The sequence below is a fragment of the Lottia gigantea genome, assembly GCF_000327385.1.
Source record: "Lottia gigantea unplaced genomic scaffold LOTGIsca_1, whole genome shotgun sequence".
Classification (NCBI taxonomy): domain Eukaryota; kingdom Metazoa; phylum Mollusca; class Gastropoda; family Lottiidae; genus Lottia; species Lottia gigantea.
Window position 1 is genome coordinate 7,253,706 of NW_008706746.1, and position 72,089 is coordinate 7,325,794.

Consider the following 72,089-nt stretch of genomic DNA (forward strand, 5'->3'; position numbering starts at 1 on the left):
TCAAAAATCAGGATTGTTCTTAATACTGTGTAAAGGGAGGAAACTCTAAATAAATAATTGTAATTTTCAGACAACAATTGACTTTCACGAATTTCAACATTGAGTCCAGTCAATTGTTCCCAAAGTTAACATTGGACTGTTCAGTTTCCATAGATCTACTCAGCGTGGAATGCGATCATACATTTTCTTTCAATATGCAGACATCGCATGTAGACGATAGTCTTACGGTTCTGTATTCCTCGGCAGTTAAAAGTCATCAAGAACTTCCGTTTACCTAATGTTTGTTTTGATTGGTTAATTTCTTGACAACATTGTGTTTGACTAATGAAATCATTTGTTTTACTTTCGCCCTGGTGAAAAGTCCATCATGGCGCCGAAGGTTTACTTATCGAAAGAAGTTTTGAGGGGATTTGACCAGTACAAGGTAACTATGGGTGAAGTTGACTTTTCATGCCAATCAAATTACATGTATACTGCAATACAGCGCTGGTGCTTGAATTTGCCCCATATTGTACAGCATTAACTTCACTATTTCTCACCGTCTACACCCTTCTTCTCTGGTGTCTGTGATTTGCCAACTTTAATTTCAATCATAAGAAGGGTATTCGTTCCTTAGCAAGTATAGCTAGTTTGGAACTGAGATTATGAGGTGTTTCGTGTCCATATTTGTGGAATAACGACAGTTTTAAATGTAGTTTGAAAAAAAGTGATATACAATAAGAAGAAAAGTGACATAAGTAAGCTAAGTAAGGCCAAAGCTAAATAAATACATAGCTCCATAGCACCAGTCCCAGTCGAGAATAAATATGCATGTCTTCGTTCTTTGGTTCATTGATTTCTCACGGAGTTCTCCATTATATTCATAATCTAGAAACAGCTAGAGTGAAAGAGTCGTGCCATTAGACTTGACATTTACATCTGTATATTTGACACTTAATTGACCTATTAGTATTAGATAAAATAGCCCCTATATATTAGTATAGTATTAGTATAGTAAGGTATATATAAGTGGGTGCAGTTACTGTTTTAGCATGAAAGGTTGCCTACTAGATAAAAATGTACCCACTGGCTTCTTAAAATTAAAAAAAAAACGAAAGAAAAATGTCAATATTATGCATGCTGTCAAAAGCAAAAATGGACAAAGATTAGGGTGCTCTTTTCTAAATTTGGTGCTTTGAAGTTTTTATCAGCTGCATGCTATAATTGTGTGTTTGTATGTGATTTACTATTCTTTTATATTACAGTACAGTTCAGTTGACACCAGTCCTGTTAGTAACTATATTACTCATCCTTTCTGGAACTGGGCAGTCAAGGTAAATTCTCTATTTTGTTATTCCTAACCTGAAAGAATGGTTCAATCCTGGTATAGGTCTAGATAATACTCTCAGATTTTCCAACCTGGCTGCCCCCTGTGAGTGATTCATGTAGGAGATTCTGACATGAATAAAAGCATCTTTTGTTACGATGATACAATTTTAATTGTTACATGGTACATCAAATAGTTTAAAATATCTTAGACCAAGCCAGAGAGATATGAGAAAAAAACTAAAAAATGCCATACTTCACGGAAAGCGGTAAAAAAATTGATGCATAAAAAAGTTTTAACCATATTGCAAACTTTGCTTTTTCTTGACATATTCCCCAGTAATAAATTAATATTGTGAATTTTTTTGTGTAAATTTTTATCTAGTAAAGGATTTGGCCAGACAATGTCTCCACGGCCCATGTGACTGTAGTATACCATATTTTATTTTCAGTTTGTTCCACTATGGGTAGCACCAAATGTATTAACTTTAACTGGTTTTATTCTGCTATTAGTAAACTTTGCTGTTATGACGTATTACGATGTAGATTTTACTGCTGCCACTGCTGAACAGTCTGTTCCACCAAAAATACCCAACTGGGTCTGGCTGTTTGGGGCCTTCAATAATTTTTTAGCTCATACTTTAGGTAAGTAACTAGAACGATTCTTAAATCAAATATAAAGAGTTTAAGCTGTCTAGCTTTATCAGTGGAATTAAAGCCAATATATTTTTTCGTTTACCTCAAAGCCCTACAACTTCCTTGAATTTAGAGAGTTGTCACTGAGCTGGTTTGGTTTTGTTTTTAGCTAAGCCAATTAAAGCCAGACTTATGCATCTGATCTGTCAAATTTCTCTTAGAGAAAAATTCATGTTCATTTATAGCTCAATCTTATTCTCGAAAACTGAACTCTAAGATGATTTATGTGTTCCATTTATCTGAAGGACCACTGTTTTTCTCAAAACTGATTAAAGTTTTTGAGAATAAGGTCTTAGTAAAGTATAAATCATTTAATTCAATTACATTTTGCATTTCAGATGGTATTGATGGTAAACAAGCCAGACGGACAGGAAGTAGTTCTCCATTAGGAGAGTTATTCGACCATGGTTTAGATAGTTGGGCTAGTGTATTACTACCAGTGGCGTTATATTCTATATTTGGCCGTGGTGCATATGGCCAGAATGTGTTAAGAGTATACTATATCGTTCTTGGTGTTCAGTTCTTTTTTTTATTGTCTCACTGGGAGAAATATAATACTGGGGTGTTGTTTTTACCCTGGGGATACGATATTAGTCAAATAGTAAGTAACAGTTTATTTGATTTCTTTTTAGGGTTAAATTAAACAGATCTAAATATTGATATATGACTACTGAGCAGTCAATCTAAGCTATCAGTATCACTTTGCAGAATGAGAATCCGATGTTCAGTTAACTAGTATAAAAATAATTCTATTAAGAAACCAAAGTAGTTATCCACAATCGATAAATCTTTTTTTGCTGTGATATGTTTTAAAATTGTATTTTTATTCTTATAAAGCAATACGTTCTAAATTTGATTCATGTAAAATTAGGAGTTCTAAATTCATGAAACTAAAATTGATGCATTATACATGAAGAGCTTACTTAATCAAATCTTGTTTGTTTATATTACAGGGCATGACAGGACTGTATGTCATTACCTATTTTTATGGTGTACAGTTCTGGATGTTTCGTGTGCCTTATTTAGATATAACTTCTGGTCAAATGTTTGAAATTTTAGTCCATTGTAAGTATTTTTTATCTTAGACGTTTGATTCACTGTGTCACAGTTTATCACATTCAACCTTGACAAATTTGTAGAACAGAATCGTTTATCCTACTAATTCTGACACTTTCCATTAAAAATATTTAGTTGTTGTAAGGCCCTTCACCAATACTAGTTTAAACTACTTACTTAACTATTAGGAAATATAAGTAAGATGTAAACATGACTGATTAGGTAATAAGAGAGACCAAGGTAGAATTTATTGACTTCAACAATCATTGTTCTTTTTTTCAGTGGGATTTTTTGTGTTGACTTTCCCTATAACATGTATTAATATATACAGGTAGGTTCTCCATTCAGCTATTTGTCTAAAAGTTTGCTTATGTAGTTGATAGAGCTCAAATGTGGTGAAAGCCTGTTCCTCAATCCTTCATGTAAATGAATTATGTTATACAATTTTTTCAATTATCTGTAAATTATCCAAATATTTACATTACCAGCTGATTATTCTAAATTTTAGCTATCTGTATAGCCATCTAAATGTTTACTTTTCATGATGACAGAACATGACAATGTATAGTCATCTAATTATTGCCTTATGGAGCACAAAATTAGCTATATGTAGAGCAGTTGTTTAGATATTTGCAGCTGTAGTTGTCTAAATGTTGACTTTAAAAGCTAAATTTCAACCATCAATAACCCTTCAGAACTTTATTCTAATATTTTGAAAGTGATAATTATTATGATTTCTAATTATTACAGGGCATATAGAGATAGAACTGGTAAAATGAGAAGTTTTAGTGAAGCAGTAAGACCATTAGTTTCAACTGTTTTATTATTTAGTTTATTTTTACTGTGGATACGTTACTCTCAATACGATATCCTAGAAAAACATCCTCGTCTATTTTACTGGACCACTGGAGCTGCTTTCTCTAATATTGCTGTAAGTATTTAATCTTTCCTTGGATCGTACTCTAGTGAATACAACCAATCAGAAACCCTCAATATGGCTGCACATATTACTTCTTATATGCATTGTGAACTAATGTTTTGATTTACAGAATAAAATTGATTATTTGATAAAAAAAATATCTTGATATTGTGAAGATAATCATCTACTTGATATCCATTTATTTTCTATTGAACTCTTCCACTCATACTTACTTTATACCAATATATAACTATATATATGTAGGATTGGACGAGCTGATTTTTAAAAGATTTTTTTTTCTTGCTTTTCAATTTATATTCAGCCTTGTACTGTGTCATTGGTTCACTTCACTGAGTGGGGTAGCCTACCTACCTGTGTCAAAATCAGTCCACCTGAACCTTTCTACTAGCTCTAACTCTAGATTGTAATTGTTATACATTTCAGTGTCGGTTAATAATAGCTCAGATGAGTAATACTAGGTGTGAATTATTAAATAATAGAGTTATTATATTGACTATGATAGTTGGTTTAGTATTTATAGTACCACAGCCTCAATATGAACTCTATTTATTATGGTCTTACTGTTTATATTCCTCTATCACTCATTTTATATATGGTGTTTTTGTGGTAAGTATTGCTTAACTTCTTAAATAACAAATTCCTGAATACTATTATAAGCCATTTGGAGCCTTTAAAAGAATGCTAATTAATAATCTTTTCTACCAGCTGGCTTTTGTCCAAAACCTCTTAGCATTGATCATTCTAGGATTATCCATACCCATTTGCAGCTGTGTCTACAGAATAATGAGGAGAGATGAACTATTCAAGGTCATCAGACTTTCAATTGCAGACCAAGATCAGAACCCACAACTACCATTTTCTCTTAATGACTGTGCTACAGGGTAGACAAGTTGCTACAGTAGGCCTACTATCCATGTCCTTCCAAATTTGTGCATGCTTTTTGTGAACAATGGTCATTTTGAATAACAGTACCCTTTCACTATAGTGTCTGCATTTATATAGACACAGCTTTATGGAACAACTATCACTGGTTAAAGTTTATGCAATGTTTCGATGTCGTCCTCATTCACATTATGTGGGAAATACGTCGAAACGTTGCATAAAACTTTAACCAGTGATTGTTGTTCCATAAAGCTGTGTCTATATATTGTACTCACAATTGCTAAATGCCATTCAAAGGCTTTACTGTCTGCATTTGTTTTTAACATTCTTTTTTTTTCAGGTGAGAGAAATGTGTGCCCATTTTAGAATCAATGCTTTTACAATAACACCCAAGAAGATCAAATAGATTGTTATTTATTTTAGGAATTTTTAAATTGAAGTCAGCTGATAATTCTAGTGATGGTTTTAGCTTTATGGTAGAAAGATATTTATATATAAGATTGTTGTTAGGTGACAGTACTCTAATGTATTCTAGCTCAGTTTACTATGTTGTAAGCGATGAAGATCATATTCAGCTATCTGTATCACTTATCAGACTGAGAATCTGTTCAGTGCACAATTTAATAGAAATTTATTGTTGTAATGCATGGAAGTGAATATAGATTGCTGAAATACAGGTATATCAGCTATTATTCTGAAGAGTGAATTCCTTTAAAATGAACCAAAATGAATTAATTTTTATGCCAGTTTTACAGTTTTCTAAGATATTTTTGTCTTCAAACAAATGGATTGGAATGAGTCGAATGGAATGAGTCAAATGGAATGAGTCGAATGGAATGAGTCAAATGGAATGAGTTGAATGGAATGAGTCAAATGGAATGAGTCAAATGGTATGAGTTGAATGGAATGAGTCAAATGGAATGAGTCAAATGGAATGAGTCAAATGGAATGAGTCAAATGGAATGAGTCAAATGTGAATATAAGTATATTATCAACATTATAATGATTAGTCTGCCTCTATTCCAGCTTCTGATGGATATTTTGACAGTTGTCAGCTGGAGTAGTGTCAGATGTTGTGGTCTATGTAATGGTATTTGGTAATATAGGATTTTGTTTCTATTACAAAACACATTGATAGTTGTTAAGACAAAATCTGTTGCTGTATATTTGCTGGAATATTTATTTATCAAAATCTTATGATAGTATGTTTCAGAGCTCCAATTTTACTTCTTCAATGCTTTGAAAAATTAATTTTTGTAAAACTGTTTGGTTATGAATATTACTTAGAAAGAGTACCATCAGTTGTAGTTAGGTGCCGTGGGTTTGAATCCTTATCTAGAGTGGAATAATTCTAATTTTTTGGCCGCTTCTTCCGAAAGCTGACCTAGTATTAACTTTCACTCCCTACCGTTAGATGTAATACTAAGTTAAAATACTTATAACCTGTGATACTAGTAAGCTAATGCAATAACTTTAGAAAACCTCTGTTACCAAGCATAAATCTGTCAGACTCGAAAAGGTTTTCCTTGGCACTTATAACCTTTGATGCTAGTACGCTAATGCAATATTTTTTTTTTTTGCCAAATGTAGGCTTGTCAAGTTTACAAAGCTTTTGTGAGTATTCCTTCCTGCATAAAAGTGTCACAAGCTCAAATAGAGTAACAAATCAAGCTCATTAATATCAATTCAGCTCAGTTATTTTTGTTATAAGGAAGCTCACAAAGTAAATGTTAGTAGGTCCAGTAGAATAAGTCTAAAGGTCTTAATATACCAGATATGACATGGCACAACACGATACAACAGATAAATAGAAACAACATTTTATAAACTATATAGACTATACATACTGAGTACCATAAAACATGTTAAGAAGTTCTCCAACACAACAAATAGGAATAGAAAAATGTATTTTTTCTGTTATGTCGTTCACATGGTTTTTGGTAAAAAATGGCAAAGCTGTCTATAAAAAAATAAACACGACTTCAAAAGTCGTGTTGTTTCGTACCTCGACGTGTTGTATCTGGTATATAAACCCCTTAAATGTTACTGACAAGGTGTGGCCAAATGCTGTAAAAGTGATTTATCAGTATGTACATGTAATCAGAAGGGACCAGTTAATGTATTCGCTTGATTTTTTTCCTGCCATGATAATTCTAGTTGTGCAGTTGAGATTTTAATTTATTTGAATGAATGTGTACAAGTTAATGGAGCTTGAATAGTTGATTTGGTAGTTTTTGTCAGTCATGTCTGACTATAGCTGTTGACTGCTGTTGATTTAGATGTATTTTCCAATCATGTTGACTGTTGATTTTACTATGTATACAAGTTACATCTTAGAACTCTAAGCTGTATGACTAGAGCTGTAGGCGTCAATATCAGTATATCATGTATTTACCAGTTAAGTCTGCGAAGCTGATTTCAGAGCACTTGTGGACAGCACATTTTTGTGGGCACTGCCATTTCAACGTTTGTGATTAGTTTAAGTTAATTTTAGTTGGGTAATAATATTGTGTATTGTATTTAGTTTGGTTGTGTGTAGATTATATTTTGATAATGAATTATGTGCCAAAGTAGTTTTAGTATTTTAGAATAATTGATTGGATATCTATGTAATAAACAGATTTTGAAATTTGTGTAAATAATAACAATGATGAATATGTAAGCGATGATAAGTGATAGGACAAGACCTCAGCATGTTTTACATGTACAATCTTCATTGGGTTGTTTGGCTTAGACATGGTGATGAACTCCCCAATATTAGGACATCAAGGCATCAACAAATGTGACCACGCACTTCGTATCAGGTATTAAGTTGCACTGCCCAGTAATAAGCTGGCAGTGAAGTATTAAAGGAGACTCAAATCTGGATATTAAATTGACTATATCTTCTGAACGGAGAAAGCTATTGAGATGGAATTGGTATCAAAATGTAGCTGATGATGCCAGGAATCCAAATATACTAATAGTTCTACATACACCAAATGCTACTTTACCTGGTTTGATGTGCAGGGTCACAAATAGCCTGTAATAAAGCAATTAACTTTAATCAATATTAAGCCATCACATAGTTTGAACAAAATGCTTGTAGCAAATTAAATAGTGTGGACATTTAGTTTCCTGCTTCTAACCAATGAATCTGCTTTCTTTGCTTTATTTAGTATAGTATGAAAACAAGCTCTTGTCAATGAAAGTTACTTGTTCAGTTGGTATAAGATATAATGTAAGCTTTTCAAACACTAATCATTAGGTCACACAAATAGACCAATAGGTAGTTACAGTGAAGAGTTGGGATTGTGTAGTCCAACAAAGACTATATCATATTTCTGTTTCATTTGGATCTGCTTACTGCTAAATGACTTTTTAAATGCAATTAACATAATCAAGCTCCTATGGCTGTTTTCTTTGTAATATTCGTGCATAGCATCTTTTAAGAACCACTATATATAATCTTCAACCACCATATTATTATAGGTAAAATTATTATTATATAAGAGAAAGATTGGCGAGGCGACCAGTTATCACTAGTTATCAGTGACCAGTTTCATACTCTTGTGACTCTTCAGACTGATCATAATTACCATTTTAATATAAGTTTATTCTGTATAGTTTCTATAACTATTTATTCTACATAGAAAATAAATCATGGACAGTCTATTTTATTTTAGGTAGTGTTAAGTAGTAATCAACACAATATAAGTTAACACAGTTAAATCTGTATAGTTTCTTGAAATATTTATTCTACCTAAAAAATAAAGTGGACTGCACGTGAATCACACCTGAATGAGCACAAATATCTAAGCTTGACTATACAGTAGATAATGTAGGCCTAGATCATGGGGCGATATTTTAATGTATGATATTGTTTTTATTATGTTTTAAAAGTTTTATAATACAACTGCTTGTCAATTATACAGTATTGTTGTCAAATATTATCTATTAATAAAAATATTCAATTTTATCTTTGTCTTTTCTGGAACCACCAGCTCTAACAATATGATTTTGTCTCCTAATGTGTCAAAATGCACCAAATCAATTCTATTTTTCAAAAATTTCTTGGTGGAGAAATCTCTCAGACGCACCGTGGGAGTGAGCCTTGCACCTATGCACTCCACAGAACTCCTGCATTTTAAATCTCTAACTCGACAGATATTGGCACTGCCGCCAGTTCTCAATTTCATATAAGAAACAAATGCCATCATTGTTATCCTGTCCGTCCGGTTGTTTCATATAGGTGAGGGGTATTTGAGATATTTTATGATGATTGTAAGTTTGCAATACTACAAATTACAAACTCTGTATGCCGTTACTACAGCAGTAGCACCGCCATCCTTTTGGAATTGGGGATACAAATATTGTCAGACTGATAGGGGAGGACAAATTCTGAAGACTCCAGCTCGAGGGTATGAGTGGGTTCTCATGTTAAAACTTCAACGTGCATAAAGAAAAAAAATCAACAGTTGTATTTCAGTAAGTTTATATACAATATGTACAAATCTAATTACAAAAATAACAAATGGAACTGGACATAAAAATAACAAACAATATTTAGTTTCTAGCATTTATAACTCATAACAAAACAACCATTTCATCAAAATATAAGCAGGTTTTCTAATCTGATGACACACAGGTTTAAGTATGTTTAGTCAAACTTCCATGATATGTCACTGTTTCTGTTAAAGGTATGTTACTGCTATAAATGTATAATGTTATTTCACACTATGAATATAGATTAACACCAGACATATTCTTCGCTATAGAGTTAATCTCTTATTTTCTGATTTTCTTCTCAAAGAATGGCAAACATTTTCCTTCAAGTGGGCCACTCATAATACTACAATCAATGGCTTAATTAGGCAGTAATTTTTAGGATATGCCCTCTTCCTTTCAGACAGTAAAAAATGAAATATTTATTCTACTTCCACTGTATTTTCTAATTCCCTCATTAGAAATATTTCTGACCCCTCCCCCACCACGATTAGAGCTCTCTAAAATCTGTCAAGGGACAGGGAACTTACATGACCTTGTCAATGAAATCCTCGCTACGCTACTGAATACAATCAAACACAGCTATCAGTACCGTCCATTCAAATGACTCTTTTTGATTTAACATAGATTCTAGTTATTGATAACTTGGTCTATCGTTCTTTATAATGAGATAAAACAACCAATGTGACACAATCTGCCTGTTTCTTAATCATTTCACCAACTTCTATATGGTTTTTATGGAGAACTCGTTCACCATTCACTGAGTAGATATACTGTCTTACCTGAAATAACAATCATTATTCACATTAGATCTTCTATTCAAAACATTGTAAAGTGTGCTAATACATGCTAATATCGACACTATGTACGCCATCAGAACTTATTATCTAATCATTGTCTATTGTTGAAAATGTAACTCTACAGCTCTAACCAAGAAAATAGCAAAATAAAATTATAAATATCAATTAAAACTTAAGGTTTGGCAGAAAGCATAAGAAATATACCATCTTGCACCTTTTACATGAAGATATAAAGTAACAGATTTGAATGGAAGAACATGTTTTAACAAACGTTTAAAAAGCAAGAAAGACTCAATGTAGCCCTAATGTTTACCTTCAGACCAGCGGAGGCAGCAGGTCCCATAGGATCCACAATCTGAACATAGGTTGGTCCATCTCCTCTAATAACAAACCCATATCCTACACTATCACTCATAATCTATAATAAATACATTATAAATAGAGCTAGTTTCCAAATTGGTTAAATAAAGTCAGTTACAGCATACAGTATGCAATAAGGAAACTTGCCTAGCAAGACAGCAAAATCAGCAAACTCTATTTTCTGTAACATCAAACAATCATCTGAATTACCCTGCTAAAACAATTCATTTTCACTTTTTCAGATAACCAATCCTTTGTCAGAACAGATGGTTTTCAATTTGCTGATGCGACTAAGATTTCAAATATAATTTGAATTGAAGTTTTTTCTATGCACATACAAGGGTTGAAACCTCTCTTTAATCTTACCTTAATGCTTTTCTTTTTATAGGGAGAGTTGGGTTCTTCTAGTTCAAACACAGATACTTGACGAACTATAACTAAAATAAAACAATTATAGATTGAACAGATTAAGCAAACACACATCTTATTTTGAGAAACCACCCCCACAAGATCAGATTCACAGTCACAGACATCTTAATAATGGCAAAGCTTATGAACTATGTCTTAGACCTTGACCATAATAAGCACTTTTGATGAAACACAGAAGTTTTTAAACAATTTGATTGCATTGTTAGATAGTGACAAGAAATCAAGACAAACAGGACCCTTAAAAGATTGTATCCTTATCCTATATATTGCTTAAGTTAAATTATCCTTAAGTTTAGTTATCCTTAAGTTAAGTTATCCTTAAGTTAAGTTATCCTTAAGTTTAGTTATCCTTAGCCTTGAGTTAAGTTACCCTTAAGTTTAGTTTTTGTGAATAAAGCCTCAAGACTTTATTTCAAAACCATATTGACAAGGAGGAAATGAACTGTGAGATAAATACCTGATTTAGGTTCTATTTCACTGTCTGAGTTACTAGAGAGTGAAGATTGTAAGGAATTGATGGAATCACGATGAGACGAACTAATACTTGGACTGGTATTCTCTACACCAAAATGATTGAAATGTATCAATGGCGGCATGTTACCATGACAACTACTACCAGTCGATGATATTGAGCCTGATGTATGACGGCCTCTTGATATATCTGAAATGTTAAATGGAGCTAATGATGGAAACAGATTTTTAGGAAAGGAGGTTTCACTTATTTTCTGCAAATTACACATTGAAACATAATAGTCCTACTGTTCTCTACCTTATACAACAAATGATTGAAATTAATATGAGAAAGGGATAGGTTGATTTCTCCCAAAGTTAGAGACCTAATGCTCTGCATCTTATCGTTGAAAACCAACATACCAAGTATTAAGCAATGAAAGACCTTTTTGCCAGGACAACAGCATTAGCCTTTTTCAATTTAACATGCACAGTCTGTTTTCATCATTGATCAACCTAATGCTTTTTCATGTCCACCCTTCAAATCTACATCACTGACAACAATAAGTGAATATCAATACCAATACCAAAATCGGAAGAGAGGTTTCCATGTTAGCAATCAAGTGTTTTGGCGGCACCCATAAACAGATTACTATACTTACAGTTATGATCGAAGTATTCCAAACCATTATTATTATTATTATTATTACTATAAGTTCTGGAACCTGTTCGTCTCAATCGGAATATATCAGATAATAAATATGGCTGATTAAAATCTATACAGAACTGATATTTATAATTGCCATCTCGAAAATGATAATCATCCGTCACTGAAGGAGAGAATAACAATTAATCTAGGGTGTAATCATGAATATTCATGGGCAGGGCTCTGAGGATGTATTTTCGTGGATTTCGCTGATCAATGTTGGGCAGTAAAACAATGGAACTCACATGAAATAATACTAATAACTCACCATGTTTGATGATCTCTCTCTCCAGTAGTTCTCTCCCTTTCTGAACAGCCTCATTACGGCTGAAGACTACCTCATTCTTGATCATCCAGTCTATTAAACAACTACCAGTGAAGGTATCACGATAAACATGGCCAGCGTCTGTATGATCTCTCATTATCTCCCTACAATTTTTGATCCTAAAAGTAAAAACACAAAAACATGATCTACAGAATTTGGAATCAACCAGCGACTGCTAGCAACTGGCTGGCAAAATGGAAGAATTTGAAAAATTCCAGTTGTCGTCAGTTGCTCATGTTCATTTTACAGAGTTAAACAGAAAATCCAGTGTAAAAAACTAACTATTTTAAATATTCATTACATATAAAAAGTCAAGTACAAACACTTACTTATTGAATATAAAAAGTTCAGTATAAAAACTTACTTATCAAATATAAAAAGTCAGGTACAAAAACTTACTTATTGAATATTAAAAAGTTCAGTATAAAAACTTACTTATTGAATATAAATAGTTCAGTATAAAAACTTACTTATTGAATATAAAAAGTTCAGTATAAAAACTTACTTATTGAATATAAAATGTCCAGTACAAAAACTTACTTATTGAATATAAAAAGTTCAGTATAAAAACTTACTTATTGAATATAAAAAGTTCAGTACAAAAACTTACTTATTGAATATAAAATGTCCAGTATAAAAACTTACGTATCAAATATAAAAAGTCAGGTACAAAGACTTACTTATTGAATATAAAAAGTTCAGTATAAAAACTTACTTATCAAATATCAAATATAAAAACTTACTTATTGAATATAAAAAGTTCAGTATAAAAACTTACTTATCAAATATAAAAAGTCAGGTACAAAGACTTACTTATTGAATATTAAAAGTTCAGTATAAAAACTTACTTATTGAATATAAAAAGTTCAGTATAAAAACTTACTTATTGAATATAAAATGTTCAGTATAAAAACTTACTTATTGAATATAAAATGTCCAGTATAAAAACTTACTTATTGAATATAAAATGTCCAGTATAAAAACTTACTTATCAAATATCAAATATAAAAACTTACTTATTGAATATAAAATGTCCAGTATAAAAACTTACGTATCAAATATAAAAAGTCCAGTATAAAAACTTACTTATCAAATATAAAAAGTCAGGTACAAAGACTTACTTATTGAATATTAAAAGTTCAGTATAAAAACTTACTTATTGAATATAAAAAGTTCAGTATAAAAACTTACTTATTGAATATAAAAAGTTCAGTATAAAAACTTACTTATTGAATATAAAATGTCCAGTATAAAAACTTACTTATTGAATATAAAATGTCCAGTATAAAAGGCCTCAGTATCTTTATCTTCTGTATAACTTCCGTCATCTCGTCTAAATCTATAGAACAATTTCTCATCTTTAAACTGGTGGTCATCACACACTGAAATTTGATAAATTGTGGGTTCTTAATGGACGATATGTAGGGCTGGGCATTATTGGTTCAATAATTCTTTAGGCACAGGAATTCAAACCAAAAGCAATAAGTACAAGACAGGTAACAAATCAGCTTGCTGCATGTTGCTACAAAATCTCTTGAAGAATTGCTTAGGAGTAAAAGAACAGAACAGGGCACCAGAGATTGAAATAAAATTGTTATACAATATACATACCATGATGAAAGATATGATTATCTTGTAAGATATTCATGGCTATTACGGCAGCCTCCCTCGAGTGAATATGACCAGTTTTTATCAACCAATCAACGGTCTGTGTTCCCATAAAACAGATTCTGTACGTTCGGAAGCGATATTTTCTGTCGTGAATAAGATCTTGTGTGTTCATTACAAATCTGAAAGATATTAGATTCAAATTTCATTCAGGTTGAGAAAAAATAATTGGTCTGAATCATAAATAAACTTCATTGAATTTGAGCTCCACTAATATAGGCATTGTGGCAGGTGTTGCCGGCTGCTGAGCCAGGTTTACATTCAAGGGGGGGGGGGGGGCGAAATATCTGAGATTGGCCTAATTTCTAAACTAGTTATGAGATTTTTACCCAAAAAACTTGCTTTCGTGGCTCCCCCTTAGCATAGTGTCTTGAAAGTGACATAGTTTATTTAGACATGTAATATACTTGTGGAACTTCAGTAGGAACACAGGCTGAAATAAGTCAGTGGTATAAAGATAGACCTAGCGGGAAACTCTGAGTAACAACATGTTTCAGGTCTGTTTTAATATTTCTAGTTTAATTATATATATTTTAATATATCTTTATTTGCAATGACAATATGATAATGGATACAGCTTTATAAGATACAATGAGACAATAGGCTAGATGAGAACTATATTAACACTCCCTGATAACAGACTTAGAAGTATAGTATAGAAGTAGAACAGTAGGACATTCGGTCAATGTTAAATATTAATATCAATTAATACTGTCCTACATCTTTTATAATTTCTATACCATGTTATCATTATATCCATATTCCAGCACAGTACACCGTTAGGTGCATTTTCCTAAATTACTTATGATTTCTATACCATGTAATTACCTATCATCCTAGCCATTCAAGTGTAATTTGCTGAAACATTGCATACCATAAAACTGCTCTACAACAAGCAATGTTTGCACTGGGGGAAGATTTTGCAAGGATATTGGCATTAGCCTTCTCTTAATATAACGACATCGTAATTCATTTGATAATAAAAAGGCTTTATACATCCTTCGTTGTCATTCGATCCCATAACAGTGGCATGCAAAAATGTTTAACAGCAGCTTCTTATGCCAAGATTGAACCCTGGCCTTCTAGTGTCCTACTCACTGACACCATTATGGCCTAGAATTACAATCAGTATCAGAATCTTAATACCTACAATGATTAGATTACAAATTATCAACCTCATAACTTCTGTCTGTCAATTTTGATTTGATAATAGTTCAATCTCTATTTTAAATCAACTATTGCATTACTTCAGACCTTATTTTAATTCAACTCTTGAATTGGCCCTATTTAAATTTTAAAATATTGTACTGTAATAGCCCTTATTTCAATTCAATCATACCTCTAATATTACTTACATCAACTTTAAACTTATTCCTATATATACCAATCTAACAAGATGGAATTAAAGAGGATGTAATGAGGTTTTCTAAACTTTTAAAGATGTGTTTCTTAATTTTTTAGTGACAAATTAAGCAATTTTTTTTATTAGTTGGTGTTTCTAATGAATTATCATATTGTATTCTTAGTCATATCAATATGTTCTTATTGCATATAAGTAAGAGTTTTGATCAATCATAAATGTCTATGGAAGTACAGTATGGATAAACCCAAAAAGACTTTTTGACCTTTCTTGAAGGGCCACTCATTGATATTCTGCTGGTAATTCTCTTCTAATTTAGCTATGAATTATGAATTAATTATGGACATGTGAGACAACCTGGTAGTCATTAGAACACCTCTACCTCTATTCATATAAGTATTAGCATTTTCATTTTCATAAATAAAAATAAGGGAACCTATCTTTAAGTCCATCAGAAACACTGATATCATCAATTTGCATCATTCCAATCTTAAGTAAGGTATCTGTGGAAATTCCACTATAAGTAAGTATTTAATGATGTCACTATTGCTAAAGCTGCTATTGATTTATATAAAGACCTTTGCAAAAGTGACGTCTTAAAACGCATAGTTTTAGTAAAATTGAAAGAAAGTCATCTGATTAAAATTGGAATGATGCAAATTGATGTTATCTGTGTCCACTATACACAAATATGTTTTGGAAAACCTTCTTACAATCACTTTAAAGTTTCAATTCTCTCCCTTTACCTCACTCTTCCACCTTGCCTTTTTTTCCTCACTTTATAAGATGCAAAAAGTTGAGGGTAGAAAATGCTGTAGTCAGCTTTCATAACCCTTAATGTTGGCCCACTCATTTTAATAATTTCATTAAACATATAATAAAGATAATTACCTTAACTGTTCACCAATTAACAAGATCTCTTGTTTTACAGATGAGGTGGATTTCGTTCTGGTTCTCTGCATTCTTCTAATTAGGTCTACTGTTTCCCTTCTCCCTGTCTATATCCTATATTACTTCAAACTCGGTTCTTTTAAGATGAAGTCTGTCAGTATTTGTCAATCTTGGCAGTAAAGTTTCTGCTATTTACTCTTGTTTTCTTTCTTCACTGGTATTTCATAAGATTCCAAGCCTGGTTCTCAATCCTGATTATTCAATCTACTGATTTGTCTTGCCAGTATTTCTATTTCCAGTTTTCGCTTTGTTCTTCCTTTTCAGTCTATTGTTTCCCTATTCTATTCATTCAACACTGAAATTTCCGGTCTTCTTTTTTTGTTTACATTTTTTTTTTTTTACTTCTTTAGTCTCCTGTTTACTCTGAATCTCTTCTCAATATGAGATTCAAATTCAGTTTTTATAATGCACTCTTTTCTATAAGCTTATATCTTATGAAGAGTTAATTACTAACTGAATATAGATGAGATACCACACAGCTTACAATGAAGTCCTTGATATTAAATTCTTAATACAATATACCAGTAGACAGTATTAACAGTAAAATGACATTAACAAGGAAGAAAATTGTTTGCTAAACTCCAGATATGTAACTAGTTTATAATTCAAATCCTTAATTATACTAATATAGTATTTTCACTGTTAAAATAGTGCTTAATATATCAATTGTAGAGCAATATATAAATCCTTAATTATATAGAAAGATCAGCATTTTCCACTTCTGTCACATGTCTATACAAATGTATGTAATTCAACCAACTAAACAAGTCTCTAAATCAGTCTTAATCAATCAAATATCATTCTCAAATATCATCCAATAACATCCAATGTTTGAAGAAAATAATTGGTATCATTTGTTTATAAAATATAAACTAAAAAGTGTGAAATTGCAAATCACTTGTTGTCTAAATGGATAAGATTACAACAGCACTGTTCCAACTTTAGATAAGGAATGCATTAGAGTTTTATGTCCTACTTTTCTGCACAAATTTTGTTTTAAACAAAAATAGTCGATAGAATTAACAAAATTGAAGTTTTTCATCCAACTTTTCTGGACAAATATCGTTTTATAAATTGTCCATAATAACAAAATCAACAAAAATATTGTGATTATTTCACAAAATTTATCCAGTGAACAGACAACACAGTGGAACTTGATTTTCAATGATATATCTAGATAATAATTGATATACTAATGTTTATGTACAGTCGAAGTATCTCAAGTAAAATTTTGATATACTTTAAACTTTGACCTCTCTCTTATCAAATTAGAATTTCAAAATAGATGTAAAGAATTGGTAGGGTACAATCCTTTGATTAGGATGACAGTACATAGTATTTAATAACTTGTGTAGGTGTAGAACTAGGACCCTAATATAACCAAGATAAATATATATTATACTACTACTGTATATTTCTGAATATAAATAGTAATAATGAGGCCTGCATTAAAGGAATATTGTACAAAATATTCATGTTAGTCTAAGTAAGGTGATAGTGGAATATGCCTTTTTATCACTCACTATTTTGGTGTCTGTGTTATGCCATCTCCAACCTCAAATTCTTCTTCAACAAGGTGTGCGCATTATATACAGATAAATGAATTTTTCCAGATTTTGATGGGGTAAAGAAGGGATGAGTATTATATTAGGAAATATACGGTACATACATCAATAATATACAATATTTTGATACACTGTAATATGATATTATATTCTACTGCAGTTGTTCTCTTAAGATGCTACTTTAAACCAATCAAAGCATGTCATAATGGACGCATTTCTTGCTAACAATGACCAATTGGGGATAGCTAAAACCAAAGTAGACCAATTTAACATATCTTTGAGTTTCGCATTCTCACAATTCCTCTCTTTTAGCAAGAAATGCGTCCTACAAAACAATTGACTTCTTTAGAACCTGACTTAAGTAGAAAAATTGATAGATTTCAATGAAGAAAAATTATCAGCAAAAAAATGAAAACAATTTGTAATTTAATTTTAATTATAATTCAGAGGAAAATTTTCATAAAAAAAGAAAATGGAATTGTAAGCCAATTTTAATTAGAATACAAGGGGAACTACAACTTTAAAGATACAATGATTCAGTAAAATTAAGGATTGTCTCATAGATAAGACTAGTCTGAAACTACCTGACACTTTCCAGTCTGTAGTAGATATATAATCATTATTTCATCTGATGACCACATACATATAATGTATAACTTTTTTCATATGTAAAGTTTATTAGCTGCTACCAATGCTACCACAAATTTGTGATATGTACTCCTCAATTCTAAATATTGTTCAAGTCTTAAACCAAAGTATTGTCAAACTGTGATTTTGAATCTCATGTTTCATTTTGTGGATAGGATTGTTACGATTTTCATTTTGAAAAGTTCAGTGATTCAACTAAAAAGAAGCCACAGTTAGATTTATGAAGTTATGTGTCCCTCTTGTTTCAAAATATGACTATGATAAATAATTCAGACAGTAGTAGTAGAAACTGGGAGTTTCGGACTATGAAAATCTAATCAATGTTATCTATAATATATTATACTCAAAATAAATAAACATAGGATCGATATCTCTCAATACATATCTTATTCTTATGTATCTTACTAATTCAATAATTGACAAGAATATACATAAATTACAGAATAAAGCAATTCATACAATGAAATGAGTATTACGCTCTACTTTTCTGAGCTATAAAAGGCATTGCACAATATCAAAGACATAAATTAATGAAATTTGGAACATTTAAACCAAGGCAAAACAAAATGTAAAATGAAATAATCGATAAGTTTGAATAAACACTTGATCTACCTTTAATATACCCTATTCCATTTGCATATCTTTGGTTATAATTGGATAACAATTGCATACTATGTAGAAATGCAACAATAAATTTTGAAAATATAAAAGTAGTCAAATGAAATAATCATATCACTCTACAATTGATGTACGGTACATCTTTAACAATGAAAATACTTATATTGGAATGAAATAATTAAATGGTTTGAAATTCTGGTGAAGATGGCGGACTTCTTAACGTCGTCAATGGCACTTTACTAAAGACTGGATGATCACTACTTATTTCACTTTTTTCTTTTGACATTTTCTCTTCGTCTCTTGATTTGTCGTGTTTATGTTTATGTTTGTGCTTGTGTTTATTTTTTTTCTTCTTCTTTTTGGGTTTATGAGATCTACCGGAGCTTTCCCCATCAGGTCCTGGTTGAGAATTGCTGGAAGGTTTGGTGAGATCTGGCAGGGGGTTACTGGGAGCTGACAGGTTACACAGTATATCAATCGATTGACTACTCTGGGTTGAAGCAGGAGGCACTTGAGATGACGTCTGACTGTGGGATGGGGAACTTGATTCTTCACTCAAACGACTCAAGTCTTCTTTCGGTTCAGGTTGCTTTACGAATGCTGTGACCTTCCCTTCAGAATCAATTTTGATTTGTTTCGCTGGGGTGGCACCACTTTCAGGTTTTGTTGTTTCTAATCCAGTCGAAGACTTCACAAAAGATAAGAAAGCAGATTCATATTGGGATTTAGGATTAGCTGGATTTTCAATTTTCCGTTTTGGAGTGACAATGATCTCTCCTGGTTCTCTTCTAGATTGGCGATATATGTTCTCTTCTGTTGATAATTCTTCTTCAAAAATATCATCTTGAAGTTTTTCAGGTACAATAGCAGGATTCAAAAAAGTTGTTTTCTGTTTCAAATTCAGCACCATCATATTTTCAGGAATAGGTACACAAGATGGTCGCGTTCTGCCATATAAAATGTAATAAAAATCAGCTACACCACAACGTAAACGACTATCACAACACAATGTTGAGTTCATCAATATCCAGAGCCTGTCTACCAGCTCCATTGTATTCAGAGAATTGCTGTCACCTTTCTTAAAGGGAGGATTATCCACCAGTAACATCAATACTTTGTGTCTTATGACAGTGTCTTTATCAGTTTCCACCAAGTCAAGGAGCCACTCTAATATAGACTTGCTATGTTCAGACTTAACATAATCTACTAATGCTGTCAGAGCTGCCAGGCGTACGTCCATAAATACACCATAATTAGCATAAGCTTGAAAAAGGTCAGGATCATTTGGCAGGTGTCCAAATTTCTGCATTGTTCTGATTAGTTTCAAACAGCTCACAGTCACTGTATGTCTATAACAGGGCAGCAACTTTTCTAAATTTAAACATCGAGTACACTCCTCTAGAATTAACCTCATATCAGTGCTCAGGTAATCTGTGCTTAATCCAGGTCCAGAGAGAGATACTGTGGTAACAGCAGGAGTTACAGTCTCACACAGAGCTTCAATCAGAGCAGCTCTGTAATAATTATCAGAGTATTTATTCTTACTGTTATCATTATACTTAAACAAATCAATTAAAAATCTCATCACCTCCATAGGACAAATACTGTGAATATTCCTCAACTGGGCCATTGCTTTTGGCATAGTCTTTAACAAGAAATAATGTTGAAAGTTATTGAAATTATTTTGTCTGATTATAGAAGGGCATGAATGAGATCCAAAAGTCTTTCTAAATATAGTCATCATTGCTGGTGGCCCCGCCCAACTGCTGACCATTGAGTTGGCAACGCTTGACAGGCAGAGACAGGCATCACATCGCACCTTATAGTAACAAGAGTCATTCTCTATTGTGTCAGTTAATGCCAATCGGGTAGCAGGTGTCCCAAACTTGTACAGAGCTTCAATGGCTTCTTTCTGAGCCACGACGTCTCGTTCATAGCGGAGTTGATACTGCCACATATAATCTGGTTGCTCCCATGCACACTGACGAAGCGTGTTCAACTCTGGATCTAAACGTAGCCATAAGACAGGCGAATCAGCATCCATTGCACTCAAATCCATATCTACCTCCTCTCCAGTCATCAATGGAATTTTTTTCTTTTTATTCCTTCGGCTTTTAGAATGACAAGTTATCTCAAACTTTGTTTTATTTTCTTCAATTTTAAAAGTGTGGTTGAAAGATCCATCTAATTCCTGTATGGTAACTGTTAGAGGACCTACGTATTTCAAAGCTCCTTTAGAACTGTTGTCTTGTTTAATTTCCAACTCCACCACATTTCTCTTTCGATTAAACACAAAATTTCCATAAAACCTAGCACATCCACTCTGATAGACCCATTGTTCAAGGAAAGGTAAAATATCTTTCCCTGTCACAGTAGAAATGATTTTTAAGAAGGAATTAGTAGACAGTAACATATTTGTCCAATTGTTGTTTAAGAATTTTTGTTGAGAGGCAGTGTAGGCCAGAGATAGTAATTTATTCAAAGCTTGCAGGATTAATTCAGTTCCAATTCTATGTTCCAGGATACGTATTACCAGGGTAGCTTTTTTGTAAAACATCTCGGCATACATTGGAGAAATGGTATGAGGATTCTTAGTGGAATAATGAACATTGGATTCCTTTTTCGTAGGATCCAAAACGATTCCACCAACTTTATTCTCATAATCAGCAACTTCTTTCAAAATCTTGTTGATTTCGTATCGGAATTCATTATTGCCGAAAGTTCTTTTGATAAACAAAGTTGATAGATATCCAGCTATGCCTTTAGGAAGCCATGCATCAGACCAACCATCCATTGAAATAAAGGTACCAAAGAATTGTTGAGCGACAGCCTGGGCCATGAAATTCCTGGTGTGGAAAGTCTGGTCAATAATTCTTGAAGAGTGAAGTAAATTGGTACTAAATATTGTCATGGTGGCATAGACACTCACATCGGCATAGCTTTCATCCACAAATACTTGTTTATAATACGAGTATGGATAACGACTGGATAACAGTTCTTCATAGAATTCAAAAGCTTCATGAATATAGCCTGTAGTGTGTTTTAAAATACCACTTAAATGTGGTAAACAAAAGTGAGTCACTTCATGCATGTTAGGATCTACTAAAATCTCAAATGGACCAACAGCAATGGCGATATTAGGAGCACTGACAGGGGTAGATATGTAATAGTGGAATGTCTTTTTCATCAAACAAGGGGAATAAACCACTTCTATCAAATCTCCACAAGACACGGCCGTCATGTCTCGGTGACAAGTTATCTCAATTTTCCACGTGCACGGTTCACAGAAGGTGTCAATGCACGGAAACCACAATCTTGACGAATTTTCATGACCGTATGAAAACATGTGAGCACCTCGATCAGCCATATCATCATTGATGTCAGGAACCACAAAATGAATTCCACCTTTCGGATTCTCCAATGAATATTCTATGCAAATTCTGAAAGGTCGAAGTTCAGCTATAAGTGGAATTGTTTCTGGTGGCATCTTGATGGTTACTTCACCATTGACATTGTCAGCATCCACTGCATTCATAGCTGATAAATGACAGTTTTGAAAGAAGTCTAGATTTCGTTGTTTGGCATCGCCTTGACATATTTCTTGAGTTGGATCATTGTAAAGGAAAGCTGCCTCCCACTGATCATTGATACAGATACGATAAATACACCCTTGTTTAAAATTTACTTTAACTCGTTTGAGATCAGGTCGTAAGGGATGGATTGTCAAATCTACGTAGCCGATCACTGATCTTTTCTCAAAATTTACTCCAGTCAGGCAAATTTTTTGATGTGAGAGTTTATAAGGTCTCTGCTTGTCTGCTTTAATGTCTTTCTTCATGTTGATAGCACAATTGGAAACAGAAAGATTTTACTAATACTGCTTGAATCTAGATTTATTTGATGTTAGAATGTTCTTGGAATTGTTTTTGTTTACATTTTGTTTACTAAAATTATTCAAACGAGATTTGAAGGTCTAAATCAGAACGACATTTACTGCTTCGTGCACAACTTGTAAATCTATGCTAGATAATAGTTAGCTGAGAGTTTATAATTGTTTCTCGGTTGAAGTTATTGGAATATTTTGGAAAACATTTGATTGTTTTCAATTTCACGACTATTTCATGGGCGCAGCCATTTTGAATAGATGGCGTTGTCCGTAAAGACTGGACAATCTTGACTAAAAAGCGCGCTAATATGGATGATATAGAAAGCGAAAGTTGTCTTCACAGGTTGTAATTTCTACTCACTATTTGAATAGAATTAGATTGATTTTTACTCATTAACCATATTTGAGTACAAATCTTTTATAGCGGCCAGAAAATTCTCATAATACGCACGAAATCTTCCTTGCTCTTAGAAAAGACAATAACAGTATATTTCAGACTAATTGATGGAGTCTTTACGGTAAAACCTGTGGATTACGACCAGCATTGTTAAGTTCTTGCTTGTTGGATTTTAGGCAATTAAACCACCATGCATTTTGAAACATTACTACATCTGTCAGATGAAATAGCAATATGATGATAATTTATGATTAACTTTGTTGTTATATTGTAGATCACTAGAAGATGTGGAATCAGTGTTAAGTTTTGCTAAATTAGAAAGAAGTGATATAAAACCCAATACACAATGTGTTGTATTCAGTGAAGAACTTGATAATGATAAGGTCAAATTAATGGAATTAGATTCTAATATTCTACAATGTCTAACAGTTGGTGACAGGTGAAAAATTATATATATTACATTTTTGTATATACTGGTAGCTACATATTATGTAGTCCTACATCACAATTTTGGAGAATTTTTAAAATGCCATTTGGCAATATTCAATTGTTTTGAAAATTATTACACATACTTGGTTTTGTACGTAGAAAATATGTCTCCCCAGCTTAGATGCAAGCATAGATCATTATATTTAATAGGTCTATAGGGGTATTTGTAGTTGCAGTTTCACACTCAACTTGTGCTTTTTAAGAAAGACAATATCACTGCAGATACAGTTCATACAAAATTATTTCATTCTGAATCAACAGTGGTTCCTCCCTCATATTCACTGTTTGGAGGAATTTAACTCTCTTCGAATAAAGGAAAAATTAGGACAAGGAACTTGAAAGCAGCCTGTGCTGCATGTTTATGGCGCGTGTGGCATCAGGTAAGGTGTGCTCACTCTTCAAGACACCTGATACCACTTTGATTATGAAATACTTAATCACTTATGATTGATGTACTTTTCAATGTGAAAAGTTCATTAGCTGCTACCGATGTATTTTCAATATCGGGTTTCTTTTTGCAGTTATTACTTGGTATATTTATTAACTGTTCTATATTCTAGAGTTGTAATAAGGGGAGATAAAGAGGATGGAGCTGTTCTATGTACCCTAGATAAAACCTATGATATCAAGGAAGCTGAAACGTCTAATTCATTATTAATAATACCAGATCTAAAATTTAGCCAAGATTTACCATCAGAGGGAGATGTCCATCTTACTTTTAATCAGGTAAGGTCAAAGGTCAAACCCAAGAAGATTCATTCATTTTATTTCAAATGATATTAAGTGGACTCCCAATCTGTTTCAGCATTTTTCTTCCATCTTTAGGTTAGGGTGGTGGCTCAACTTGAGTTGAGATAGTACCTTCAGATTTTCAACCTAGTTTCCCCCTGTCATTCGAAGGGCCAGACATGGAAAAATCATCTAGTCCTCCAGGGTATTTAGCCTTTATTAGAGACATCTGGTTGTGTTTTAAGATATCTTCTCTAATATGAACATATTGATCCAGGTAACCTCAGTATTACAGACCTACTATGAACTCCGACCCTGTAAACCTAAATTAAAGAAATTAAAAGAAGTATTAGAAAGAAATCCCTATAGTGGTAAAGAATGTGAAAATGATGAACACCATCAGGGTAAAAAGGTAGGCAAATATCTTCTCATGTAGAGGTGAAATTTTAGAAGTGAAAGCAAATACTTGGTTTTTGCTTTGATGCTTTTGAATCATGTAAAAACTTATAAATTCTGTGAGGTAAAGTATACAAAAATATTTTTAACTTTTGATCATAATTTCATGCTCAATATGATATTCTTCCACTGAACTTCCACAAGAATTTGGTAGGAATAAAAATCACTGATTTTGCAGTACCTGTAGCTGTACATTAAGTCACTTAATGAAACTGAATGTTTATTCTGTAATATATTAATAATGGATTTTGATGTATATTTCAGTATACATTGAATGATTTATTAGATACAATACAAGCTAGTGAATCAGAGATATTACAAGCTCTTCATCAATTTAAAGCTTGTCACATAGATGGTAAGTGTATGACGCAAAATTTAGTAGCGTTTGTTTTGACTGTAGAACAAATTTGGTATAATCTCACAAAAAATTTTTTAGTTTCTGATCTTATCTTGACTTAAGGCAAGGCGAATGGAGTAACTAGACAAAAAACCAAATATCTAGAATTTTAATTCATGTAGCTCAAGGGCCTTATTCCCCAAAACTTTACTTAAATAAAATCCAGATTTTAAGAAATACAAGGTTATCTGATTGGATAACAAAACAAAATTTAAAATTGACTTAAGTGATTAACCAATCAGATGACTAGAACACTAATATCATCTTTAGACCCCAGGTTTATCCATTTTGATCACCAATAATACAGTCACAGCTTTTAAGCCTTTATACAAGGTCAAATAAGATTCGAAGGATAATTTGAATGAATTTTGTTTTATATTTGTTAATAGGTTATTGGAGATTACTGGAGTTTGATTTTTTAACACAAGTATTAAATCATGTTCTACAGTTAATAGATGAGAATGATTGGTTAGATTCTGGTATACCTTTAGAAGAATGTTGTCAGACTTTACAAGATCTCTTTCCCAGGTAGGCTCATTCTAGACTAACAAATCTTGACCTACTAAATACCACAGAGACATGATAGGGTTCCTCTTGGGAAGGGTCTTAAATATAAAGTCCTTTTTTATGGTTGAGTTGAGTGTTGTTTTTTAAATCTGTAATAAATATGTTTATTTATAGGTGTGTAATAAGCCATGTTGTAGAAACTTACTGTGATAAAAATACTACGTCAGATGGTATGTCAATTTTCATCATAATATTCCTTATGTTTCACACCTTTCTTATACAAGCTATCCCAATTTCAAGCATCCTCATTGTTGCTATCATGACGAAAATCTCCACATTGCACACTGCATGGCATTACCTGTCCTCATTAGCCTAAACAGGTGCTAGGAAGGACATAAAACTTTATTTCATTTATTTCCATTTCACGTTTTAGCTGTTGTATATAAAATCAGTGAAGATAGAGTTTGTAGATTTTTTGCTGAGTTATTACTACGTGGATCAGGGCAGGTAGGCACAGAAAATCATATATTATAATTGAATTGGGCAGGTACACCATCCATTCAACCAATTTTATCTTAGTCTCAGACACAGGAAACTGTTCAGCTGAGCTAATCAGTTATAGTGCTCTCAGCTTACCATTTAAATTTGAGACTTCTTATCTGTGTGTATCCATTATTTACCATGTTTGACAACTCCTTTTGAGACTTCATCAGGTAGAAGAGCTTTAATAATAAAATAGACAGTGAAATTTCTAGTTTGAGGTATATTTGAAGGGATTATGTGATATTCATACAGGTCTAGAGATTCTGAAGACTATTTACATATATTCAAGACTCAAATCAACCCCCCAAAATACTGATTGTTGCGAAGGTTGATCGGATTATTCATTGGGCATAATTGATCAAATACAAATCAATTCATACCCTTGAATGTTATATAGAGAAATTTTCTTTGTCAAATGAATCAAATATTATGAAAGTGACTTGTTTTTCAGTTTAATTATAAAGAATTTTTAGAAGTTTGGCAACAGAGCGTACCTGAAGGAATGAAAACTGATACTTCACAATTAGAGGTCAGGTATTTTTGCCAGGGTCATAGAAACTAGCTCGGAATGTGAATTTTGGTTATGATCACTCTTAAAGATCCATACTTATTTAAACAAGGTTATCTAATGGTGGGATCCTCTAGAACCCAAGTGACCAATGCTTAGAGGGTTGGCCAAGGGCCTAGCTGGTAAAGTCCTTGTGAACTTACTGATCAATGGGAGTAGTATTGGCCAAGGCGATGGAAATGATCATTGGGACCCATGTTCTCATGATAGTGATCATTTACAAGAGGTTTGTCCAAGAACCAGATTATGGAATGGATGCTCAGGAAACTAATTTGTTCTTTAAAATATCAATGTTTCTTTTTCATCAGGGGCTGGCATTAACAAATCTGGACTGTAATATTCCTGTTATTTGGCATTTTCCTGTTGAAGATTTACCAGAAGATATTCAGGAAAGATTTGAATTCCTGTTTAAAACTCGAGAAAAATGGACACGAGATGACATCACTCCTTATATCAAGTTAGTACTGTTGTTTACAATTCTATATTTATTTTGAATATCTGCAAGATTATATATACTTTTTGTCCGATAGATCTTTGCTGGTTTTTCCGTTATGACTTGAAAAATACAGTCAAATCAACAGCCCTGTTACCTCATATACCAAAATATCATTGTAATTCATGATCTATTTGTACAATGCCCATTAAATATTCATGGTACATTGCAATAATTCTTTATCTACATTTCTATATATTGATATGGGTAGAAAGAAATGGTCCTTGGCTCAAGAAAAACCTTATCAATATATTGATATATCGTGTTTAAAGAAAAGATTAGAAGTCTTGTCCAGCTATTTATCATGCCTCCAAATATCTTAGATTGTTGAGCAGGTAACTAGCCATAACATACTAGCCATTTTCTGTGACCTGAATGTATTATCAAGGTTTCTTTTTCTGTATTGTAGAGACTTGACGACAGAGAAACTAGATGTTGGTGCTCTGTTAACCAGGTATGCTAGAGCTTCCATGCAAAATGGTATTAAAGTCTTCAATTCAAGAAAACAAGTGACAAAATAAATATTTTATACTACTGTATCATTTGTTCCCTTAACTTGCTAAAGACATTGTCAAAATGACATCAAGAATTACATAGAAAGAACGCAAGATCAAGTGTTGGATCTCAATAATAATTTCTGATGTTCAAAGTAAATTTGGGGTTCACTATCTCCCGACTATGCTAAAATCAGATTTTTCAATCAGATACACGTCATAAGAACTGACATGGAAAAAGTTTTGATGTATTAGAGTTTAGTGTTGCTAGCATGAGATGTGAACTTGTCAATCAGACAGTAGACAAGGCCAACTCGACAGATCTACCGATCTGGTTAAATTTGGCTCCACTGTATTAGCTCAATAAAGATCATAACTTTACCATATGATTTATCATAACTATCACCTATACAGGGTCTGATACCTGAAGTACTGTTCTTCTTCTTTCTAGTGAAAGGTTAAAATCAGACATAGGGCTGACTCTCTCACAAGCCTCGGAATCAGAATTGTTCTTAGCATGTGTGGGATTGGAACCCACAGAACCTAATAGCCTAGCGGATGACACGCTACCGACTGAGCTATTATACAAAACTTATTACAAACATCACAATTATGAAAATTGATCATCATACTTTAAACACAATCATTTTTAGTAATATCAAAATTTATTTTCACCATGTACAATGTATCAAAATTTAACAAATTAACAAATATACCATAAATACAATTATTATAAACAATCAACTTGAAATCAAAACATTTTGCTGCTATGTCAATAAATTTTATGCTTTTTTTATATATCATGACTATTTAGATATAACAAATAATTGTAGCGCAATGCAAGTTAACTCCAAATGAGGCAAGGGAGGTTGGGTAGAATGGAAAAATATTAACATAATTGAAAAACAAACACATTTGAAGTTTGGGTGTCTATTTAAAAGTAAAATATTTCTCTCCATTCTGATAAGTTCTCTAGATTGTTTGAATTGAGTTCTAATAATAAATGGAACAAGTATATCCCTACAAACAAACTAGAATGTTATTCCGATTCATGCCGTTTCACTTTTAATAATACTCAGAATAGCATCAGTTTGGTTTCCATGTTTCTTCAAATGATCATTATATAGCCCTTTATACATAAATTCCTGACTACAAACATCACATTTATATGGTTTCTCTCCAGAATGAATTCGTTGATGAACTTTCAGATTACCAGCCTGATTAAATGATTTATTACAAACATCACATTTCCAATCTTTCTGAGCTGTGTGAATTCTTCTATGTCTGTTTAAATCAGCATGTAAATTAAACATTTTACTACAAACTTCACATTGAAAAGCTCGTTGATTTTCGTGAGATTTGGTATGTTTTTGTAAGGCAGAGCGACTAGTGAAGGCAGCAGGGCAGACTGAACATTTAAAAGGTTTTTGTCCAGTATGGGTATTGATGTGACTTTTTAACTGGTCTCTATTAGTATAAGCTATACCACAATATTGGCAGACAAAAACTTTTCGTTCCTCTTTTGTTAGATGTCTTTGAATATGATTCCGTAATAATCGACAATTATTAAATTCTAAGTGACAATGTGGACATTTTTTGGGGATAGTTGTATCCCGAGAATGTTTCCAAAATAGAGATTTATTTGGAAAACTTTCCCCACAACCGCCACAAAATTCCTGCTTCCCTTCTTCATGTTCGTCTTTTAAATGTTTGAGAAAATCAGAACGGCGCGTGAATGATTCTGAACACTTGAGGCAAAAATGAGGTTTTTCTCCAGTATGAATTCTCAAATGTTCAACTAGAGATACTTTGAACTTAAAAAATCTACGACAAATTATACATTGCAAACCATTTTCATCATTAAAATGTGTCTCACAATGACGAGCCAGTTCCAATATGGTGGCATGAGCACTGTTACATTTAAAACAATTTAAAGTTTTGTCATCTGGATGCTCGAGATTAAAATGATTGGTCAAGTCAAATATAGTATCAAAAGTTTTATTACATGTGAAACACTCGCGTTTATGAGCTTCTTCGTGGAGTTTCCATTCTTTCATATCTCTAAATGTTGAAGGACAAAACTTACACTGAATTTGTTTACAAAATTTCATATGGAGAACCAAATACGCCTCACGTAAATAACTTCTATTACAAATGTTACATTCATATCGTGTTGGCTCTTCTAACTTTTGGTCAGTTTTGCTGTTGAAATCGTTGTGTTTTGTATCGATGTGTTTTAGTAAAATATCATCTGTATTAAAACTTAATTGACAGATGTCACACATATGATTTTGTTTCATGATATGACGTGTTAAATGACGTTGAATATAAAAAACCTGATCATCACATTCCTTACACTGTATCAGATCTCGATTCTTAGTAGATTCTCTTCTTATCTTGTTTACCATCTTTCTCTTTTTCACTGAAATATAGAATAATTCATGACACTAAATTTGAGACAAGGGTCAGTGATGGAACTTAACAAATGAGGTAATTGATGAGCACCTCAGCTCAACTTTCTTATTTTAGAGGGTATTATGCACTATGCCCCCCTCCTAAATTAGCCACTGTCTCGAGAATTTTGCATCCAAAACACGTCAGCAGCATCAGATAGAATTTTATAAACACAATTTCTCTCTAGACATAATTATATTTAATAACAAGTTGATTTCTTAAAAACATAATATCCTTCTTAACAAAAATCTTGTAAATAAAATTATATATAATAATTTATAATAATATCGTAAATATTACAATTGTAAGAACATCCATAATCATTACTTTCACTAGAATCCTATACATCCAATTGTTTACCTACATGAAATGTAATAATTAGATAATACACATGTAATATACATTTAAGGCCATTTCTGTTTCCAGGTTAAATTTGTTTGATTTGTTCTTACACTCGAGTATGACTCAGAACATTAACAAGAGTAGTTTTAGAATTAGATGTATAATACCAGTAAGCATATGATAAGCAATAATAATCCAAATTTATGACAATGTTTTCTATTCTTATCTCAAAATAAAGTGGATTATTTGTGTTTATATGCATTAATATCTTTACTCGACCATACTTGTAATAAGCTTTCAAGGTGTCAAGCATGAGGTTCAAACTATAACCACAAATTATTCCAAGCACCTGTTAAAATATTACAAGATATATTCATATTATTCACTGTCATGTTAAACTAGAAGTAATTTTGTTGATGTTTTTTCACATGATCATTCAGAATCCCACTATACATAAAATCTTTCCCACAATATTGACATTTATAAGGTTTGACTCCAGTATGAATCCTTTGATGAACTTTTAAATTTCCACCTTGAGTAAAGGCTTTATTACAGATATTACAGTGAAAATCTCGCTGAGCACGATGTGTTTTCATGTGTCTTTTCAGATGCATATTAGTATTGAACTGTTTACTGCAGATATGACATTGAAATCTACGTAAGTTTAAATGAGAAGCCATATGCTGCTTTCTACCCATATCTGTAGTATAAGACTTATTACAAACATCACATTTATAAGGTTTGATTCCACTGTGTGTAACCACATGACGTTTCAATGTTCCACTACACGCAAATAATTTCCCACAAAGGTCACACACATATTTTTTACCAGATACGTCCGTCATGTGTAATGATCGTTTATGAGTCAACAGATTACGACAACAAGTAAATGTCATAGTACATTCATTGCACGGCTTTAACGTGACTTCGTCCTCAATTTGCTGATGTCTCTTCAGCAGCCATTTTGTTTTAAATATGACCCCACAGCCACCACAACGACCTTTGTTCTCACTGACAATTTTATGAATGACGTCATTATGTTTGATGAAGGCTTGAACTGTCTTAAATCTCATTGGACAGTTTGGACAAGGAACTTGTTTATAAACACTGTGAATATGTAAATGATCGTACAATATATCTATGGTTGAAAACTGTCTATGACAAACAAAGCACACATGTGCATTATCGTCGTTAACATGTGTCCCATAATGCTCTGCTAAATCAGAAAAAAATTTAAAATGTTCGTGGCAGATGGGACAATGTAAATATTGTTCATCTTCGTGTATATGATTTTGATGAATATCCAGGAGCACCTTTTTGTCGAATGTCTCGTTACAGATCAGACAATGATATGGATGGGTTTCTAGATGTTTGATATGATCGTTTCCATTCGAAAAATATTCTTGACAATATTCGCATTCATATTCCTTATTGTGATGTTCGGCACTTCGATGAGTTTTCAAATGAAATAAATTAGTGAAGATTCGAGGACATCCTCCACAAATAAACTTATCATCAATATTTGGATTGGAAATAGGTTCGTTCCTATGTTTCAACTGAAAATGTCTTTCCAATAAATTTTGTCCTTCGAAGCTGAGACCACAGTGAGGACACAAGTTAACTGAGTCGACTGCATGAGATTTCAGATGGTGGTTAATTCCCATTTTCTTGCTGAATTTTTCATTGCATTCTGTACATTGAAAATTCTGTCCTTTCCTACGGAACATTTCTCCCTCTTGACTGGAATTCTTTTTGGTTTTCTTCAAATTAGTCTCTTTACTTGACTTGCCTGAAATGGAGAAAGTCAAATTGACAAACAGACATCTCAATGATGATTCAAAATATGTGGGATTTTGGTCTTTATTTGTATAAAGTTCAAATAATAAACTTATGCTATTCAGACCTTAATAAAAACACTTAGTAAGCAATATTTTCAAGTGGAGTGGATGTCAATCACAGATTGTCATCATGTAGGTGAGCATGCCCTGCCATATAAGCAACACCTAGCTATGAATTTATTCTTTATCATGTTTAATAATTTCTTTAAATAAAATTTTGAGAATAATGAGCTGGTGTAATATATATGTATAAATAGACCAAGTACTAACAACCTGAACCACAAAACAAAACCAGAAATCCAAAACAACATAATGGCAAAACATAGGTAGCAGCTAATGAATTTTTTAACATAGGAGTTATCAATTGTAAGTGACATGCAACATCACAAACAAAAGTCAAGGCCATAAAGCTGTGTAACTGCGACCTTAATATACAGTTGCCAAAAAAGATAAAAAGTGTTAAAAATCTATATAGCTTATTAATAAATAGAAAATACTAAGCTTTCAACTGACCTTTTCAATTTGAACTGTAGGATGATCTTCAGAGGAAAATTTAACAGAACAGCTTTTAAAAATCTTTTTAAAAAACGGTTTTAGCTCATTAGACGATGACTGGTCGCAGTTAACACATTTCTATTTTTCTATTTACTTCATGCAGGACTAACACTACAAACACTTAGTACTTGGGGGTGAGATTAGACACAGGATCGACTCTCAGAGGCACTGGCACAGGCTCCTTATTGCCTAACAGATGACAATCCAACTCACTAACAACTGATCTATTCCACTGTCACATAAAGACAGTGTTCCAATGACGTTGTTAGCAACTATATATTTATAGAGCCTGGTATGGGCTTAGGACTAGGGAAATTTTATATTGTGATTAGGGCTGCAACTATTCACAAATGAGATGCAATCGTTACCATTAGATCTATTCATTGCAATGAATAAAAAGAGTCTTGATACATAGGCAAAGTAGTTTTTACAAAGACAAAGTTCAATCATAATGGAATTACCATCAAAAATCTGTTAGAGAGAAAGGGACTAAAACTAGTATTAATTTTATACTGTTAATTCATTGACAAAACAAAATTCATATTCAACAAGGGTTGAACGACAAAAGAACCACAATTTTAAAAAAAGATTACTAAACTAACCTTTAGGTTCTTTGGGAGCATAAGCCTCAGCCTCAGATCGGGCTGCATCATCTGCTTCATCATCATCATCATCATCATCCATAGTATAATCAACATCATTCTCATCATCAACGAAATCATCATGATCATCATCCAAAGGATTAGATAACTCTACATCTTGAGGTTTAACAACCATGAAATTAGTCACTGTACCATTGTCGCTGTTTAAGATGGAATGATTAGCTGTAGTTTCTGGTGATGCCAATCCAACATTTGATAAACTTGGTAACTCAGGTATGATTATCAGCTCTTGTTGCTGGTCTTCGGGAGTTGGATTTGAAGCTGCAGCTACATCTTTATCACCTGCAATATCCATCAAGTTGTTACCACTACCCTCCATACAATGAACATCCATGCTACCATCCTGATCAGGTTTTTTATCAGCATCACTGATACTAGTTACTGCTTTGACTGATCTCTTGCTGGCAGATCTTGTTGTTGGTATTTGAACTAATAAAGTATTGGTCTTTTCTTGCTTGATGGGTGTTTTAGGAATGTGATCTCCCTCTGAAAGAAATGTTTCTCATTAGTGAAAACCTAAAAAGCAAGAGAATTGGAAATGTTGTAACTGGAAAGAAGGGTTCAAGTCAATCACCAAGAATAAAACACTCGAAATTTCTTCTTTCTTGACAGAGATTCAAACTTAGGGCACTTCATAGCTGTTCAGAGATATGATGCAGACAGCTGTCCAAAACAATTACAGTGATAGGAATTGAAGTACATGTATTCAGAAAAAGCAAATGAAAATTTTTCACGACATTTAGTCATTCCAAGCTTAATTCTACAAAGTTACAAATGGAAGAAGAATATAAAAATTACCATGAAAATCTTCTTTTTTCTCTGTTTTTATGATAACTTGTGTCTGCTCAACTACAGTTGAATCTACAAATCAATGATAAATAATTTGCATTAACTTTACAAACAAGTAGACTGTAAAGTCTGTAAGCTCCCAGGAGCAAAAGACTTGTACTATTAATGTGCTTACTATGGCTCACTTGTTGTTCATCTGTTGCAAGACTGGTTTCATTTACAGATTCTTTTAAATATAAAATAAAAAGAATATATAATCCTATGATATCTGTACCTATTAATTTCTGTAAAAACTCCCTCTCTTCTCTAATCAGTTGATTTAATTTAGATTTCCTTGTATTAACATCATCATCAGTGCTACAGAGTTCATTAGTCACCCTCATAAGACTACTGAGTTCAATATATAGTTTACTAATAGTCCAGTTATTATTGACACTGTAATGTCTTTCTAACAGTTCTATTCCACGTAATCTACCCCTCTTCTTCATTCTCGTCGTCTTTTTTCAGTACCTGACAGGACCTAAAATGAGATAAAGCATTTAAGCCTATGGACCATGATCACACTTTACACTGGCAATGCAGTGGTCTCCTTCCTTTTTAATTCACTCAATTCGAGTTCTGGGGAGAAAACGAAATTCAATTATTGCGATAGAGGTGAGAATTGATAGAGATGAAAACCACTACCTACTGGGACAAGAGCATGGGGGTGGGAGGAGATGAAATCACCTGTAATTGGGGTGGAAATCATCGAAGGTGGGCACCACTAATGGGATGAAATCACTAAATTGAAAAGGGGTTGGGAGGGGGAGGGGGGGCACAATCACTTTAAGCCAGTATGGCCTTCACAGTAGCCTAATCAACACGGACGCTGATCAACTCAACAAACTCAAAAGCCAGTCAAATCAGAAACTCGTTGACTGTGGACGTGGGACACTGTTTCCATTCAAAGGTTCCCAAATTTTAACCGATGCTGGAAAGATTTATTATCCAATCTTTGCAGATCTGGGACCAAAATCTTCAAGGGTACATTTACCTGCAATATTCTGTAATATTTGATATGAAACAGAAATAGTTTGAGCGAGATTATTATCGCTTTTCCATCTAAAAACAAGCTATCAGTCTCAATTATCCAGACATTTTGATGAGAGGAAATGTAATAGGGTGACTGGGTAAATGAGTCTATCTTGGAAATATTAAAGGGACTTAACTTTTCATAAAGCAGACCACAATAATATCGTAAATCAATTAATCCAGAGAAATTGAGTCTTATTTTTTCACAAAAGAAACAACCAGATTTTGTGACTTTTTTGAAAGCAGAAATTCGCTTTTTAGCTACAACAGTCTTTGTCAGAAAAATAACGACAACATTGGCCGACTGTTTTTGCTGGCATGTCTATGCCTGTGCCAGTCCCGTCTGGAGTCGGTGTGGTGTGTCTTTCATCCCCTAATACCGAGCCATCTCCAGTTACCCATTAGAAAGTATTTCAAAGAAAAGTTTATTTAAAAGGGCTACTGGGGAACTTTAAAAAAAAAAAACAACAATATATGAGACAGCTTTTTTTTATTCAATTAGTACAAAAGAGAAAAGAAAACAACAATTATATCAGTAACAAAATAAAAAAACAAATTCTTCACAAATAGTATCACAGATTTCCAAAACAATTACATAATTTATAACATAAAACCAATAAGACAAATTTATCTTAGCATTCTTTTGAAGACATATAAATAACAATGATTAACGTCCAATGAAGGCTTCAGGATAAAAAAAAGGGCGATGCAAGAATGGCTTTCGAAAGGCTATCTTTTTGGACTGAAAAAATAAATAAAGTATCACAGAATTTCAAAACATTAATAATTTATAAAACTAGATCTAGACAACCCACAGAGATATTAGGTCCAATATTAAATTGGATAAAAATACCGGTACTTTCATTTATTTTTTAAAATTTTGCACTTTGTAAATAACAGTGAATGACCTTGTAGGTCAAGATTTAATGAGAAGCTTTCTGGGCAGTTTGATAGTCCCCTGTCACAAATAAATATGTCATTAGAGAGAAAATTTTAGGGTCACACAACTGTATTTTTTAGGTTTCATTATAGGCAGCCCCATTGTTAGGGTGGGGTCCGTGGGGCCTTGGAACCAGCAAGTGAGAATTAAGTCCCAGCGAAACCTTCTTCAGTTCAGCAGAGATTGATTCATTTACAGTTTCTTCGCACAAAATCAAAAAGATATACATGTAGATTGTTAAAATGTCAAAATTGTCAGAAATGAGTACTCTGGGTACAAAATTTGATCCCCAGCACCAATTCATTCTAGATTATAGGTGAGAGGTTTTGTATGTAGAAACTGTAAAATAGGGCCTACTTAGTTTCATAGATATACTTATATAATATATATATATAGAACATTTCAATCGGAAGATCTCAATCAAGACTTAAAAATAGCAGGCTCAACATTGTCCAGGATTATAAAAAAAATATTGTGCAAATTTTAAGACTTCTATTTCTACATGTGTGTAGTTTTGTCCTAATTACAAGTAGATCTATAAGTGTATATCAGATGTAGATAGTCTATAAGATATAGGCTAGTGATTAATGCTTTTGCAGATCAAACTTCATAGACTTATATTAGCTCTCCCCACAGAAGAAAGCTTATTGCTTCACAACCAAACATTAAGATCAGGGAAGAAATGTGCTATGATTGCTTGTTAATCGTAAGTGGGTCGAAATCCAGGTTTGCTTGATCCAGCTCCGAATTCCACAGGAGTATCATTGCCTATTGCCCTTCTTGATCTCGGTATTGACCCTTGACCTCCAGTTAGCGCCCGGTACATGGAATCATCCTCTTCATCTCCAGTCAACGTGATGTTTCTAAGATTCGGCATCTCATTAAATGGTAAATAATGTTCCCCTAAAAGATGAAATCAACAAAGATCTGTAGGCTTAGAACAAACGTAAATGACTTACTCTCCCAACAAAATCTATTACGTTCTGTTTTTACTTTATTTTATTTAGGGTTCTGCAAATTCAGATGCCTCTCGGCATCTAGATATCTAGAAAATGTCGGAGGGATGGAGGGGCAAAAATGAGAGGTATCTCTCAGGGACTAGGCCTTTGAGGCCAGCGGTCTGGCACAAGCCAATGGATTTCAGATGGCCTGATCTTAATTTCCACCTAAAAATGAGACCTGTCACAGACCTGAGAAGAGGTGAATGCCACTGCTCGGGTATTGGGTTTGTTCCTATACTACTGTCTCCTCTCATGAATTTACATACCTATTGGTAAACCATTCTGAGCCCTCATGTCTTCTGTCTCAAAAAATGTTTCATGGACCTCCCAATGTCGATCACAAGCTGCACACAGAAAATCTGAGAAAAATCTTCCACAAGAGCAACCTGCAATATTGAAAACTATATACGTATTTCTGATGGTGTAATAGTTGCAAACCTCTCATCACTTATCTGGGAAAATTTTCAAAAAATTTGAATTGATTTGGTGCATTATGACACATATTTTGGGGCAAAAACACAACAAAAATCATATATTTTTCAATTAAGAAATATAGTTTGGGCACAATTGTTGAAGCAGGTAGGTTGGGGCACAATTGTTGAAGCAGAAAGGTTGGGGCACAATTGTTGAAGCAGATAGGTTGGAGCACAATTGTTGAAGCAGATAGGTTGGGGCACAATTGTTGAAGCAGAAAGGTTAAAAATATGACACTGTCAAAATAAATGCTTCATACCTGAAACTTTACATCTATGACTGGTATTAGGATCGTGTTGTTCATGATGATGTTTACATTTACATTTAGCTCTCCAGGCACTAGGATCAAAATCTCGTCTTCTCTGGTGCCAGAATTCTCCAATTTCTTCAGGTCTTGCTGGAATCCAGGCATAAGCTTTACATGGACATTGTTTACAGGGCACCCTGACACTTTTACCTGTATGTAGAAATTCTATCAATATACTCTACTGTTGGAGAAAAATTACAAATCATTAAGTTGGAGGAAAACAAAAAAAGATGCAGAATGTCTGTCTGACCAAAAATCTTGATCTTGTATTTCCTAAAAATAATGTTGTATGTGATCGTTTGCCAAAATTGACTCTTCTTGCTCACTCAAGGGTCTTGTGTTTGATTCCAGCAAAAGTCAGATATTTTTGATCTTCGACTTTTCAACTCAATCTCTCCGTCAGTGTTGTAGATGTCTTCTTTGATTTGAAGGGTGTTACAGCGTTAGTAACCTGATACAAGATTCAAAGTAAACTAGGAATCAAACCTGTATATTTGTTATGTTCTGCTAAATAATGACCACAGAAACATTTTGATTGACGGGTCAGTCTCTGACAGTCATGTTTAAATTCTGGACAGCGCCAACCAATATAGATTCCTGTAACAAATAAAACAAGACTACTGCTGGATCAAATAGTACCAGGAATCCTGTCAAATGCATTTAAAAACTTCTGTGATACAAGAAAGATGGCTATTGCAGTCAAGGTATAAGACACAATTCCTAATAGTTTGACATTGTAAAGATGATCTATGACAAGGGTTGTGAATGTCACAGTAGGAACAGAATCCTGATCCTTGTTTCCATTTAAATTAAGTTCACAGGGAGATAACCCTACATAATTCAATAAATAGATCCTAATTTGATAGCAAAGAGTCTTCCTCTCCTCCAAAAAAGTACAAAACTGACCTGTGGTCTGGGCCTCTATTGCAGCTTCTGTTTCAATGTCGAACAACTTCTTCAGTCTAGGAGCAAAATCATCATTCATGGCTCTAGCGAACGACACCACATCATAATTCTTAGCTGGTTCAATTTTTCTCATAGTATAACCTGTAATCAAAATAAATTACTATCATTGAAGAGAATGCAAACTTCAAACCAATTTCTGTAAAAATTGTTTCCACTCTTAGATATGGGAAGGATGTAGCAAGCAGTCAAGGTGTTTTTGTGGGGAATTTTGGGGGAGTTCCACTTTTCTAGATAGGAATCCAGTAATATTGTTTAGAGGTAGATAACTGAAAAATGGTGTTTTTTTTTCAATATTTCCCCCCAAAAAAAAAGAATAAACCCAACTCACCTTCTGGGTGTAAAATTCCATCTACTTTCTTCATTTTGATTTGGTTTCCAGCTACTAATGGTGCCATTGCACGCCCTCCTCGTGGTACCACAGCGTTACTGGTAGAAGCATTACTGGGTTTACTAGACAATGCACCTTGTTTGGATGCTGGTGATTTCCCAGAACCTTGTGCCTTTAAAAATACAAGTTAAGGCCAAGACTAGATATTAATAGCACATATCTTCTTAAAAAATTTCTTATAAATCAACTTAAATAAATAAATCTGTCAAAATTAGAAATTAGAAAAAAATAAATGTCTTCCCTTTAATAAGCCTTAGAACTAGCCCTAGGACAAGTATTTGAAAAAATTAAATTAAATCATACTTTATTGGTTTTTCCGGGTGGAGGATTCTTTTTATTCATTTTTGTATCTACATGAAAAAAGAAACACAACTTTACAAGTAAGGGATTTTTTTCACGAAGTTAATAGTGGTCTGCTCCAGAAATAACTATTTATAGTTGTCTCCCTTCATTTAAAAATCTGAACAAAAGAGAATCTTATTTACGAAATAGAAATATTATGGTGCGATAACATGTATTCAAAAGACAATAAACTGTTTCGAGACTTAAATTCTACATTTAAAATTTTTTCCATAATGTGTAGATAACTAAGAAATTAGTAAATATTACCATTAAAGTTCGAATTCCAGCATTACTCATACATATCCGCCATTTGTAAATAACTTTTCGTCGTCAAGAATTCTAAAAAAATACCAAATTATTGAAAATGATGATTTAAATGGGCGTTTTTGTTTTGCCTCAAGCAAATAACAAGGAACAAAATATAAGAGAAATTTTGTTCAGTAAAATCCCTTCCAACAGGTTCTCGAATTCTGGTCACGTGAATGGAGTAATTTTCAAAATGGCAGACTCTTGGGGTGAGTAACATGTGGAAAGCCATATTTTATGTTATAACTTAGTAATTTATGAATGGAAATGTCTCAAACATGTACCTATTTATTCTGCAGATTCCGAGGAATTTACTGTCAATGATTTCAGTGTGAAAAAGACAGATAAATGGGAAGGGGAAGACGAAGATGACATCAAGGTACGTTCTTTTTGAAGTTTGGGTTTCGAATTTTTGTTCAGTTCAGTATCAAGAGAAGGGTCAGGAAGTACTGGTGTGATATTAACCATATGGTTGAGGGTTGTCACTACTCATTTTATCTGTTGAGTGTGGGGGAATATGACAATATTTTTCAGGGTGTACTCAGTACTGTGAACACTTCTGTGCTTTGTAGGCTAAGGTGTAAGTTGACTTTTTTGAAGATTGACAGGTTGTGGCTTTTTTGACAGTGTTATTTGATTGATAGGCTTCATCCTCATTCCATCTTTTCAAAAAAGAAAAATCTAAAAACATTCATTTATAAGATTTGTCACCATAATGTGCAGTTATAACTGTGCTATATATTGTAGACTACCATATTGTAGATATGTCATATTATTATCAACAAAAAAGCTTTCTGCTACTGTAGGGCCGAGATTAAATTTCCTTGTGATATTGTAGGATAGTTGGGAAGATGACGAAAGCAAGAAAGAAGTTCCTCCAGAAATGAAGGGTAGGCAAAAGTCTCTAGAAAAATTTTTTTTATCTCATAATGGCCAGTGCTGCAAATTTTATTTTTTATCAATAATTCAGCATTTCAGTTAAAGGCCCAAGATGAAATTATTTTGTCTTAAAGCAAAGTGTTACATTGTAAACTTTTTTTTATGGCATTTCAGCCTACCAAAGGCCTAAGAAAAAATCACTGGAACAAAGACTAGCAGAGAAAGAGGCTGCTCTAGCAGCAAAGAAAGAGGAAGTCAGATTAGAAATAGTGAGTTCAAGATCTTCTTTGTATTATATGAAATAGTTTGAAACAATTTAGCACATCCTTTCATATCTGTAGAACCTGCACATGAGATTGTTATTGTCCTGGAAGATGTGATTGTAGAAAAGAATTAATATATTTAAAGGGACCATTCCTTTTGACCAATCATACTTTAGTTTCACAAACGGTGTGTGGATAAATATTACATCCTACAGAATTAGCATGTAAATTTCATAATTCAAATATCATTTATATGGTTAAATTATAAAAACAATGTTTATCATGAACAGGAAGAAAAACATAAGTCCAGTACACCAGAAGGAAAAATGGCTGAAAAACAAAGAATTAAAAAGATGCAAGAAGAATCAGATTTAAAATTAGCAAAAGAAGCATTTGGTAAGAATTTGTTAAAAAAAAAAAATTTATAATCAAGCTAATTTGAGATAAGAAATTGTAATTGAACTTGATATAGCCACCTTTCATCATTATTAGGGAACCACAGTTGCTCAGTCGGTTAAACGTCTGATCTCAAATGTGTGGCATTAGTAAAGATAATACCTTTCAACCTTGTTCCCCCCTATTAGTGATGTAGGTGTGAACTGGAAAAAGTGTCCTGTCATTCAATTAACTGAGGTCTCGTGTGCTAAACGATATAATCATTTAGAATCCCTCGACAGTTGGAAATAAAAAAAAAGAGTTTCGCTGTCCTGACAAACTTTCCTCATTGAACATCTACATTAGTCCAATCAGGGGTAGAAAAGTAGGACTTAAAGTCCCCTTTTTATAATCTACAGGTATATCTAGTGAATTAGAAGCAATTTCAATAGAAACAGAAGAAGATTTTAAAAAATTAACCACTGCTTTAAAAGATAAAATAAAAACATTTGAAGTGAGTATTGATCCTTTGAACACTGAGAGAAATCTTAGTAAAATATATCCTGAGTTCCCAAGTATATTGCCTTGAATTGTATGATGGGAATTAAAACAGTTACATTATATACCTTGTAATTATCTTTCAAATTATCGTTTTCTTTTGAAATCCATACACGTAGTGATGATGTCTGGCAACTCACTGTATAGTTCTTGAACTGGCTCTTTAAGAAAAATCTTAAATTAGTCTAGTAAAATGGTTGGAAAATGACTATTTCCTTTTCAAAAATATGCTTTTGAAAAAGTGAAACTGCCAAGACATTGTTGTATTATCATGTATCTTGAAATATAATACAAATTATTGATTTTTTTATTTATTTCAGAAACATAGTTATTACCCTAAATTTTTAGAAAACCTCATACAAGACTTAGCCATAGATTGTAAGTACAAGTCTTTTATGTATAGAGTTATAGCCTGTTGGCTGGGTACAACTCGGACAGTGGTAGAGCCAAAGGGATAGCAGAGGGGTTATGCTATACACTAGGGATATTTCTCTTTTAAATATGTGATATAGGTTATTCTATTTATAATTTTAGTACCTACTGAAGATATTAAAAGAATTTCTACCACGATATCAAATTTACATCATGAAAAAGAACGACAAAGAAAAGTAAGATTTTTATTCTTTATTGTAGTTTTAGTGAAATTGTAAGAACCTCAGTCGTCTGACTGCAAATTACATAAAAAGTTAAAGAAACCTTTACAATCCCTTAATTGAAGAAGAATCTTGTTGAAATAATGATCTATTATTAGTTAAAACTAAGCACATGTTTCTCTGGATTTTGTTAACATATCAGAATGCCCCTGTAAATGAGAACCTTATTAAAATAGAAAATATATTGTTGCAGGAATTAGAAAAGAAGAAAAAGAAGAAGAATAAAGCTGTAATAAAGATAGATCGAGCTGATGATTTAGATCTGATTGGTGATGCTACAGGAAATTATACCTATGAAGATGATGATTTTATTTAACTTTATTAATATTAGGTTTATATATAACATAGTGATCTTGGGTCTACTGTCAGAAAGTTTGTAACTTACTGCAATGCATTTCTAGCTTATTTCTTTAAATATATGATTGGTCAATGATATCACTGTGATAACAAATCAACCAATCAGTAAATGTATTATTACTATTATGCCATTTCTTGTGTTAAATTGAGTAGCGTTCATTTCATACTGCTGACATGTGCTTTGGGTTTACAATCCTCGTCAAGGCAATATATTTGGTATTGAGATAGTTCAACTTGAAGCACATATGATCTAAGTCAGCATACTTTAATGTTAAATTAATTCTTAGAAATTTGATTGGCCAATAATTGCTCAAAAAATTGTCTTATTTCTTTTGGATTCAAATTTTTCTGTGGTGAATTATCTACTTGCTGTGCTCGTTATTTTTGTTATAAAAATATGAACTTGAAAAAAAAATATATTTGGAATTCACTTGAGTGAAAATGTCATTTGCGTTAAGCAGTAGGATTAGAATTTCAGCATGAGATTTCAGTAATACCTAATCTAGATCATTATGTTATATATATAGTACTCTTAACATCAGTGGTATACGCAAGTCTTTCTATTGCCGTATAATAATAAGTGACCTTTACCTTAATATAACATCAACCAAATCATTGGAGTAGAATTTCGCTTAGAGTGAATGTATGAGACAGCTTTAATAGCGGGATCTACAAGATTTTCTTTTCTCCATTGAACTCAAATCTGCATGTTTTTGTTGACAATATTAAGCTTTTAGTTCAAGCTTGAGCTGAAGTAAACCTTTAAGAAATTAGCACTAAGCAGTCGCAAGCCTTTTTAATGGCCATTACATAAAACCATTTTCCCAATTACTTCGTTAAAATCAAATTTTTCATAAATGTTTTGAAATTTGTTCACTATAGCTGAAATGAAGTTTGTTAATCTGCTCACTAGTAGTTTATCAATATTTTGTGATACCCATAAATAGGTTAGACAACTCAAAATCCTTTAATGTTTTTTGGGGTTATGTACAACGTTAAATAACACAACAGTCACAATAGAATAATGCATTATTGGTAATTTATTTATTTTAGCTAAAATATCAGTTTTAGTATTCAATTAAAATTATCCATATTTGACCATATTAATCTAGCCACATATTCTCCAAATGATCTTAGAGCTAGAATGTGCTAGAAACAGTGTTTTTCTTGAAACGATCTTAGTGCTAGGATATCTTAGGGTCTTAACTTCTAAAACTGTTTCTAAATTATCCTAGTACTGAGATCATTTCAAGAATACACGGCCATTTACTGAAATAACCTCGTAGATAATTCTTTATCTCACTTCCTGGTTTTAACTTCAGAATAATCAGTGAAAAGGACAAGTCAATGTTTTGTTTTTCCTCAACCTAAGTGATTAATAGTCAATATTTTAATTAAGGAAAATGGTGAATTTAGGGATTTCAATGGTTGTTTATTACCAGTGATAATTAAATCATGATAATCTCTAATTAATGATTACTTTCAACTTGTTAATTACAGTTATAATTACACTTCCTGGTCTGGAGGTCTTCATCATGAGATTTAGAGGTTTGTCTGTAGGTTTCTGCTTACAAAAACTTGTATCTCCAAGGTTTATTTTTGAACAAGAGGAATTTTTATTTTTAGGAATATCAATTTTGTGCCATGAATAAGACTGGATAAAGATATAAGGAAACAAAAATTACCCCCATTGTTATAAATGAGCTCTGCCTATATTACATATTATATGCATGTGTAGAAGAATTCAATAGAATATTGAAGGGTGACAAGCAAAGAACTGGCAAACTTTATCCAGCCTTTCATGAAGGAGACAAAACCAAAGTCAGATTTTCATTCTAAAAATTGATAGGCATTACTGGAATTAAATTCTATTAGATGGTAATATTCATAATAGAATATATACCTCTAAACTAGAATTATACTCAAGTTTTATCATTCAGTAGTGTTCTGTCACAGAGTTTGACTGGAAGATTTCAAAAGGTGAAAATCAAATGTTTATCCTGTAATTCAAGATGTCATGTTATTTCATTTGAATTTTTAAGATTTCGCTTGATCACTGATATTAATTTCTAACTAAGATAATTCTCTGTTTAAGACAATATGGCAAGAGACCTCAAGTTGAAGAAATAGCAAGGTTAAAATTGTACATACGAATTATAAATATTTCTTGCTCGGTTTCATTTCAATAAAATAATATTTAACTTGTATGATGTAAATTGTTGTGTTTATTGATCACAGGTTCTAAAACCCAACTTCTTGAAAGTTCAGCAACCTGTAGCACACATCGCCAACATCCAATTCAAGTATTGGTTGATATAATAAACCCCACCCATTTCTTGGTTGAAACTCATCTCTCCCGTAAATACGAAATTGAAAGATTATTTCTGCTGTCTTGAAATTTCATGATTTACAGAACAGCTCCAGATACTATTTAACAAGTATATGTTGGTCTCTATAGCATTATTGGTTTGTAAACAGAATTGATCATGTGACAAACTGAATAAATGAGTCATTTAATTCTTATATTTATATATTCATACAGTTTTCACTGTTTTATATGATGATTGGTTACTTAAATTTGCCACAAATCTTAGATTGCGTCATTGTTGTGCATTGACAACGTCATAGTGTCTTGTACAAACTACAGTTATGGAAAAATAAACGCCAGTTTTTGAAACTGGTTCATTGAAGGGAGTGACAGTAGAAATGTAAATATATTGTATTATATGTCACATAAACTTCAAAACACACATTAATTTAATAAAACAATTTATTGGGTGAAACACCACATTTAAAGAGGGATTAAAAAATTATTTTTGGTATTTTACTCTTTGACAAAGTTACAAAACATTTTAACATGAAGTAGTGAAAATATATCATTTATAATGAAATAGAAGCAGAGACATGAGCAATATTATTCTTCTGAATAGGTTAACAAGTAGCTCAGAATGAAAGCCTTAAAACTGAAAAGAAGGCAGTAGTTTATGGTTTGGAGCTAGTCTGAAGATTTCAGTTTTCCATATCTTCTAAAGGTTTTCTAAACTGTTATGCATATTAGAGACACTTTCAATTCCACTAGAACTAGGCATTTTATGATATCACTTTTGCAAAAGCCCTTAGATTTTTATTTTGATGAATTTGTCAATCACTTAGATTTAGTGGAAATGCAAGAGCTATAGACATCTGACTGAAAATTTGATTGGTGCAATTGGCTGCTCAATACACATAGAAAATTTAGAAAATTGTGTACATTAATCATATCAATAATTCCATTCCACAGTCTATAAAGTATGGAGTTATGGTACTTTAAAGGGATTGAAAAGAGGTTTTCTAAAAATACGTGTGTAGAGGACTCAGGTAGCATCAATTTGCACTGTTTCAATCAAACTTTGAGAAAGTTATGTCATTAAACACTTACTTTTAGCGTAATTGTAAGAGTCAAAGACATAAAAATAGAATGGTGCATACTGATGATATCAGTGTCCCCGATACACATTCACAAACAAAGTTTAGATAACCTCTTATTTCTCTTTAAAGTGGGCAGTTCAATTTTCTGAAGTTGAGTTGAGTTTACATTCCACAATATTTCTCTAACAAATAACAGAATAGAAGATTAAAGTCAAGGCAAACAATGACATAAAAACATGAAAGAGGTGTCTGATTACTGTTCATCTGGTTCTTCTTCATTCCAAGATTCTTGTAGTTATCAATGTCTTTTAATCATGTGTTATAACAATGGAAATCATTCCAGGTTTTTCAGATTTGTAAGTTTAGAATGTCACAATACAGTACTCCTACGAGATTTGACCTGTAGAATAGAAGTTTTTAAATCAAATTGCTATCATGTACTTCAAGTTGCACATTACTTAGTGAATAGTTTTTAGTTTTAAGCTTGAAGTTAGAAACTGATACTTTATAGAATTGTGTTCTTTAGGTAACATTATCTAGGTGGGAAGATGATCATTATCTGTTTAACTCATTTCTTTCTGTGACTTGTAATAGATCACATTAAAGGGATAGTTTCACCATTTTCAGGCGTTGATTACGGTCTTTAATATATACATGTTTAAACATTTTTCAGTAGTAGAAATGTAGGATAATCAATTAATTCTTGTTTGTAACCAGTGGCATTCTATAAAACATTAGGTGCAGGTGCTGAGCAGGGGCCACACTTTATAAGATGATAAATATTTGAATCTAGGGGGGCCAAATCTGGTTCAGCCTCTTTTGTGGTGGCGGCATGGCTCCCATCTGGCCCCCTCTCTGTAGAAACGCCACTATTTGTGACAATACTAAAAGGAATAATTTTCATGTGAATATAATATTACTTCAAAGACAATTATTGATAGTCTTATAGAAACCAGACACCCCCTTTAAATATTAATAACAAACAATAAAATATGGAAGAAAATAACAATTTCATAAATTAAACAGACAATTTCAATTCAGCAAAATATTTCATTGTCGAAAATTATAAGGGTAGGCCTAGTATTTAAGGTTGTAATATGTTATTAAATTCGCTAGCAGACTCGCGTAAAGGATATAAACTTATTATAGCAATTGTATATCATATCATTTAACAAAAAACAATCTCTAAATGGCATCATGAGCTCTAGAATGCCAGGAATGAATTGGTGCTGAGGCTCAGATTTTGTACTCAAAAAATTTGAAGAATTAAATGCCAAGAAAACTCATTTCTGACAATTTAAGGTGCCAAAAACTAACCAAAATCTTTATTTCTGACAATTTAAGGTGCCAAAAACTAACCAAAATCTTTTTGATTTTGTACAGAGACACAGTACATGAATCAATGTCTGCTGAACTGAAGAAGGTGTTGCTGGGGCTTAATTCTCATTTGCTGGGACCCAACCCCCACGGCCCAACCCTATTGACGGAGTTGTAGCAGACACGACATAATCTTAGTGTTCATTAGAAACAAAATATAGTCTATTACTAGACTGAATAATAAATTTCTGGGTTTTGGTAGAAAATTATTCAGTGCTGATGACAAATGAGTAGCCTATATTTCAAATCATTCTTGCAATATTAATTTTTCTTTTAACAAAAACAAAACATCTTAAACTATACATTAAAGTAGCTTTATATTTTAGCAACATCCAATTGATTAGGCCTAATATTTGTCTACTTTGTTTATTTTACACAATGAAATATTTTACTCAAGTTTTCAAAATTTATATACAAATACATTACATTTAATATTTTAAAGATCTATTAGGTTCAAGTTGCAGCAGATCATGAAAGGCAATATATTAGATTATAGGTTACAGATTTTCCTTCAAAGTTGCCCAGAGGAAATGCAACACAATTTTAGATCATACTTTGCTTTACAATAGCTTATGAGCATATCATTTTTTCCCTTCAGAATATGTAACCACCTATGAAAGGAAGGCAGTGAGTTATTTCTTTTCCTTACAGCTGATAAGGGGAGTAACTCTGTTGATCAATCAAATAGTTTTCTCCCTTTACTCCAGCCTGTAAATAATCTGAATAGGAAGAGTTACAAAAAGCAAATGAAACCACTGAATGCTTTGGTTGAGTTTTTGTTTTCATCGAAAACAATATCAGCAGTTATCCGCAAAGGGTTTCCTTAAATACGGAATTAATCAGGTTGTAAAAATTGGGGACAGGGAAAGGAAAGGGGTCAACAGAGACAGGGTAAGAAGGAGGGAGGGGATTCAATGAGCAAAGGGAAACAAAACCTGAGTAGTTAAAAGTACAAGAGTAGAAAAATAGTGAAACGTGCAAAATATTTTATAACAAATCCTCAATAATATATTGAGTTACATCACAGGAGGTGGTAGTGCTATAATATTCAGGATCAAGGTCATGTTAGGATCAATGTCACATTATAGTAAGGTCAATGTTACAACTAGTTAGGCCTTAATTTCGCTTCAATGTCAAGTCAAGATCACAACTAGTTCAATATCAACACCATGACTAGGTCAAGGTCAAGTCGCAACTAGGTCAAGGTCAAGTCACAACTAGGTCAAGGTAAAATGTAGCACAAATCTTCAAGATTTATTTTAAGTGTTTTGGGGTCATGAACACTAATGTAGGCCTTCACAGTTCAAATTCCAATTAATCTAGTAATGAGCTACATATTTTCACTGCTTATTCATTGGAAATATATCTGGAGAACTAAATAACCTATTTTACTTAGATGTCCACTTAATCTTGCACCTTCTCATCATACTACATGCAAGGAATAAACAAAATAAAAAATGTTGAAGACCTTTCGTCATTGAAAAGTTTCTTAAAATTGCAACAGATTTGATGATTTTCACTCTTTTTTATTTGAAATAAAGAAAATGTATGTATTGTATATATATTATATCGTATTAAATAACCCTTTAATGAATGGAATGGAAAATGGAATGACAAACATGGGAGGTGTTCTCATAGTTTAGAGTGGCGGCCCCAGCGAGGGTAATAAAGGAGAGACACTTGCCCCCCATCCCCTTCAAGAAAAATTGTACACCCACTTTATTTATAATAAATTTATAATATTTTTATTGGTTTTTGACACAAAATATGTGCCAGAATGCGCCAAATAAATTCAATTCCAAATTTTCATGATTTTTTTACACGCCAAATGAGAGACTTGAGACTATGATGTCTCCACGGAGTTGCCACACTTCCAATTTCAGCCTCAACATTATTTGTCCCCCTATTTCATCAGTCCGCCCCCTATTTGAACCCCCAGGGAGACTGGTGCCGCCACTGATGGTTTGTGACTATCTATCTTACGGATCTAACCTGATTTTCACTTATCAGAAATTAAAAAAAAAACACCTAGGTCTTTAACAATTTACCAAAGCACTACATGTACAATGACAATATAGACCGTCATAGGTCATGATCACCAGGTAGCTTTCTCTCAACATTCCCTCTACAAAGATATGGATAAGTAGGCCTGTAGTTAAAGGTAGGGCAAGGCCCTGTAGTTGAGCCCCCCCTTAGACCTGGGCTAGATACAGGTCTGCTTATAAATCATGTGGAGCAAAAAGTGTACAACATTGGAAAATAATGACAAAATTTAGGTTTTAGCATTTTGGTTTAAAGTAATATGGCCTATTAGGGTAAGTTTATGAAACTTTCTGTGAAATTATTGGTTAAAATTCAAATTGAATAACCAATCATGTTTTAGAAGTTTTATGTTCTGTTACGATTAGCTTAACATCTAATTTGATTTCTTATTCTGCTTTACGAAGACCTATCCACCATTCTCATTGGTTACAATTCAAATAGGAGAACCAATCAAGTTTTAGAAGGTCACTACCGCTATCCCCAGAATCTATCAAGAGGTTCCTGAGCAAATAAATATTGAATGGCTGAAATTTCAGCTGCACACTACAAAACCACATGAAACCATCCGTATATGACGGCATGTGACTTGTAAGAAAACATTTTACAACATTGAGAAAATGAATCACCGGTTTTAAGTTTTGATATTTGGGTCTTCCACAAAATACTCTTAAAGGGATTTAAAAGAGGGTTTTCTAGCCTTAGTATCAGGGGACAGTGATATATCTTCTGATTCAACGATCTTAATTTCTTTCGATGTCTGTGTTCATATGCTATGCCATTTGGTTTTAATCTCATTTTAAGATTACAGGCACCAGGCACCACAGACATTGAATGGGAAATCAGAATGGTGAAAATATAGGCTTTAAATGTCCCCAATAACCATGTATACATAAACTAGAAACTCTCTTTTTTTCAATGAATAAATACATGATGAGATCAACTGCTTGACATTGACATAATATCAAATTCTCAACTACTGTCAATCTCTAAGTCTACCATGAATTCTACATAGTGGTATCATGAACAATAACTCTCAAACTCTCAATTGTAATAAGACTTAATAAACCAGATCAAGGTTTTTCAAGTAAATTGGTTAAAGGGTCACTTTTTATACTTGGAATTCCACCTTGAATCATGACCACAGAATTCTTGTTTTTTTCTTAGTTCAATGTGCAAAATTATTAAGATGCCAGATTGGAGCACTCATTTCTTATTTTCATTTTTTTTGTGTGTTTTCTTCAAGTTCTGTTGTGCCCCATTTTGCAAGTGGTAGAGAATCCCTGTTATAGACTGTTGAGAATTTGATATAATGAACATGAATGTTAAGAGAGATTGTATTTAGATTTAAAGAGGTATAGTTGTCTAGATATATGTTTTAACAGTAGATAGCTCAAGAAATGAAATTCAATAAAATTCTGACATAAACTGAGTGGCTCTCAAATCAGAGATTACAAGTTGTATATGGTTGCCAATAATGAAAGTGGTCACGAGTCCCAAACGCTAATACGCTATTCTTATTTGAAACCATACGCAAGTTGTGATCTCTTTGATGTGTGGGCCATTTTAGCAAACAAATATTCCAGTAAAGTGAAAGCAGTAATAAGTTTCTACGCAGACTGAAATTTCTGATATTATTACATCAATGGCCATATTTAAATTATTCTATAAATCAGCTTTCATAGAAACTTCTATCCAAAATCAACCAGGTTTTCAAAGTCAAAAGCAATTTCTGTTGAAAATATATATTCAAACAACAATATCCCTTTAAAGCAAGGCCACATATCAACCTTAAGATTTGGTATTGGTATGATTAGTCTCTTTATGAGCAGACAACAATCTGGCAACAGAAAGGTTAATTTGTAAGCAGATAATCTGGCAATAGAGTTCATGAGCAGCTATGAGTCGCCAGATTCTTCTTCTGGTAGTTTGATTATTGGTATGGGATGAATAGCAGTAGGCTGTGTTGGTTCTATGGTTCGTGGGTAATGAATATCATTCCCTCTGATCACTACACCCTCTTCTTCTTCACCTTCAAATTCTTCTTCTTCAATAGAGTCTTGGGGGGACAGACGTCTGACTGAGCTGGCACTGCTATCACTGCCCAAACTTGTGCTTCGTCTCTCTGGAGCCAATCTGTCTCGTCTTCTCTCCTCCCCTAACAAGGGTTCCGTCTGTTTACGATGAAGGCGATGTCTATTGTGAAGTCGTGGGGAACGTCGAACACCTAGTCTGGAATAAGGCTCCCGAACAGGCTCGCTACGCATAAAGTCATTAAATATTTTATTAGTTTTTTCATCAATACTATAGTCTCGTTGAAGATACCGATCTCGAGATCCTCGGGAATGTGACTTAAAAAAACGGGAAAACACAAACATTTTACTGGGTTGGGCATTGTCTTCAAAACTGTCACCAGATGGCAGGTCTGATCTGGAGTCCGTTTCTGGTTCGTTTATAGATTCATACACTCTCACCGTTTGTCGGCTATATTCTCTACGCTTCTTAGAAGCAGTCCGTGCATTTCGTCTATCAAAATAAGAACTATTTCCATTTCTTTTGCCGCCGTTTGATTTTGATCCATCTGGTTCCTCTTTTGGAGGGGAATTGTGAATTTCTGTTGGAGAAGGTTTTTTCTCTTCGTCAACTGAGTCCTTGGTTGATTGTTGAGTTTCTAAAGATTTGTAGCCACTGTCTCCTTTCATTTGTTGAAGACGATGTTGACTCTCAGTCGTACTGTCGGTATTATCTGTTGTGGACTCGAATGATGTTGTGACTTCGTATCTGCTGGTGTCTGATACATCTCCGTCAGTTTCAATAGAATCAAAACTGTTTTCTGTACTAGTGTTCGGACCAGCTTTCTGTAATCTTCGTGATAAAATATTCCGATAATTTTGGCGTCTGTTTTCTTGATTTGGTGGGTGAAGCAAATTGTTGGCAGATTTTCGAGACCTCTCCCAATGAAATCCACTGTCAGTTGGATCACAAGTGTTTCCTGTGTCACTAGGGGGCTCTGTGTTTGATTCAAAAGACGTTGTATATAAAGTAGCGTGATCACGATCTGGAGATTCCTCTGGTGATGTCATATTCTCCATACGTATCGTATCACTACATTCCTCTTCCTCTTCCAAAGTAGTCCGTAAACTCCACAACTCGCGATATTTCTGAGTTCCATTTAGAGTTTCGGTATCATCACTTTCATCAGGAATGACTGATTCAAGGTCAAGGTCACCAAGATATTCGATTTGTTCCTCGTTTAATTTTTCCAAGCTTCCTGTATCGTTATATCTCACTTTACTCGAAAATGGTGAACCATGTTCAGATATAACTTCAAAATCTGAATTATAAAAAGGCCCTGTGGAAAATTCTGTGATTTTGAGCACATCATAGTCTGCCACATCTTCATAACTTTTCACTTTCCGAGTTTCTCTACTACACTGAGTTGGACTCACCGTTTCTAAACTTTGAGAATATGGTGGCTTTTGAAAAACAGAGCGATTAAAATTTAATGGAGGCATGGGTCGAATTTCTCGTTTAAAGTCTAATAAATCTCGGCGATATTCCGCTAGTTTAGCCGGATATTGATGTATTTCTGCCGACACCTGCGTAGTCCGTATTGACTTAATTTTGGGAGGTGAAGAACCGACAGTCACATTAGAAAAGTTATTAACGTCTGATAGGGTCGTGGTGGGTACAGAATTCCGATGTTTCTCGTTATGATTGATACATTGTTCTATGGTACTAACAGAACCATTAATTATTGGTGCTCCGAGAGAATATTGACGTGGTACCGACACTTTCGCAATTTTGGATCTCTTCAGGTGATGAAAGTCCCCTTCTGTATACCTGAAATAACATTATCAAAGAGTAATTTGAGGCTGTAAATTGGGTTTTGGGGAGGGAAATACTAGTTTCATTTCATTTTCCATCCCATATAGCCTAATATAAAAATATCAGTTTCTGCATATCCATTCCAAATAATCAGCACTAGACATGGCATCTTCAGATCTAAATTTGAAACAAATCTTTAATGTCAGTACATCTTGAGCAAAAATGGTATTTGGAATTAATGACTTTTCAGAATTGCAACTGTGCATGATAAGGTTGTTTTGGAAATTCAATTAAAAAATGTGCATTCCAAGATCTTAAAATGAAAATAATTAAATCTTCTCACCTTCTAAATTTTTTAAGGGGGTGGGGAACATGTGTTGGTGTGGTATGCTGGGATAAATTTTGAAGCTGAAAGGAAACTCGTCGAGCTCCATTGTGACCTTGACCATCATCAGACCCTGACCCTGAGACTGGAGACTGTTTCTCATGTTCGTCCGATTTTCTGTCCTTTATCTCACCTACAAATTATATCAAGAATCAACGAGTTTTTAAAAAAAATTAAGGATTGCTAATACGAATTTTAAATTTTCATAAAATATACGCTATTTACTGAGGTTGCCCAAATTTCTAACCGAGTTATCAAATTTTTGCCTGAAAAACATGTCTTCGGGGCTGCAAGGGGGGGGGGGGGGGGTAACCCCACTGACTGCATATATTTTGGGTAAAAAACCAAATTAGAAATTTTCCAAAATTCCAGAGTTTGTTTGACTGGGACAGATTTGTTTTGCCTTTACATAGGTGAAGAATTGCTTGTGAGCCTCCCCCTGATACAAATTCTGCAGTCCCTACTCAGTCACCGTGTCTAATGATTCATAGACAAAACACTGCCAAGAAGAATACAACTTACTTTTTTCAAAATCCGAGGTTAGTTTGGTTGTTTCTGTTATTTCATCAGTTAATGAGATTTTATCTTGACTTTTCTCTCCAAAACATCTACTGAAATACAAATTCTATTTTATTTTATCTTTAAAACATTTCTGAAAATTTGTAGCCTAACATTTTGTATAAGTGATTCTGCAGAGATTGGAATAACAAGCATACCCAATAATCAATAATAGTGACCCAAATATCATAAGAACAACTTAAAAAACTTTGGGCGAGGGGGGAGGTGTCTACAAGTCCTTAAGTTCCCAACCCCTAATCTCATTCACTGACAAGACAGAGATTCTCTAACCTTGACTAAGCTTACCTGAATTCTACGTTTCTTCTAGGACTAATAGGAACACCATCAAATGAGGCACTACTTGGTTCAGATAGACCATCACACGTTACGGTTTCATATCTTTGTAATGGAGGAAATCTTCTATCAAACGGTCGGTCTCTTTCATACGAGGGGTACCTGAAATAATAACTTTTTATAATAAATAAACCTAATACTAACAATCTGAATCGCAAAACAAAACCTGATATGTAAAAACACCATAATGGAGAAATATGACTGAAACCAAAAATCTATATATCGTGTGGCCAAGAAAAAAGATACCACTTTATAAATATAAATAATCCCATCGTGAATATTCTGACATCATATTTACTTACATCAAAGACATTTTTTCACCAATAATAACTTTCAACAGTTTTTGACAAAAATGCTGTTATTTCACAGTGATTAATCCAATGAAACATATATTATTGTGAAAGGCAGTGTAATATCTCGCTACGTCTTAACTTTGATACTTTTAGAAAATTCGTGCTATAACCAGTGTTATTGTTTTTTCTAGGCTACCTGATATATATAGTTCTCAATTTCCATCAATTTTCATCAAGGTTGTTTTTCCAAAGTGAAACAAGAGGCTGGCTTTGTGATTGATGATTAACAGACATAATTTAGAAACCCAAGTCCAAAGCTAGTGGCAGTAGAACAGTTGATCATCCTCGAGAGTATAACTTAGCCTACATGAGATATCAAATGTTTTTATAAGCCAACCAATATTAAGGTGATGTCTTGGGTTTCTAAAAGCTAACAACAGTACAACAGTTGATAACCATTTGTACTAACTCTTAGTAGGTGAAATCTGGTGTTTCTATAAACTGCAAGTGATCCCTCTGGTAAAGGTAAGACACTAATATAACAGTTAACAATCCTTTTAAATATAACCCACAGTAAGGAGATTTCTCTATAAACTGACAATAGTAGCCTACAACAGTGGATCACCCTTGGTAATAACACTTAGTGTTAGGTGATATCTGATACTTCTATAAACAGACATTAGCACAACAGTGGACCACCATCCAGAATGTTACCCAGAGCTAGATGATGTCTGGTGTTTCTATAAACTGACAATAGTACAACAGTGGACCACGCTCTAGAATATAACCAGGGTTATGTGATGTCTGGTGTTATAAACAGACAATAGTACAACAGTGGACAATTCTCTTGAATATAACCCAGAGTTAGGTGATGTCTGGTGTTTCTATAAACAAACAATAGTACAACAGTGGACAATTCTCTAGAATATAACCCAGAGTTAGGTGATGTCTGGTGTTCCTATAAACAGGCAATAGTACAACAGTGGACCACCATCCAGAATGTTACCCAGAGTTAGGTGATGTCTGGTGTTTCTATAAACAGACAATAGTACAACAGTGGGCCACGCTCTAGAATATAACCCAGAGTTAGGTGATGTCTGGTGTTTCTATAAACATACAATAGTACAACAGTGTACTACCACCTAGATTATAACCCAGAGTTAGGTGATGTCTGGTGTTCCTATAAACAGGCAATAGTTAAACAGTAGACAATTCACTAGCATATACAACAGTGGACCACCCTCTAGAATATAACCCAGAGTTAGGTGATATCTGGTGTTTCTATAAAAAACAGTAGACCATTCTCTGGAATATAACCCAGAGTTAGGTGATGTCTAGTGTTCCTATAAACAGGCAATAGTACAACAGTAGACAATTCTCTAGCATATAATCCAGTTGGGTGTTTGGTGTTCCTTTATAGAGACAATAGTAGAACAATGGAACAAACTGAGAGTTAAATGATGTGTGGTGCTTTCATAAACAGACAATAGTACATCTGTGAATCTCCCAAAGAGTTAAGTTGTGGCTAGTATTTAGAAGCAGTATAAATATGTCATGTTGATAACCTAACATCATTTATCTTTAACGGCTAACATCAAAACTTCTGTCTTACATGATGAATGACAAAAATCAATTTTCTCAATTCAATTCAATTTTCTTAACAATTTCCTTGTATGTTCGAGCTGGACATGTCTTAAAACTTGAATCAAAATCCATGTTCTAAATCCACAATCAAAATCCATGTTCTAAAATCTAAAAGCGGAATAAAAATCCATATTCTAAAACCTGAATCAAAATCCATGTTCTAAAAACTAAAACCTGAATCAAAATCCATCTTCTAAAATCTTAAACCTGAATCAAAATCCATGTTCTAAAATCTTAAATCAAAATCAAAATCCATCTTCTAAAACCTGAATCAAAATCCATCTTCTAAAACCCAAATCAAAATCCATGTTCTTAAACCTGTATCAAGCCATGTTTTTAAACTTGAATCAAATTCCATGATCTTAAACCTGAACTCATCCAAGTTCTAAAACTTGAATCAAAATCCATGTTCTAAAACCCAAATCAAAATCCCATGTTCGAAAACCTGAATCAAAATCCATGTTCTAAAACCAAAAGCGAAATCCATGTTCTTAAACCTAAATCAAAATCCATGTTCTTAAACCTGAATCAATCCATGTTCTTAAACCTGAATCAATCCATGTTCTAAAACCTGAATTAAAATCCATGTTCTAAAATCTAACACCTGAATCAAAATCCATGTTCTCAATCTTGAATCAAAATACATGTTCATAAACCTGAATCAAATTCCATGTTCTTAAACCTGAATTAATCCATGTTCTAAAACCTGAATCAAAATCCATGTTCTTAAACCTGAATCAATCCATGTTCTTAAACCTGAATCAATCCATGTTCTAAAACCTCAAAATCCATGTTCTAAAACCTGAATTTAAAATCCATGTTCTAAAATCTAACACCTGAATCAAAATCCATGTTCTCAATCTTGAATCAAAATCCATGTTCATAAACCTGAATCAAATTCCATGTTCTTAAACCTGAATTAATCCATGTTCTAAAACCTGAATCAATCCATGTTCTTAAACCTGAATCAAAATCCATGTTCTTAAACCTGAATTAATTCATGTTCTTAAATCTGAATCAATCCATGTTCTTAAGCCTGAATCAATCCATGTTCTTAAACCTGAATCAATCCATGTTCTTAAACCTGAATCAAAATCCATGTTCTCAATCTTGAATCAAAATCCATGTTCATAAACCTGAATCAAATTCCATGTTCTTAAACCTGAATTAATCCATGTTCTAAAACCTGAATCAATCCATGTTCTTAAACCTGAATCAAAATCCATGTTCTTAAACCTGAATTAATTCATGTTCTTAAACTTGAATCAATCCATGTTCTTAAGCCTGAATCAATCCATGTTCTTAAACCTGAACCAAAATCCATGTTCTTAAACCTGAATTAATTCATGTTCTTAAACCTCAATCAAAATCCATGTTCTAAAACCTGAAACCTCAATCAAAATTTATGTTCCAAAACTTAAATCAAACCAGATTCAAAAACTAGGAAGTTCAAACCATGACATGACATGTTGAGAGAAATAATTCTCAAAATAGGCAGTCGTCAGTACAAAGAAATTAAGAGAAGAACAGAATAATAAATGACGGTTGAGGACAATGAAATTATTGCGAAAGTATTTTACTGTAGATAATGGTATAGAGTGTTATGTTTATAATCTTTCCAACATTATAGACATTTTAACGTTAATATCCATTGTTCCTAAACGACCTGATAAAACATGGTTAAATACCAGTTTTTAACAGCATTGACGTCATCACCATGTTTCATCAGACATCTAAATAACTAATAGTTCAATAAACATCCTAACTTCCTCCACGCTCATCAAACCTGTCCACTTTAATTTGATATTTTTACTTCATTAAATCCTTTCCTGCCTATGACGTGATAAAGCGTCAAACTTTGAACATCATAAGCTGAATGGAATCTATTCACGCCTGTAAGAACAGATAAAAACCTCACATACAATTGTTCTATTATAAAACATGCTAAATGTTGGTTAAAAAGATTATTTTTTGAGCAAACAGAAGTAAAATCATTTCTGATTAAAAAAAACATTTTATACACATTTCAATTTGTTTTTTTGTTTCTTTGATGTAGTTTTTAATTCTATTTGCATCGTTTCCGGAATACCATCGTGCATGTCTGGTGCCTGTAATTTCAGGAAAATTTGAACAAAGGGACCCATGAAAAAAAGGAAATATATTACCATATATAATTGAAGATTGATTGAGCAAGATCTTGTACAAATCAACATACCATTAGACAGAACGTGTCAGATGTAAATATCAGATATATTCATGCACAATCTCATCAACTTAACACTAAAAGCAATTCATATTCTAATGAATCTGAGTGACTATTCTCCAAGAGTCCTGTTAATAGTGACCAGATCACGATAGTCGTCTGACCTTCTTCATATCCTCCCTGATTAAATCACAGCGTTATAGTCCCAGGGCTATAATTATTATCATTGATTTTAATATCTGGTAGAATAAATTTACTGGAAAAGTGTTATAGGTATAATGGCAACAAGTCAAGAACTTTGTAAAGTCAGGTGGCTCAACTACCATAGGGATTGGTTGAACCAGGTCACGGGCCCTACCCCACCCCAAGAAAAAAAAGCAGGTGCGCGTTATGTTAAAAAGAAAATTTCACAAGATACAAATGCAAAGTACTAACGATCCAAACCACATGATGAAACCAGATATCCAAAATAAGAGCTTGGCAATTGGTAGCAGTTATGAACTTTTCATATGAAGAAATATATTAATCATAAATTAGGAAGTATTTCATGATGAAAAGTGGCATCAGGTGTCTAGCTGCCTGGTGTCACACCAGTTGAAAGCTTAGGGAATGAGAAGAAAAGTATTATATTGTATTATAAATTCTATTTGGTACATATCAATTGAATACTGTACGACCCATTATATTTGATTAATGAATACATTGACTTCAACTTTCTCTCAACTAGATATAATAAGCTAGTTCTCTGGTTCCCAACCTGGGGTGTTTTCACCCACTGGGGTTGTAGGACTAAGGTGTCAAGGGTGTGGCCAACTGGTGTAGGAGAAGAATTTATATAGTTGAGAGAGCACTTCACATCATCACATGCTGGAAATGTGGATGAAACAAATATTTGGGGCGTGAAAGGTCCAAGCGATTGCTCCAGGAGCTGAAATAGATTGGGAACCACTGAGCTAGTTCCAGATCTAGTAGTTTATTTTATATCCCATTCATATCTCTTAAGGCTTAATCTCACTGCTATCTTGTCACAATCTGTTAGTTAACTATTTGGACATGATATTTGATATGATAAAGGCTCCTGGTATTTAACTTAGATTTCATTCATTCAGACCAGCTGTCTGGGTTGGCAGGTTATTAAGAAACTCTCCATTAACTCTCTCTAACTGACAGCCTGCCACTGAGAATACTATTACTGAATTAGTCTCTGCCTTTCATACATTGGTGTTAATCTGCTACGGTAGTGCCAAGACAAGAACTGACGTCAATATATTGTTATTCTCTCTAACTCAATGACATTCCACTTAGGGTTGGGAAGATTTGCCAACTGTATGGTTTAAACTTAGAGCTAGGAAGATTTGCAAACTGGGTTAAACTTATCGTCAGCCAGATTTGCCAACTTAGTTAAAATCAAAGGCTAGGCAGATTTTAAAGCTCAAGTTACAGCTTAGCAGATTTGTCAAGTGGGTTAAATCTTATGGTTTTAATTTGCAAATGGTAACACCAATTCCATTTTGTCAGTTGTTTTCAGAAAAGTGGACCAATTCTTACACACAGCACCAAAATATGACTAACTAATGAAAGTTTAATAGAAACTTTGATTGGCAATTTTCTGTTTTGGCATCACCTCACTCTGGGTTATAATTCAGAAAGTGATCAACTATTGGGTTATATTCCACAACTATTGTTAGCTTAAAGACTCACTGGACATCACTGAAATCTTGATATTCCCCTCTTTAAACGTAAGAGTGGTCTACTGTTGTATTATTGAATGTTTATAGAAACATCAGATATCACTGTGTTATAGTTTTATATTCTCCTCTTTAACCATGTGATCAATTAACTGAGTAAATGACAGGATCTCCTTCTTCCTTTCCTTTCATCAATAACAGTTTTTACACAAAGAAAATAAGACGCAGTGAAACTTGAGATCTTTAATGACAGAATTTTTCTTGCTTGGAGAAAATGTGAAAAAAAGTTTTCTTAGTATCCTTTTGTTGAAGAAATTAAAGGAGTAATAGGAGTGGAGGAATTCTTAGAAGGACTTAATTGGCTTCTTGAAGAAATAGAAATAACATTTGATACGGCATGACATTTAAATTACATCCATATTTAATGACTTCTTGATTTTCGACCATTGATATGTTTTGTTAGCGTAAAATTCATTCATTCTTATAAACTAAAGATTGGTTTCATCTTCTCCAACATTCTCTTCACCTTGCTCTGGGTTATATTAGACAATGTTCTTATAATAAACTATTGTACGTTTATAGACAGATAATGTGGATTATTTATTAAAAGCTTGTTCTCTAGAGTAGGCCTGGCATTTAAAATCGGAAACAGGATTTAATGGTATGCTACTTTGAGTTTTTTCCACCCAATGTTTCATTCTCATTATCAGGTGAAAAAGGACATCATGAACAATAAAACTCAGAAACAGTCTAACAATTCAAGACTTTTGGTTCTCTTAATTTATGCACAAACATCATGTGGAAAAGGGCACAAAAAGCACAAAAGAATGGGAATCAGGGCTGCAAAAATTCTGCATAAAGACATATGAATTTGAGTATTGGTAAATCATTTGGAATTTTTAGCTCATTATGTCTCTTGCCAAATAACATTGGACATATTTTTGCGAGAAAAGCAGATGGACTTACCTTTCAGGAAACTTCTTTGTTTTCATACAATATTTACAGAAAATGATGACACAGACGACAATAACGATTCCTCCCACCACGCCTGCTACTAATATTATAAAGGTTATTAATGGTGACACAGTTGCTTCCCCTTCATCTATATAATTCTTCTGAAAAGGAGGTAAAAAATTAATAAATTAACTTCCAGAAAAATCAAGATCGGATTCACATAAAAAACGAAATATCAAAATTGCTTGTAGCCATTAAAATTGAGAAATAAAAAGAAATCCAGGTCAGATTATTGAAAGGATCAGGGTTCAAATCAGCCTGATTAGCCTGGTCTCTACCTGACCCACCATCTATTCAACACAACCAAAACTTTTCTACCATGTTTCACATTTGCAGGTAGACCTTCTGTTAAGGTAGTACATACTCATTATGTCACTTAATTTCCAACCAGCCAATCAATACTCTTGAAAATATCCACTTTAAATTTTTGCTTTTTAAATATTTAAACATTAAACACCAGCACAATAATATATGTGTATGAGTAACCCCTATGGAAAAGGTCTTTGGATTGTAAACAGAAAATATTAGAAAATTGTCAAGGCAAAAGTTCCTGAAAACATATCTTAAGACTAAATCAAACTAGTGATAAGGTGACCAAATGCTAAAACACATTATAGATTGGTTGGTTAGCTCGTAGATGACAAGTTAACGTTTGCTTCCAGCGGATGCTGATATCGCAAACTAGGTAGTTATTGATAGTCTTAGTAGTTGGTAGTTGGATCTGATAGTAAAGATAGGTAGGTAGATGACAAGTTAACGTTCGCTTCCAGCGGATGCTGATATCGCAGACTAGGTAGTTGGTAGTTCAATTGATCATAGATTGTAGCTAGAAATATATTTATACAACCAAATCAAATTGGCAAGGAAATACTTTTATCAAATCATCAAGTATAGGCCTTGAGATTTGGAAATGTATAAAACTAATCCAAACTAATTTGCAACATGATGACCAGATGACTATTAATAGATTTAATTAAGGTGTTTAATTATTGTGATTTGTTTGTGACCTTGATTGGAGAAGCTATGACCTTGAAGTGTCAAGCTGTGCTATTATCTGTATGAAAACAAACAAGGTTCATAATGAACGTAGGTAGAAGTTTGTCAGTACTTCATTTACTGTCTTTTCACAATCATCAGCAGATCAGATTTAACTCATTAATCAAATATCAGCTTCAAGATAGTGAGGTTCCCTAACACAGTCGGTTAGAGAGTTGATTCTTTACGTAACGTCATATATGCTTGGTTATGTCGAGCAATGGCATCTGTGGGTTCCGATCTCGATCGCGTATGAAAGTCTGATAACCTTGAATAAGTGATCTTCACTCATAATTCCAGTCAACACTAAATGGGTAGGGATAATCTGGGAAAGATCAATGCCAAGAAGTTTGGAGTACCAACTGTGAAACTAAGTTGTTATCCTTGTAAATTATAGTTGTTTCTTTCTTATTTTTAAAAAGAACTCTATGTTTGTCTGTAGATCAACCAAATTGTATTGCTATTGTCTTATATATCATGTACTCATGTAAAAATAAATTTGTTTAATAAAGATTCAAAGATGGACAAATTAATTTCACTTTAAAAATACTTTAAAAATTTGTTTTTCACATTGGGCAATTTTCTTCAAAAAAGCAGAAAGCAATTAGTGTTATAATTGAAATATATCTATATTTATTACATAATTGAGAATAGCACACATGTCACTCTCAACTCACCACCTCCACTTTGACATTGAAATATTCATGAAAGTCATGAGGTACAGTTTTATTGATTGTAATATTTCTCATCAGAATATTTGACTGTCATGTCTGGTGTTATTGGTATAATGATGTGAATTGTTTTATTCTCTTAAAACTCAGACAAGATTATCATGCCTCATGTAATTCTCATAGTGTCAGTAACACATTTTAAAGAGATTTCTATCTTTTACACAGAGACAAAGTAGAAAGAAATGTAACGACTACTAATCACCCAAAAAAAACTTTAAACCCAACTGAAATCTCTATTACATCAACAAGTTATTTTACAAGTATATTTTACAAGGATAACAACTTAGTTTCAGAGTTAAGGACCCTTTCTACCAGGTGATCCTTGGCCAAACCTCTTAGCATTGATCTTTCCTGGATTATCCCTACCCATTTACAGCTGAGTCGACTGGAATTATGAGTGAAGATGACTTATTCAAGGTCATCGGACCATTACTCACCGATGGGGTTCAGACAACTAGAATGGTGTGATGACAATCAATTGATTACTGATTGTTGAATAGAGAAAAGAGGCTCTCATATTTATCTCATATACGATACCCACAATTCATCATTGTTATCATAACACAGCCCTACATGAACCCTATCATTGGTTGAAAATATTGTCATCATATTGCTCTGCTCTACTTTGGGTTCCGATATCAGACAATTTGTCATTGTTATCAGGACACGGTCTTACATGACGCCCTATGATTGGTTGAAAATATTATCATTATGAATAGGACTTAGGTAGAAAACTAATTAGATTACAATGGAGACAATGAAGGTACATTGTTTTAATAAAGTAGTAATTGTTATCCATGCAGTGTGATATGTTATTATAGTCAATTACTAAATGCCATATAAAGGAGCACCTTCTCTATTCGTTAGACCAATCATACCTTAGTTTCAGAAACAGGAATATTTTTAGCTTACATAATCAGTAATAGTGTTCACAGCTCATCGTTGATGTGTATCCATAATTATTCACGTTTGAAAGTTAAAAATACGACTCGAATTTTAGTGAGACTATGCCATATATAGAAAAACACATATATAGTAATAGACAGTGAAATTTCTAGTTTGAGGTATATTTGAAGAGATTATGCGATTTTCGTGCGTTTTAATACTTCTTCAGACTAAAAAAGCACAATCAATCAAAAATGTTGACTGTTCCCCTTTTAAGCAGAAAAAAATATCACAAAACAAAAAAAAAAAACAAATTGTAATCTGATTTAATTGGGTTATGGGGAGACATCATTATTTCCATATTATAAAAAGTAACACATCATCCAAAAATCTAACTTTACAATCAATACTACAATAGCTAAACAAATAATTTGATGATTGCATCCCTTGAATTTACTGTGGTATTGATATTATCTATTTATTTAATTACAGTAGTACAATGGTAGATGGCAGACCGGTGTTTAACGCGATAACATCTACTTATCATTAAGGAGTGGGAGTCACAATTACTTATTAAAATTCAAAATATTATTTCAACATTAATTTTTTAATTCGTATAGCTTGACTAATCAAAACAAAAAACATAAATATGTTACAATTTGGTTTAATTTCTAAATTTAATTCACAAACAGGTCCCCCAACAGGTCTTCGGCTGGTAATCCTATAGTTTGCAGCCTATAACAATTCAACATATTTGTTTGGAGTATTTTGTTGTACCCCATTTAAACATAATCATAATGATTCGACAAATTTACAGGGAAATTGAGAAATGTCATTTGTCCACACCCAAGATCAGAAATAGGCTAATAACCAGACTTCTGTCACATGATTTAATTTACCCATTATCAAGTATTATGTATGATATATTAAGTAGAAACAATCATGGTAGGAGTTAATTGTTAGCTTATAGTTATTGTTCCCTATATTATATTTCATGTTATCAATATTAGATTAACTTTCCATTATGGAAGATATCTATAATCCACTAGTAATTAAACTTTCAGCCAACACTAAGTGAATATTGGTTTAGTTGAGTAAATATATTAGTGCACATTTTTAGCCTATTCAAATCATAAAATGAGCAGTCCATTTCATTTTTTAATTTGAGTAGAATAAATAGAATTGAATTGTATTTAGCAATTGTGAGTACGATATATAGACACAGCTTTATGGAACAACAATCACTGACTAAGGTTTTATGCAGGTGAAAACTGTAGTCTCTATTGTGTTCACAAAAACAATTTGATGCGTTTTTTCTAAATCAAGGGCAATAATTCAAAAAACTTTCATTGAAAAATTGTTAAATTCGCATCTGTCTAAGATCTCATCAATAAAAATGATCACACCAAATTTCATTTAAATCCGATGAAAACTGTAGTCTGTATTATGTTCACAAGAAATGTTGACTGATGGACACGTGTTACAGCAATAATATATGTCAACATTTCTGGTGTGGGCGTTTAAAAATCAGCGAGTTTCAGAGGCTAGGTTTGAGGAGGATTGCTGATCAAAAGAGTTACATCCAAAGGTCAATTTCACTCCCGATAAAAGCATAGTAAATATCAATGGAGTAGGATTAAGTTCAATCAGTGAAACAATGAAAATCTTTTTTTTTAATCGGATTAGTGATTAATCATTTTCCTTCATAATTAGTAACGGCACGCGTCATCAATACCCTAAATGTCGTCATTGGATTACAGAAAATCGGTCAATGGATTCCATTACTGGTTCAGAGAGTTTAATTAACTATAGATTATCCACTTTAAGACCTGATTTGGATGTCGGATTGTGGCTTAGAGGGTGAACCAGTCTAATGCAGTTTTCTTTTGTAGATGATTCAGTGATTTCAAAAATAGGTGATGGTTTATATTGAACGACCTCTAAAGGGGCTTCTTTGTAATAAATATCAGAAACTAGGTAAGATCTAATATGTTTCACACTAGTATAAGGTTTTATAAGAGAAACTCTCTTATAGAAGCACTGGCCTAGGTCACAAGTAGGGACTGTGGATTTCAGCATTGGAATACATCAATTTGATAGGAAATTACATACTTCTGGAGAGATTTACTAGATAAACAATTTATTCAGAAATGCAAAGCAATTATTTCAGGCAGTTAATGAAAGGGGATCTATTCTACCATGGACAAGAACATTACTCAGAATTTTGTGCAATATTCATTAGAGACCGGTAAAAAGTCAACATGTTGCTAACTACATTAAGCCCAGAGCGTGGTGATAATTTCCAAAAGGTCACATGTCATGAAAAGTTTATGTAGGCGGCCATGTCAAATGTATTTGCAAGTTAATGTATGCAGCGAATTAATCAATTATCTACTTTAGTCCACCTACTAGTAATATTCAGTAAGTAAGGCTCAGTCCACCTACTAGTAATATTCAGTTAGTAAGGCTCAGTCCACCTACTAGTAATATTCATTAAGTAAGGCTCAGTCCACCTACTAGTAATATTCAGTTAGTAAGGCCCAGTCCACCTACTAGTAATATTCAGTAAGTAAGGCTCAGTCCACCTACTAGTAATATTCAGTAAGTAAGGCTCAGTCCACCTACTAGTAATATTCAGTGAGTAAGGCTCAGTCCACCTACTAGTAATATTCAGTTAGTAAGGCTCAGTCCACCTACTAGTAACATTCAGTTAGTAAGGCTCAGTCCACCTACTAGTAATATTCAGTTAGTAAGGCTCAGTCCACCTACTAGTAATATTCAGTTAGTAAGGCTCAGTTCACCTACTAGTAATATTCAGTTAGTAAGGCTCAGTCCACCTACTAGTAACATTCAGTTAGTAAGGCTCAGTCCACCTACTAGTAATATTCAGTAAGTATGGCACAGTCCACCTACTAGTAATATTCAGTAAGTAAGGCTCAGTCCAAAAAGGTACCTTATTCTGTGTGTTATTGATAACCGCATTGAACGTTGAAAGTTACCAAATTGGTGGCATGGTGTTTTATGCAAGATTATTGATACAGAAGAAAATATCAGACTTGACACCTGAAGATGTGTCTGGTCCCATACCTCAGATATTAGACATTTGAAAGGTATCTAGAAGAATATACAGTTTACTTCTTATACATACACCTCTCATTCTGTTTGTTTATATCTACTCTTTAAGTTTTATTTACACCCACATGATGTGTGACCTGATTATTATGCAGGTGCCCCCAACTTCGGAATCCAAAAAGGAGTAACTAATGCAGTTGTTGTGACAAAATTGCTCTCATTGCACACTGCAAAATTTTACCTATCCGCCAGAATCTTATCAGGAGCAGAAAAGTAAGACAAACAACCCCATTACATATCTTGGTGTGTTTAATTATATATCAACACTGCCAGTTATGACAAGTCCTACCTTTGTTATGATATTAACCTACATATGATAATATTGTTTTTATCAATATTATACTCTCACATACAACTATATGCTCTCACATACAACTATATACTACATCAGACAACTATATACTACATCATACAACTACATACTCTCACAAACAACTATATACTCTCACATACAACTATATACTCTCACATACAACTATATACTCTCACATACAACTATATACTCTCACATACAACTATATACTACATCATACAACTATATACTACATCATACAACTACATACTCTCCCACACACACTACATACTCTTATTCTCAATTTCATACCCCTACACTACTAGAGCAAGTAGCTTTTATAGTTAAGGACATGGCCTCCACCTGGTTGTCGCTAGAATTTAGCATCCCTTTAAATTGAAAAAGTTTTTTTCATCCCAAATAGCATATTTATAATTAAATAGAAGAATTATACAGATATTCCATGTGGAATTAAAGATTTCAGACTTAACATTATGCAAATTCACAGTATTATTGAGTTTTGTCGTTTTCCAGGTTTGACACAACATTACATTCTCAAGAGATCAATCGAAGATTGAAAATCTTGACAATTTGATTGAAGACATTATTGGCAATTTTCAACATCAAACGAGAGTTAGAATTAAAAATTATATCCAAAAAAAAAATTGATTGCAATCTGCATCATTTTAATTTCAAGTTGTGTTCTATATACAAGAATTATGCAGATATTTCATTAGAAAATTTAATGATATTAACTCCAATTTAAAATTTCGAATGATAAAGACATCTCGATTAATAGATCAGACATAACAATATGCAAATCGACGATTTTATTGAATTTTAAATGTTTTCCAAGTTTGACACTTTGCTAATTTACTGTGGTAACTATATTGATTATACATTATAAATATTTACATTTATTTTACTGTTAACAATTAGTCATTATACACCTTATAGTAAATAGCTTGACATTTACTGCTGGTGTATTGAACAACCAAATATTAAAGGAATACTACCTCTTAGAATAGACATATAATTTACATTTCTTTGACTTATCTGGTGACATAACTATACAACAGAATCTCTCTATAATCAGAGAAATCCACAATACTAAGTAATCATGGAGAATTCTTAAATTTTTAAGCACTTTAAAATAATTACTTATAGTTTTAAGAATATATATAATTAGTTAGTTTGTTTGATTTATCGAATTATAAAGGATTGAATATATACTCTTATTGTCGCATTAAGGACTAAAAATTCATGTTCACTTAGTATTCCTTTCACACAAGCAATAATTAAGCTTAACTTAGATAAAGTCAATATGGAAGGAAATACGTTGTAATTTGATTGGGTATTATAACTTAATTTACGCTCAATTCTAGATATTGTCCAATCAGATGAACATAATTCTAACATCATGGTTTTTCAAAGATATTGTATGGCACATTCACTATCCTAAATCAACTTACTGGTAAGCTACTCTGAAATTGAGTATGTCAATTTGGCATCTGGTTTAGATAGTCCACATATTGTTAAAGATGGGTTCCCTTATTTTCATTTATGAAAACGAAAATGCTAATACTTATATGAATAGAAAGAAGAGGTGTTCTAATGACTTGGAAAAAATACCAGTTTGTCTCACATGTCCATAATTTATTCATAATTAGCTAAATTAGAAGAGAATTACCAGCAGAATTCCAATGAGTGACCGATCAAGAAAGGTCAAAAAGTCTTTTTTGTTTATCCAGACTGTACAGACATGGACATTTATGATTGGTTAAAATTATATGCAATAAGAACATAATGATATGATTAAGAATACATGATAATTCATTAGATACACCATTTAATCAAATAGTTTGCTTAATTTACACTAAAAAACAAGGAAACCAATCTTTAATAGGTAAATTAGAAGCCCTTTCATCATTTCATCAATTAAAATAGCAACTCACCTGTATATCATAATATGTCATTTTCTTGTTGAACAACCCATCAAATATACCAAAAGTATTACCCTGCATTGATCTGATTAGTTTGTGCCACCTGATTGACTTTTCCTTCTAATTTCCAATATCACAAAAACAAAACTAAATTTTCAATTGATTAGTTTGAAATATCAAAGAATTTATTCATGTCATTGTTTTAATTTAACTTGATTAGTTTAAAAGTCAAAATCGATTTTATTTTCAGCACTAGATTGAACTCATTAAGCTTTGAACACACTTTTTAATGCATGACTTAATTTCCATAAATTCCAGTATAGTAAACAGAAATATGTCATGAAGCTATAGCACTTTGATTTGATGACAGATTTCAATATTGATAAGTACTATAGATATCAAAATAGAAATTAATTTCTATCAGCTAGTAATTCAAATCTTTTTAAGCGCAATTCATCAATTTAGATATAAACATCCATCCTTTCTCTGAAATTTTTGACAATACTTCATTCATATACTCCTCCTTTTATCAAATTATCGGGGCCAAAAGGCAGAAACAAAAAACCAACAAATTAGTATTTTCAGTACAATTTAGAAGTTCAGTTTATCAGCTGGCAAAATATAACCCTGGATTTCCTATATTGTTAATGTCTGAATCAATTTTAGAATTTTAACCATCAACTTCTATTACCTTCCACATATATAAATCAAACCTTTTACACTAGGTATAAAAAAACAAGATAATTATATTGTTGTGAATTATTACGATCTGTGACAATGAATCGTCTAAAAGTTGAATGAACTCAAATCTTTTTTTCATGTAATAATCTTCTATTCTTGGTGTTTCACAAAAAACAGATGAAACTGATGAAACACATTCTTTTTCACAGATTACGAAAAACACTTAAATTGGTTTTTTGATAAAACTCACAAACATTTCATTCGAAACTTTTTATAAATGAACCACAATGAGTTTCTAACAGGTCTTACTGTAATAAAAATTCTAAGTTTCCAATAGAAAAACAGTCAATTCTTCTTGATTTTTATAAATATGGATTTTTAACAATTTTATTGAATTTTTCCTTCAACACATCCAACAAAATTAATATTGTTATCAAAATAATTGTTTCCAGGTATTTATTGTCCAAGTACTATAGTATATATGCCATTCTAGAAAATGCAAAGAATTTGATTTTCAATCACTGAAAGAAGCCTTCTACAAAAAAGCACAGATAGTAAATGAACCTGCAGTCTGAAAGACTATTACATTGAATGTAGGTGGATGAGATTTCTCATAAAAAAACAATAATTTGATCCAATCGGAGATATCATAAAGAGATTATATAAATCTAGGAGGTAGATTATAGATCAATAACTACCATTAATTAACAATATGAATGAAAACTATTAGAGTTATTGTGAAATACATCCTAGATCAGTTAATGCCAAGCCTGTGACAGCTCATCCTCTTTCCACGCAGCTGACAATGTAGTAGTGACAGGTGTCACGTGTGAGGCATGCTCACTCTTTTCGAAACACCTGATAGTACTTCTCTT

General features: G+C 32.9%; 8 protein-coding genes across 8 annotated transcripts; 3 read left to right on the forward strand and 5 right to left on the reverse strand.

Moving 5' to 3' along the window:
• Positions 1 to 367: 367 nt before the first annotated feature.
• On the forward strand, positions 368 to 5,285 carry LOTGIDRAFT_152421 (hypothetical protein; the record flags this gene model as incomplete). Its single annotated transcript, XM_009045861.1, has 9 exons — positions 368 to 424; positions 1,245 to 1,313; positions 1,758 to 1,950; positions 2,340 to 2,602; positions 2,955 to 3,066; positions 3,340 to 3,388; positions 3,808 to 3,988; positions 4,421 to 4,603; positions 5,220 to 5,285. 9 exons carry the CDS (start codon positions 368 to 370, stop codon positions 5,283 to 5,285), a joined length of 1,173 nt encoding a protein of 390 aa, XP_009044109.1.
• Positions 5,286 to 10,014: 4,729 nt separating this feature from the next.
• On the reverse strand, positions 10,015 to 16,424 carry LOTGIDRAFT_152422 (hypothetical protein; the record flags this gene model as incomplete). Its single annotated transcript, XM_009045862.1, has 9 exons — positions 10,015 to 10,146; positions 10,478 to 10,582; positions 10,891 to 10,961; positions 11,411 to 11,614; positions 12,066 to 12,233; positions 12,378 to 12,553; positions 13,696 to 13,816; positions 14,046 to 14,224; positions 16,354 to 16,424. The coding sequence occupies 9 exons, from the start codon at positions 16,422 to 16,424 to the stop codon at positions 10,015 to 10,017; spliced, it is 1,227 nt and encodes a 408-aa protein (XP_009044110.1).
• Positions 16,425 to 19,505: 3,081 nt separating this feature from the next.
• On the reverse strand, positions 19,506 to 23,370 carry LOTGIDRAFT_228096 (hypothetical protein; the record flags this gene model as incomplete). The annotated part of the gene is made up of 2 exons (XM_009045863.1): positions 19,840 to 23,370; positions 19,506 to 19,643 (listed from the first exon to the last, which is right to left on the reverse strand). The coding sequence occupies exons 1-2, from the start codon at positions 23,080 to 23,082 to the stop codon at positions 19,506 to 19,508; spliced, it is 3,381 nt and encodes a 1,126-aa protein (XP_009044111.1). The 5' UTR covers positions 23,083 to 23,370.
• A 94-nt stretch (positions 23,371 to 23,464) lies between these two features.
• On the forward strand, positions 23,465 to 28,247 carry LOTGIDRAFT_208569 (hypothetical protein). Its single transcript, XM_009045864.1, has 11 exons — positions 23,465 to 23,473; positions 23,802 to 23,966; positions 24,577 to 24,742; positions 25,023 to 25,157; positions 25,466 to 25,556; positions 25,988 to 26,126; positions 26,280 to 26,335; positions 26,539 to 26,612; positions 27,100 to 27,177; positions 27,525 to 27,673; positions 28,119 to 28,247. The coding sequence occupies exons 2-11, from the start codon at positions 23,920 to 23,922 to the stop codon at positions 28,228 to 28,230; spliced, it is 1,047 nt and encodes a 348-aa protein (XP_009044112.1). The 5' UTR covers positions 23,465 to 23,473; positions 23,802 to 23,919; the 3' UTR covers positions 28,231 to 28,247.
• A 622-nt stretch (positions 28,248 to 28,869) lies between these two features.
• LOTGIDRAFT_208580 (hypothetical protein) lies at positions 28,870 to 32,726 on the reverse strand (the record flags this gene model as incomplete). The annotated part of the gene is made up of 3 exons (XM_009045865.1): positions 28,870 to 30,010; positions 31,448 to 31,913; positions 32,622 to 32,726. The coding sequence occupies 3 exons, from the start codon at positions 32,724 to 32,726 to the stop codon at positions 29,253 to 29,255; spliced, it is 1,329 nt and encodes a 442-aa protein (XP_009044113.1). The 3' UTR covers positions 28,870 to 29,252.
• A 5,387-nt stretch (positions 32,727 to 38,113) lies between these two features.
• Positions 38,114 to 39,237, reverse strand: LOTGIDRAFT_102605 (hypothetical protein; the record flags this gene model as incomplete). The annotated part of the gene is made up of 3 exons (XM_009045866.1): positions 38,114 to 38,241; positions 38,589 to 38,786; positions 39,123 to 39,237. Coding segments are annotated over 3 exons (441 nt in total), but the record flags the coding sequence as incomplete, so codon positions are not given.
• A 1,594-nt stretch (positions 39,238 to 40,831) lies between these two features.
• On the forward strand, positions 40,832 to 44,285 carry LOTGIDRAFT_228100 (hypothetical protein; the record flags this gene model as incomplete). The annotated part of the gene is made up of 9 exons (XM_009045867.1): positions 40,832 to 40,847; positions 40,938 to 41,017; positions 41,477 to 41,528; positions 41,692 to 41,786; positions 42,071 to 42,176; positions 42,575 to 42,669; positions 43,034 to 43,091; positions 43,248 to 43,321; positions 43,560 to 44,285. The coding sequence occupies 9 exons, from the start codon at positions 40,832 to 40,834 to the stop codon at positions 43,680 to 43,682; spliced, it is 699 nt and encodes a 232-aa protein (XP_009044115.1). The 3' UTR covers positions 43,683 to 44,285.
• A 7,497-nt stretch (positions 44,286 to 51,782) lies between these two features.
• On the reverse strand, positions 51,783 to 55,986 carry LOTGIDRAFT_228101 (hypothetical protein; the record flags this gene model as incomplete). Its single annotated transcript, XM_009045868.1, has 5 exons — positions 51,783 to 54,391; positions 54,720 to 54,894; positions 55,284 to 55,372; positions 55,626 to 55,775; positions 55,976 to 55,986. The coding sequence occupies 5 exons, from the start codon at positions 55,984 to 55,986 to the stop codon at positions 52,447 to 52,449; spliced, it is 2,370 nt and encodes a 789-aa protein (XP_009044116.1). The 3' UTR covers positions 51,783 to 52,446.
• Positions 55,987 to 72,089: the final 16,103 nt, after the last annotated feature.

Coding starts and splice junctions, on each gene's coding strand:
- LOTGIDRAFT_208569 (XM_009045864.1), top strand. CDS start 23,920: ATGGAATTAGATTCTAATATTCTACAATGTCTAACAGTTGGTGACAG. Junction 25,557..25,987: donor TAAAGCTTGTCACATAGATG/GTAAGTGTATGA, acceptor ATTTGTTAATAG/GTTATTGGAGATTACTGGAG. Junction 27,178..27,524: donor CTGATACTTCACAATTAGAG/GTCAGGTATTTT, acceptor CTTTTTCATCAG/GGGCTGGCATTAACAAATCT.